Consider the following 72,089-nt stretch of genomic DNA (forward strand, 5'->3'; position numbering starts at 1 on the left):
TGCAAATCAAGGCCTTAGATCTTATCTTTGCGTTCTCAATATACTTACTGCATCTTTTTTTAAAAAAAATAAATAAATTAGCTAGTCTTGATAACCAATCAAATTCGTTTGTCCAGATAGCCAAGAATCTTGCAAATTTAGTACATAATATTTGATCTCTATGGATACGATGCTTGGCACTAAAATCCCATTATTACTTTTATGACAGGGTGTACTTGCCATAAGTATATTTTGCAACGTCCCTTGGCATATTTGTATATATGTATTTTCCTCAAAAAGATTTGGTTTTCATCAGGCAAACCTCCAGCTTATTATCTTTCTTAGCTACTTCCATTTTCCTATTTTTATCGCAAACTAAAGCATCCTCCTCCTTTAGTTTTAACATTCTCTTGAAAAATTCCTGAGAACATTTTTCTATACTCCAGCGTTAAAAATCCCTTTGATTCACCAAAAAGCACGTCGCTTACCCTCTAAACCCCTTATCATACTAGCCATCTCTTCTTACACTAGATGTTCAATCCCTTGTGTCCTCGTAATCCCTTCTAGTAAATTTCTCTAAAACACCAATCATTACCCTTCACTTAATCCTATATCTTGATTCTTGAAGTTAGTTTCATTTTTCCTTTCCTACTCGTGGCATGCACATAAAGGACCAAAACCCCATGCAAGGTAGTTAGGTTCTCTATTGGTACACCTTTTCAACCTTGCAAACCCTTTTGTTGTCACTTGTATTTCTGTCATTGAAAAGTCTTAACATCAATTTTATTTGACAATCAATTTATGAAAAAAATGCATCATGGTGGCAGCCAAGAAGCAGAAATTTATCTATATACAACTATATTGCCATGGAAAATGCCAAATTAAAAAGGTATTTAAACCAAACTCTATATTTGAGTTGCATGTTCAACATAATAAATGTTTAACTTCAAATCCAATTATTTGACAAAGGTAAAAGAGCAGAGACGCTGATCAAGAAAAATGTTTCTTTCTCCCAATAACAGTTTTTGCTCAGACTGTGCCAACTGCCAATAACTATATGGAGACACAGATATTTTCTACTTACAAATTTAATATAATTTGATATTTTGGAACAAGACCAACTTGAGAGATTGAATCAATACTATGATTATCATCACTTGATAAACCAAATCAATAAATCAGAGATTTAAAAGTAACAGATAGTGTAACATTCAATTTTGAAAGTCACTGAGTTTGAAAAATAAAATGCATGTGGAAATTATGAAGAAAAGGAAAGCATGTGGTTTTGGGTCTGTCGAAGTGTAAAATAAAAATGCAGAGAAAGGAAGAAAACCTTGATGGAATAAGCCATTGGCAACAACGTATCTGGATTCATTGCATCCTCAGGGAAGTTTTTCAAGGCATGTATCAGTTTTTCAAAAGGTAGTTTAATCTGATAAACAAATAAAACAAAAACAGTGAGCAGAAATTTACTTTGATTTATAAGTTTATAACAGACACAGGTCACATGATACAAACCAAATCATCATGGCAGTACTTTAATAGGGCCAAGCCAACTTTAAAGACAATTTTAACACCCTGGAAGCATAAGAAAGTCATCATTATAGATCCATGTTTCTAACTGAAATGGTTCTTCATAGGGAAAGCACGGCTAACCTCATAGAGAAAGACATCCCAGATTCGAAGAGCCAAATGAAACGGAAAGGAATATGAAAATACAGTTATGAACCACTGGCTTGCATACATACTAGGATTTATCATTTCCTTGGAAAAATGTTCTCCCAACTTTGGTAGATGCTCCCTCACCAAGCATTCAAATTGAAAGAGGTATTGCTGTACCAGAGGCAACCCTGCCTGCAATGAAAATAACAGTAATTGTGCTAAGAAGAGAGTTATTATCATCAAAGAGTATATAATAGTAACAAGAACCATGCAATTTAATACATATTCAGTTCTTTCCTCATAGAATCGTATCTTATAGAATGCAAGGATCATACATTGCCACCATCAATAATCGGCACAAATGAATTCATGAAACAAAATAGTACCAGATACAAGCCCTCCATTGGAGCATGAACGGCTCCTTTCAGCAATGCCACCAACAACCAAAATGCATCCTCCTCACTCATATAAAGAAGCAAAAGCCCGGCTAAAAACCCCATCCCCTGGATTTTTAAAACGATCAATACTATGAATTACTTTGCAACAAGCACAAGATGGTGATGGGTTCCTGAGTAAAACCTGAACATATCCTACATCTCTGTCAAAGACCGAGTAAGCTTTTAGAACATTATAGAGGGACCGTTGCCCAGGTCCATGTCTCTGTTGAAAGAATACATGTGAAGGGAAGGTCCGAGAAATGTCTCTAATTATATCCAGTTCAGAGGCTGATGTCTCATATATGACTAGTTGCTGCAATATGATGTCTTGTCAGTGCAAACTCCCAAACATGGAGATAAAACTCGAGATAATTTCAAAAAGAAAAGGAGGAAACCTCATTATAAATAATAGGTTAGTTCAAACTATCTCTGCAATTCCATGCAACATGATTCTTTTCGGAACACAACTCCAAAGTAGGATTTCATTGGAGCAGTCAAATAAAAATTGATCAAAAAAACTCGAATGATGTACACGCTGAAATTCAAGTTACCTTTTGAGCTATGTATTACCATAAAAAATACCATTCAACTTAAAACACCCAGCATAACCACCATGGTGATGACACTGTGACAGCAAACACAGGTACCCAAAGTGATAAAAAAAACAAAGATGTGCAAATAAAAATGGATAATATTATTCAAATTCTATTTATTGGAGAACTATAAGAAACAGTGTGAAAAGCATAGACCATACTTAACAGGATATTCTACAAAATATATCAAAAAATATCATCGATATAAATTATCTTGATTACCTCATAAACTCCAGGGTTCATCAGCAATAGGTCTCGACTTCCAGATATTAACTGCCATACAAGGCCTCTTAAACAATCAGGAATTCCTTTCCTTATACGCCTTTTAACTACATGAGGTTTTCTCCTTAGATAATGCTTCCAATCACTGCCACCAACCCCAATCATCTTCCTCCATTTTCTAACCTTTCTCTCCTCCTTATATCTGACGAAAGATAAATGGTAATACAGGTAAAGTCACTGGCCATATTTGTTATGCTCATTCATGCCTAAAACCCAGAAAACACATAAAAAAATCAATGGGAAAAAAAACAAAATACCTTTCATACTCATACGCTGATCTACTCTTGACTATGCCATCAGAAGTATTAGCATCCTGTTTTACAAACCCAAATCTATCTAATGGTCTTGGTGAAGGAACAGGACCTGGTTCATAGTCATCTAACTTTTTCTTTTCCATTCAAAAACCACAAATTAGCCTTCTTAAACCAAAAGTCAAACGACATAGCTTGCTTCCCTAAACATCACCATGAGAAAAACCTGAAAATTTGAAGTACAAAAGAAAAGTGTCATTATCATTTTACAAAAACTACTGAAATAAATAAACAAACAAATAAGTCTTCCATACACATAGTTGCAGTATTTGCTCATTTAATCTAAACTATACACAGCGAGTATGCAATAACCAGGATAAAATGTATACGATAGTACAGTTTCCTGTTCCATAACCCATAAACATAATATAACAAAAGCAACCAACAACTTTATCCAATTATCCTTTATGCTAATCCTAATTATCTACAACATGGCACACGCCAAAACACAATTATGGAGTAACTGAATATTGCAAACTCATTAAGATCATAAATGCAAAACATACATTTTTATTCTTCATTCAGTTACATATAAGTGAAGCCTTGTTCTACACAGAGGAATATGATTATGATGTGCTCCCAAAGGCAAAGACACATCATGGGTAAATTTCAGTTTATATTTTTCCATTGAGCATTATCCACAAAGCCCAATATGAAGAGAACAGTTACTGTGCTAACAATACAGATACTAATAAGAAGCTTAAATTTTTCATCAACCATACCATTATTCCGTTGGAACCTAATGCCTATTACTTCGAATTGGAAGAAATCACGATAGATAATTGGATCCAACGGTGAGAGAAGAAACAGAAGGAGCACCCAAATTGTGAATCACGCGAAGAAAGAAGAAACGGTGAAGAAAAGAGGAAGATCAACGGTTGAATTGGTGAATATTGGGAAATGGGATATGAAGGGAAGAGTGGGGCTGTGAATTTGAGGGAACGCAGAAAATGAAGATTGAAGAAAAGGGTGTGAATTGGGAAGCCGGCAACAACCTCGGAAACTGGGAATGAGTGGGGATGCGCGTTTTAACAAGAAGAAACAACAAAAAATAAATAAAAATATGGAGGTGTAATTATTTTGACTAAACAAACGTATTTATATTTTTAATAGGGGAATAAAGATATTTCATGTATGTATATTTAATTATCTTTATATTTATTTAAAAATATTTATAAAAAAAATTAATATTTATAAGATTATTTAGTGTTGTGTTTGGTCTTTAAATCCTTAAATCTTAAGGTTTAAGTTTGAGTTTTGTGTTTGTGATAATAGTTAATTTTTAATAATATTTTTTATTATTTAAAAAATTAAAAATAAAAATAATTTAATTTGGTGTATATATTTTTAAGATTATTTTATCCGTAAATTTTTAAATAATAAAAATATTATTAAAAATTACTATTGTTACAAATCCAAAATACAAACTCAAGATCTAAAAGTTTAAGAACTAGTCACAAAATTAATTGATACAATAACCATGATAATTCTTAAACATCTTTAAACAAATATAAAAATATTGAGATATGAAGTGTTTTTAATCTACTAGTAATAATAAATAAATAGAGAGAGTGACATTTTATTTATCAAAAAGAGTTATAAAAGACCATAATATATAGAGGAGTTTGCTCAAAAAAAAAGCGATAAAGGAATTAAAAAAAAAAAAAAAAAAGCGGTCACTCCTTTTTTTTCTGATCAGTTACAATTATATAACTAAGAGTATAATTGTCTAAAAAAAAGTTAAATATTATAATAGATATATGTTGTTTTTGACTCGAAGAATTCTATTTTTTTATCTATCGAAATTATATTGATGACAATAACGTTTGAACTTAGAAATATTGTATACTATTTCATTTCACTATTAGGTCAATCATAATGGTTTAGAGTCCTGCTTAATAAATATTAAAAACAAAATTGTCATTAATTAATAAATATGAGACTTACTTGCACTTTTTGTCACCTAAATTTTACAATTTCACGAATTTGGTCATTAAGATGTATTTTTAAATTTAACACAATAAATTAAATATTTTAATACATCAACCTTATTACTGTCACAGTTTAATTTAGAGTACACCTCGTCATAGGAATAAAACATGCAATAATTTTGGTGTACTTTAGTTAACAAACAATTTTGTTATTACCCATTAAACTTCATTCATGGGATCACCATTTATTTGGAGATGGGTGTTCATTATTGCAACTAGTTGATGGACTTTAGTTCCATTTCCCTTGATGATTCAAGTACTTGTTGATGCGTTAACCATTTTGTGAGCAGATCTGCAAGATTATTTTCAAACCTGATAAAATCAACAAAAATAACATCATAAGATATTAAATTTCTAATATACTTGTGCCTTATTCTCAAGTGCCTTCTTTTTCATTGAAGTTTTTCTAGTAACTTTAGCAATAATAACTTGACTATTATAATGCATTGAGATTGGAGGTATAGGTTAATTTAACAAAGGCAAATCATATAATAAACTTTTAAGAAATTCATCCTACTGACAATATCAAAAGCAATTATTCCAGCTTCTATAGTAGAACGAGAGATAATAGTTTGTTTAGTAGATTTCCAAGCTATTACACCTCCAGCTAAAGTAAAGACACAACCACTAGTAGATTTAGTTTTGTCAGAATCATAAATCTAATTTGCATCACTAAAACCTTCAATTACAACAGGATAACATGCATAATAAATGCCATAATTAATAATTCCTTTAAGATATTTAAATAAACTTTCTAGAGCAAGCCAATGTGAATGATCAAGGTTTATATGAGTATATCTTCCTAATCTATCAACAACATATGCAATGTTTAGTCTAGAATAATTAGACACATCTAATAAGGAACCAATAATTTGAGAGTATTTAAGGGAGAGATACCTCCACCAATATTTTTCTTCAATTTTATATTAGAATCAAAAGGGGTAGAAACATGTTTCACATCAAAATAATTAATTTTCTTTCACAATTTTTCAATATAATATGATTGTATCAAAACAATACTAACATGATTCTTAATTAACTTAATGCTTAAAATAACATCAACAAGACCAAGATCCTTCATTTCAAAATTACTAGACAAGAAAATTTTCACATCATTTATAACATGTAGATTACTACCAAAGATTAAAATAACATCCACATAGAGGCATAAAATAACACATGAATTATCATCAAATTTTTTTACATAAACACATTTATCACTATTATTAAATTGAAAACCATATGACGAAACAATTTGATCAAATCTATCATGTCATTGTTTAGGTGCCTATTTTAAACCATACAAAAATTTAACAAGTTTTTAAACTTTATATTTTTCATTCCAGGTTCTATAAAACATTCAGGTTGATTCATATAAATTTCTTCTTCCAAGTCACCATTTAAGAAAGTAGTTTTTACATCCATTTGATGAATTTCCAAATTAAAAACACAAGCAAGAGAAATTAAAACTCTAATAGTAGTAACTTTAGAATTAGGAGAATGTGTATCAAAGAAATATACACCTTCTACTTTTTTATAACCAATAACAACAAGTTTTGCCTTAAACTTATCTATAGATCCATCTATTCTTAATTCTTTTTTTCCTGAAAAACCCATTTACAATCTATACTTTTGTAGCCAGGAGGAAGGTCAGTCAAAAACCAAGTTTTATTGAGTTTAAGAGAATCTATTTTATCATTAATGACTTCTTTCCAAGAAGGTACATCAACAAATCTTATGGCTTCACTATAAGTTTTAGGATTATCTTCAAGTAAGAAAGAATAAAATTTATGACCAAAATTTTTAGCTTTTCTAATTCTTTTTTACTTATTATAGGTTCAACATCGTTGCCAACATTATTGCTAGAAGGTAAAACAGAACTAGAAGTATCAGAAACAAGTTAAGACAAATTATTCTTCAAAGGAAAAATATTTTCAAAGAAAACATCTCTAGATTCCATAATTATATTATTAGAAATTTCAGTAACTTTAGAATTAGTAACTAAAAATCAATAAGTAGAACTATGCAAATTTGGTTTTGTATTTTTCCAAAGTTCATAAAGGGTTTTATTTGTGAATGAGTTCAAGCAAGTAAGTTTCCTTTTGAACAAAATTTTGAAAAGATTTTCTAGGTTGTTTACCTTGAACACAAACTTCACATTTTGTTTCAATTCATTAAAAGATTTAGGAATAAGATCAAAAGTCATCATTCTTTTAATAGATTTCAAGTTAACATGTCCAAGTCTACCATGCCAAGTGTCACAATATTCAACATTTGAAACAAATGATGAAGAAATGCTAGAATGTTTATTAATAAAAGATGACATGAGATTAAGTTTAAACAAAACATCACTAATATATCATTTCCCAACAAAAGAACCATGTTGAGAAATTACAACTCTATTATTTTTTAAAACAACTTTAAAACTTTGTTGAACTAATAAAGCAATACTAATCATTTTTTTTCTAATTTCAGAAACATGAAAAACTTCATCTAAGACAAGACAATTTTCTAAAGATAATTATAATTCTACTTGGCCTAGACCAATAACACATGCTAGGCTCTTATTCCCCATGTTCATAGTACATGTGTCACATTTCTAATATGAAAAGAATAATTTTTTATCAGCACACACATGAACATTAGCTCCAAAGTCAATCCGCCAATCATTTGAGTTATAAATAAAATTAACTCTGGACTAGTGACATGATACCTGTTAGATGAGGAATCTGAGCTAGTAGCGGTAATAACATTAGCTTGAGGCTGAGAAGATGATTTTGGATCAGATACAATGTCTTTTGGTTGACAACGACGATGAAAATAACCTTTAGCAAAATGATTGTTTCTTCCACAAACAAAGAAAAAGACTTATTTCCTTGAATTTTACTCTTTGGTTTGTAGTTGTTATTAAAAGCCTTGTTTTTATTTTTGGAGAAATGAGAGCTATGACCAAACTTATTATTAGAAAAATCATATTTTTTTTTGAAAAACTTTTGTTTAGACTTATTAGAATTTTCGACTAAATGAGCCTTAGCTTGAAAATGAGGTTTATGAGAATCCTTTTGTGAAATACGACACTTATCTTCAATTTGCAAAGAAACCAATAAGTTAGATACAATGAAATGATCAAGTTTATGCCTAAGGTTTCTTGCAAATTCAAACCAAGAAGGAAGGTAGTTTAAAAATTAAAGGACTAATAAGCATTATGTCATGTAAAATAATTTCTTTCATCTTCATGTCATAAAATAATATTTTCAAATTCATGAACTTGGTTAAAAAAAAGTTTTTCATCTTCCATTTGAAAATAAATCATTCTTTCACAAAAGTATCTTCTTAAACCCTTTTCAATAGAACCATATTCACTTTAAGAGCATCCCATAACTCTAAAATAGATTTTGTATGATAAAATATTTTATAAATATTATTAGATAGGGCACTCAAAATACCACCATGACATAAAATATCTTTGTCACTAGAAGTATCATCAAAACAGCTAACTTTAACCAAAGCACCATTAAAACTTTTTTTAGATTTTCCATTTCAAATGACAGAAAATAAACTCATCTTTATAAGCCAAAATTTCATCTGTTGTTGCTAACATAACAAATTTTTACCATTAAATTTGTTTGGCTTACTACTCAAAGACTTTAAAATATTCATTACATATTGAACAAGAAAAAAAGATTGTTGGAAAAAATGAATTAATAGAGCATAAACAAATAAATAATTACATTTATGAAGAAAGCCAATATCAACAGAAAATAAACTCAACTCTATAAGCCAAATTTTCATCTGTTGTTGCCAACATAACAAATTTTTACCATTAAATTTGTTTGGCTTACTACTCAAAGACTTTAAAATATTCATTACATATTGAACAAGAAAAAAAGATTGTTGGAAAAAATGAATTAATAGAGCACAAACAAATAAATAATTACATTTATGAAGAAAGCCAATATCAACAATACAATGAATACTTCAAAATTAAAACAAAATAATTAGTAACAACCAATTAAGCACGAAGAGTAAATTAGAATAATAAATAATAAGATTAGAGTAACTTGGGCTGAAGTAGGGATAACAAAATGAACCCAAACCCTACAAGCACCTACAAAATACTCGCATGTGGGGCAGGTAAATACCTGTCTATATGGGAATGGGTATGTGGTGAGTATAGACCTGAAAAATTTAGTGGGTACGGGTACTATGGTACCTAATCTACCCTGCAGTTGTATATATATATATATATATATATATATATATATATATATATTATGAATTAATATAATAATATAATTATTTAATAATAATTTATTTATTTATTTAAATTGTATTATTATATTATAACTGAAATCCTATGTAGCCTCATTTTTTCTTCTTATAATATTGCATCTTTATCCACCTATTATGTCATTGCTTGTTGTTTGCCTCACATCTCACCTTCCATAGTCGTCACTTATCATATCCTTGTGCCACCTTCGTTGTCTGCCTCACGTCCCACCTTGTATCATTGCTACTCGTGTCTCCTCCTCGCATTGTTGTTTGCATCTCCACCTCACGTCGTTGCTTGCATCTTCGCTTCACGTCATTGCTTGTGTCTCCATTGGCATCTCTGCCTCGCGTCGTTGCTCACATCGTTGCCTTTTATTGTCGCCTCGCCACTTTACATCATTGCCTTATGTCATTACCTGACCCCCTCACGTCCTTGCATCACCACCACGTTGGGACTGCTAATTGGTGGAAGACTCGTCAGTGATAACTTTATATAATACCACATTGGGGTTGCTAATTGTTAGATTTAAAGGTTTCCAACTATTATCACATATGTTTTATTATATCTACTAATAAAATATGTTTTGTTTTATTTTGAGAAATATTTTTGTTCCAACTTCAACAAAAGTAATGGAATAAGACTAGAGAATGTATGAATCATTTGAATTGTATTATTTGAAGGATGCTAATGGTTTAACTTGCTAGGAAGTTTCAACAAATCGGTTATGTTAGATTTTTGTAATGTTAAAGACATAACAAATTAATATTATGTTTTCTTGCGTGAAATATTATCTATTTATTGATTTATTTGCTTTATATATAAGTAAAATGTGGGTCACGAGTGTGGGTATGAGTACACAGATAACCAACGAGTATGAGGATGAGGATTAAAGTTGCTACTCGTGTGAGTATGAGATTGAGTACAAGTATTATTTTTGAAAGCGAATATGGGGGCACATACTATAGGACCCTACCTATTGTCATCCTTAGGTTGAAGCACGTTGAACATTATCCTTAGAGAGAAAACATCCCCACTACACTAGTAATTTTGAATCTTATAGTACGCTCCTCTCCCAAGATACTTTAATTTGTTAGACTGTTCGAGTGCAATGAAAGATCTCTGAACCAAATCACACCTCTCCAAAAATATATTTTAGTAGTATAAATAATTTTTAAGGGAAAGATAAGTGAACTATTGTGTTTTTTCTTTTACTCACGCACCTATATATTGATGTAGCAACATGTGCCTAGTTCCAAAAAATTAAAAGATTGCACCGTAAGTATTGTTCCTAAAAATAAGCAACGGGTATGTTATGTGTATAATTCGTATATGGTCAATGAACAATTTCAACAAAACATCAATTGAAGAAGGAAGTATAATGTTGTGTGATGTATTTACGTATATGCATAACTGGTTGAAAATTCTGCCATTCAAGTTAGCAGTAAAAACAGAGGATTACAATATAGTGAGAACCATGAACCAAGAAAATCAGTAAAGAGATAAAAGAATTCATCATCCGCCCCCTTTCTCTTTCCTCTAACAGAATCTATATATTAATTCCCCTCCCACAAGAAATCGTGCAGCCTCGAATTAGTTATTTTAGTGCGCACACTCTTCTTCTTTTCATTTGCCACGTGTCCAATGCCTCCAGCTATGTCAATTGCCTCTTTTGCCCTTTTATCATTTTCCTTCGTTACAATTCCTCCCCCATTAGAATCAACCTTGTCCCCAAGGTTGAAGTCAAGAAAAACTAACTCTAGAGCAGTTCGGTCCAACCCCTCCCATTGAACTAAATACTGCTTCAAAAGCTGCTGCAGCCATAGAATCCCACTTGAAGTAATCCTTCTTCAATAAATTGGTTAAATGTGAAACTAATGATGCATAGCCTCGTATAAATCTACGATAATAACTAGTCAATCCTAGAAAACCACGTAATTGTTTAAGATTGCAGGGAGGTGGCCACTCAAAAACTACCTGAACCTTCTCCTTTTCCATAGCAACACCATTGCCTGAAACTGTGTGTCCTAAATACTCTATTTGTTGCACCCCAAAAGAGCATTTAGACGGCTTGGCATATAATTCATGTTGTTGTAATAACTTTAGGACAGCTTCCAAGTGCTGTAAATGAGAATACCACGAGGGACTATACACAAGTATGTCATCAAAGAATACAAGCACAAATTGCCTCAATAATCCATGGAACACTTCATTCATTAAACATTGAAAAGTGGCAAGTGCATTGGTGAGACCAAATGGCATGACAAGCCATTCATAATGTCCTTGATGAGTACGAAGATCCGTGTTGTATCGATCTTCCTCACTAACTAAGATTTGGTGATATACTGACCAAAGGTCCAACTTGGAAAAATAGTGGCGGCCATGTAATTCATCAATTAATTCATCTACAGTTGGAATTGGAAAGCTATCTATAACTGTAATAACATTCAAGGTCAGATAGTCGGTACAAAATCTCCATGTTCCATCTTTCTTCTTAACGAGAACAATAGGAGAAGAAAATAGACTCGTGCTAGGAACAATGATTCCTTCATTTAACATGTCTTGAATCATGATCTCAATCTGTTGCTTTTGACTGTGGGAATATCAATAGGAAAAAACTTGTCAATAAGTATGAAGCAGCACTGCTAATTCAGGTTCCATGTCACATGGTAATGCAAGCCATTGATCTTGAGGTCCAAGAGGAATCTCACAGTGAAGAGTAAGTAGCTCATCAATAACATTAGGGTGCAGCATCCTTTTGAGCTGATGAAATTCAGCAGGGCCAGGAAGCTTTGGTTGTTCCCCACGAAGAGTAATAAATTGATTTCCCAGATAAAATTTCAAAGTCAGATTGCTGTAGTAAGATATGTGAGGTCCAAGTGTGGCTAGCCAAGCAGCACCTAACACCAAATCTGCACCTGAGACCGAAAGCAGATATACAGGAAGTGTTAACACATGATCCTGGATGGTAACTTGCATGTCAGTAACAGCTCCATCAGCAATTAAAGAATTTCCATTTCCCACTAACATGGAAATTTGGAATAGGTTTAATAGGTAATTTGAGATAGTGAACAATTCGGGGTTGAAGGAAGTTATCAGAACTTCCACTGTCCAATAATACCTGAACGAGCATACCATTGATTGATCCTTAAAATTGCATTGTTCCTAATCCTGGTGAGCCCTTTAGGGCATTATAGGATAAGTGATGCTCCTGCAATAGTGGTGACGTATGACTACCAGAATTATCTGGAGGATCAGGCAAAAGTTCCATACGATCCTCATCATCCATTTGCAATAGCAGGTATTGTTTATTGGGACATTTATGGCTTGGTGAAAATTTATCATCATAGGTAAAACAGAGGCCCTTCTCCCTTCTAAGTTGCATTTCAGCTGGGGATATTTTTTTAATGTTTGATGTTTGCGGATTCATATTTGTCGGTTGAAGGTTGGGTCGGGGTAAAATAGGGGGTAAGCTGGTGGATTTTATAGTTTGGTTTAAGGGTAGGCTTGTGTTTGGAGTTTGATTTTTGGACAAATAGTTAGAGGTATACTGTTCGGGCTTAGGCAGGTATTTCTCTTCATACAATTTTGCTAAGGATACTGATCTGATCAGGGTAGTAGGGTCTTGGGCAATCACATCGCGGCGGATATCAGGTTGCAACCCACTAATGAAACAATCCAATATGGCCTCAGTGGTAACCCCCTGCACTCGATATTAGCTAGGGCAGAAAAATGCACATAATAATCATGGACGGAACCCATTTGTGTAAGCTTAAACAATTCAGAACGAGGATTTTCATAAGGGGAAGGTCCAAATTCCTGTTCAAGAGCTCGAGTAAACCCAATCCAAGATTGAAATGTATTTGTTCGAGACATCATTTGAAACCAAGGTACAACTTCTTTATCCATGTGAATAGCAGCTATTGTCAACCGTTGTTCATCTGGGGTGTGATAGTAATTAAAGAATTGTTCTTCCTTAAAGATCCATTGAAGAACATCGGTACCATCAAATCATGGAAAATCGAGTTTACATTTCATACTTGAAACGGATGGTGTGAACTTGTAATGCTAGAACTGGAGTGTCCCTCTGACCTTTTCTTGATCAATTCCTCAAGAGAGGATTCAATAGTCTCAAACCTGTGTGAGTAATCGGCATTACGAGCTTCCATGAGATCCAAGATTCTTTTGACATCTGCAGAGAGTTCTTTCAGGTGCGTATTCTCCGCCATGAATCAACGAAAGCACCAAATTGTTATGTGTATAATTCGTATATGGTCAAGGAACAATTTCAACAAAACATCAATTGAAGAAGGAAGTATAATGCTGTGTGATTTATTTACGTATATGCATAACTGGTTGAAAATTCTGCCATTCAAGTTAGCAGTAAAAACAGAGCATTACAATATAGTGAGAACCATGAACCAAGAAAATCAGTAAAGAGATAAGAGAATTCATCATCCGCCCCCTCTCTCTTTCCTCTAACAGAATCTATATATTAATTCCCCTCCTACACGAAATCGTCCAGCCTCAAATTAGTTATTTTAGTGCGCACACTCTTCCTCTTTTCATTTGCCACGTGTCCAATGCCTCCAGCTATGTCAATTGCCTCTTTTGCCCTTTATCATTTTCCTTCGTTACAGGGTAATCTGAAAACCAACAAATAACAATGTGCAACAAATTTATCTAAAAAACCGCAACCTACGCTTTGGTCAAAATAAAATTCACGATTTTATGATTAAATCTTTAAAAAAAACTAACAAAAATTAAAACAAAAGTAAAAATGAGGACTTGGTCAATTAAGGAATGTGCACACATAAAAGGGAATCAAGTTGATTAATAAAAAACTATATATATATATATATATATATATATATATATTTAAAAGGAGAGATCTGTTTACTTCAAGAGTAACTTATGCTCTACATCAAATCTCAATAATTCAATCGTTGAATTTAAAGTTCTTGATACATAAATCAAATCTGTAATTCTTTTTAAAAAATTAAAAATCATTTGATACTTTGGTTCACTAATTCAAATTGATGGATAATTATAAAAATTTATTATCCATCAATTTAAATTAATAAAACAAAGTATCAAATGATTTTTAAATTTTAAAATATTATACCTCATTGTTTTCTCTTTTGTTTTATGTTCTTTGCCTTTTATTTTTTTCTTTATTGTTTTATGCTCTTTGTCCTCTTTGCTTCTATAGTGAAGAACCATAGTAGCAAAGATGGTGTCATGACAGTGGTGCCACAATGATTTATTGGTTCACCATATGGAGAATGATTAGGTTGTGGACGCAATGAACAAAAATTGTTTGAGATCAAAGAGAGAGGAGCTTCAAGAGGAAGGATTTTTTTGCTTCGAGAAATTCGTTCTTGAGTATGTTTACGAAATATGTGACAAAATTTGCTAACTAATAAAGTGTTTGTTAATAGATTGCTCGAGATGATAAATAACACCAACAGAACAGAGGGAAAGTTGCTAGTGAGATGTGAAAGGAGGGAGATTGGTGAGTATGGAAAGTGTGCTTGTGGGAGATGATTTAGTAGAGGATGTAGAAGAAAGGGAGAAATTATCAAAGAATTTTTTTAATTGTGTGTTTTAAAAGAGATGATTTAAGTGGATTTGTGAAAAATTGTATTAAAGTTCAATGGTAAGGGTTGACCCATGCTTAAGCAAGGTCAGGGGTTCGAATCTTACCTTGTGTATGCAGTTGCGTTAAATCTTGGAGCCTGGATACTCCAGAGACGAACGAAAAAAAAAAGTGAATTTGTGAAAAATTGTATTAATATTTATGTGAATTCAATTTCACTCTCTCAAGAGTGAAATTTTCAACCAAAAAATGTATGAACAATACTATCTCTACATTATTATCTAAATAGTTAGTTAGTAAAAAATAAAAATACAATTATCTAAATAATATATTTTTACATAAAAATATAATTATATATAAATACTAATTTCTCTTTACTTTTCATTTAATTTTATTCTATCAAACAATCACAAATTTTATACTTTTTTTCCTTATTTCTTATTAAATTAATTATTACCTACTCTCTTTTATACCCCCTCAATTCTTCCCCTCTTTCAAACAAAGCATGAGGGGTGTGTTGGCTAAGAAAGAAAAAAAAATGAACTATTGATTTTAAAAGCTTCACATCCAACAGTTTAAAAATCCTTTAATATGTTTTTCTGTCTTGGGGTTGTGCTAACATGTTTATCGAAATAAAATCATGGCCTAATCACTACTTGTTTTAGTCTTATTATTGTAGCAATAAAATAAACTTTTTTTTGCTATTAAAAAAAAAAGTGATATTTTTGAAAGTGTGAGTAGTTAGCTTCTTTGCAACATAAATTGAACGCTAGAGAGTATCAATGCATCTAGATTATTCTATTTTTCTTCTTATTAGATATTTGATATAATTACATTTATGACATTTTTTTGTCAATATATATTATTTTTTTTTTACAATTGTCAATATGTATTAATCAAAATTGAGTTCAATTCTCATGCCTGCATGGAAATTGTAAAAAACAAATTGTTAATTAATTAAATTTCAAATTTATTATGGTTTTTAAGATAATAATTTATAAGTAAAATTGTTGTAAAAGATTTATAATTGAATAGAAAAATAAATTTTTTTTGCATTATCTATTCATTCTAATTGAATTCTTTAAATGTAATGTTAAATTATATTTTTGGTCTGTTTAATTTTTAATCTATAACGTTGGTATATATTTTAATTTAGCAATTTCGGTTATTCAATTTTAATTTGTCTTAATGTTGATCCAATTGTTAAATATACATACATTGACTATTTAAATCAAGAAAATTGTTTACGCAGAAAGTGAGAACTTAATTGTATTTAATATTTTCAATTAATTACATGCATGTAACATAATAACCATCATCCTACAAATACAAATTATATATTGATACATTACACATGTTTAAATTTAACGTTATTAAAATTTTATTTTTTTAAAATTATAAACTAAAGTTACATAATTAAATTAGAGTCACCAACATTCTATATAAAAAATTAAAGAGGAACGAAAATATAATTTATCCCAAAATTAACACTCCACCAACTAATTTAAATATCGGGTTGGGTCATAGGTCCAGTGGACCGATTTTTTTGATTAACGCAGGGTTGAATCTTGGAGTACAAAAACCCAGGTACGAGGCTGAACTAGATATAGTGATATATATGTTTTCACCGAAAACAATATGAAAAAATAAAAGGAGAAGATATACCAACATTGAAGCAGCACTATGTTCATCTTCCTCGTCCACTAGACACACAATTCCTGTCTTGGTTTTACTCAACATGATAACATGAGATCAGGTAATCAATACCCTTCTTGTTAATGTTTTTTGTTCATGTTCACGTTACAACATAAATGGTTCTGTGCAATTTTTTATGTTTTCAAGCTTTAACCTTTCTTTGTGGGGTAATGATGTTTACATGGCACTAGCAGGTTTTATGGGTACATAGCTTTGATTGTGGAAAAAGCATGGCTTGTTTTTCTTTACCTTGCAATACTGGGTCATTTGTTACCCCAACTGTGGCTCAAAGAAGATATTTTGGGGTGTGTGGAGGTTTGTGCACTAGCTCATTTGTTTTAACTTCTCTAGGGTTTAACCAATGCTACAACTTTCAACATGAATTGGTTTGGAGCAATAATGTTGGGTATTGTGGTCGTAAAAGTAGAATTCCCTCATTGAGGGTTCCTTATTGTTGCAAGACTCCACATGGTGTTTCAAGTAACAATGAAATTGAGCCACTTGTGAGTAGAAGCAAGGGTGAGAGAAAGACTCATTTTGGTAAGGGTGGAAGTAATAGGATGAAGAAGAGGTTTTCATTGAGATTGCGGCCGAGGTTACGGTTACTGGCCATGAGAATGAAAAGGGCTTCCATTGAGTCCATTTTGAGTGAGGTGAGGATCTTTATTCGTAAGAACATTAGAGCAGTGGCATTTTCTGCCTCGCTTTCTGTTGTGTTCAGCCTTTGTTTCCTGTTTCTGAAATTGACTGCACTCCCCCCTCCAAAATCTGTTCCATATTCTGACTTGATCACCAGCCTTCAGAATGGATATGTTGAAAAAGTTTTGGTTGAAGAGGGGTCACGGCGCATATATTACAATATGAAGTGCCAGATTATTGAAAATGATCAGGTTTCTGGTGAAGAATCTGAGGTGAAAGATGTTTCAATTGATAAGAATGTTGATAAGATTGGGAGTGAGGGTACTTCTAGAGCTGCCCAAACTCCGGTGGTGAATATACTGAAGAAATTCTCTAAGCCTCGAGCTTCAATCCCTGAGTGGCAGTATTCCACAAGAAAAATAGATCACGATGAAAAGTTCCTTGTTAGTTTGATGAGAGAAAAGGGGGTTACATATAGCTCTGCCCCTCAATCTGTGTTGATGTCAATGAGGAGTACTTTGATCACTGTAATAACACTGTGGATACCTTTAATTCCATTGATGTGGCTTTTATATCGTCAACTTTCTGCTGCTAATAGTCCTGCAAGGAAACAGAGACCTAATAGTCAGACAGTTGGATTTGATGATGTGGAAGGTGTTGATTCTGCAAAAGTAGAGCTCATGGAGGTAATTATCTCATACTACTGATGCTAAACTGTTAATGATAATTATGTAATATAAAAGTGATTTTTGTTGTTTCTTAATTTGGTTAAGAGTATGTTTGGATAAAAGTTAGAAGTGTTTCTTAGAACTTTTCTACTCAAAGATACTCTTTATTTTCAAAAGAAAAACTTTTAGAAACACTTTTAAACTTGTATCCAAACAGACTCTACTGCTGAAGTGATGTGATTACTTTTTCCTCCTCTGGGGAAATTTCCTGTTGTATTCGTGACTAAGCACGAGTTGAGTGTGCAGATAGCAATCCATTGGGACTTAATTTTAGAAAAGATTCAGAATGTGTGGTGCACTAGCACTAATTGGTTGTTTGTGCTATAGTAATATTGGAATGTGAATTGGTTTGGCTGTCCTTTTCTTTTCCTTTTGAATTCTCAAAATCACACGGCTGAAAGATTGCTATCTTTAGTTTATAACGTAGCAAGAAGAACTATGTGGCTAACTGACTTGGCAGTATTATAAACCGAATAAGTGTTGGTAGATAGTAGTGATTTACTAGAAATGATAAGCATCTTTTCTTTATTATTTCATTTTGCATCTCTATTAATTTATCACTTGGAAGTTGGAATTAGTAGTTTGAATAATAGTACAGTATTTAGCTTATGACATGGTATAAAAGGCTTAAAACCTTTATTATCTATCAAGGGCTATGAAAGTGCCACTAATTTCATGGTCTAAAATTTGAGATGTTACAGTGTATAGTATTTTTAATCAAATTCAGAATTTATTATCTCGGAATATATATTATGTTCAAATCAATTTGACTGTCCAGATTAAGAAAACTTCGATCATGTGAAAATCAATTTTTTTTTTTGTAGAAAACAAAAATCATTTATTACTAAGGTTAATTCTGTTATGCTCTTAGGTTAGATCTTTTCAATCATGAAATGTAAGCAGTAATGCATTTCTCTGCATAGTTTTTCTTTGATTTATTATTTAAATATTCTAGGATTAGCTGCTAATACTCCTAGCTGTTTCCACATGAGCATACTAAAGCAGGGTTGGATAATTAGGACATTGAAACAAGGTTTACCTTCCAATTAGATATGCTTAAAAGTTGGTATCTAAAATTACTCTTGCCTCAAAGTTATGTGTGTAACTATGGCAATTAGATGCATTATGTTGAAAGTAAACCCGATGACATCAAAATGTTGTAGTTTGGAATGTTATATCATATTTGTATGCGAAGTATGAGTTGAATAATAAGGACAGGTATTAGATAGTTAGTCCTTTTGTTAGTTTGTTAGACTAGTCAGTTAGTAAGTTACAAGGGGTTGGTAAGATAAATAGGGAAATCGGATTTAGAGGGATTCATTCAGTGAATTTGATAGTTTTTTGTGTGAAAGGATAAATTCTTTGTGAAAGGGAAAAATCCATGGAGGAGAGACCTCTCTTATTCTCAATCTTTTAAAAAATTGTTCCTTTCTTCTCATTTGTTTCTATTAATTTTCCATTTCTTCTCTCTTGGTTTGTAACATATTCACCGATTAATATCCAATGTAGATTGCTTTGAGATATTTGACCATTTTGTTGAAAAATATTAGAGAGAGGAAATATTGGTTTGGAAGAGTTAGGCTGAGAGAGATAGAGAGACAAACAATGTGAAAAGGTTTAGGACGAAGCAAGGAAGAATGTTACATCATATTCAGTCAATTAATTGGCCCTCAATCAAGATCCAATGATTGAATATGAAGGACTAAATTGTTACAATTGGAAAATGAATTTTCAATTATGCTAGAGTGGATTAAAGTACTTTTTTAACCCAATGCCTTTATGTATTGATTATTTATAATTTTTGTAGAATTTTTCTTGTTGATGCTTAAGCAACTTTATTGTGTTATTGTTATTGACACAGTCCCTTTTTTGTAGATAGTTTCATGTCTGCAAGGGGATATAAATTACCAAAAGCTAGGGGCAAAGTTACCTAGAGGTGTGTTGCTGGTGGGTCCTCCTGGAACTGGGAAGACACTACTTGCACGTGCAGTGGCAGGGGAAGCAGGTGTACCCTTTTTCACTGTATCTGCCAGTGAGTTTGTGGAATTGTTTGTTGGAAGAGGGGCAGCTAGAATCAGAGACCTTTTCAATGCAGCAAGGAAATTTGCACCATCAATCATATTCATTGATGAACTTGATGCAGTTGGTGGCAGGCGCGGTAGAAGTTTTAATGATGAACGTGACCAGACGTTAAACCAGGCAAGTTTTCTTAATACATTGTATGTCTTTAGCAGAATCAAATGATGAAAATTGGTTATGGCTCACTACTGAATACTCAGCATTCTCATATTCCGTATGTTTTGAGTAACGTGTGGTTGGAAGATAATGTTCAAAAGTCCAGTTTCTTTAATTATTTCACAGTATTAGGGTCTGTTTGGATTTGTTTTTTTATAAAACACTTCTAGGAGAAAAAAATGGAAGGAAAATTGATATAAACTTCTCTATAAGTTAAAATTAGCTTATGCACAGCATAAGTTAAAATTAAGATTTTGGAGAAATTAATAGGAGAGAATTTTTACAAATTAGTTTATGCATAAATAGTTTTAGCTTTTATGGAGAAGATTATTTCATTTTTCCTTTATATTTTTCTCTCCTAGAAGTGTTTCTAAAAAAATTTACCCTAACAGACCCTTAGTATATTAATATGTAATTTCTACATGAAAGACAAATACTTCATATGTTAATTGGAATTTTAAGTATGAAAGTTACAAAATTTTCATATGCACTCAATGGTTGGTACATATCTTTAAGCTGAACTTTAAAGTATTTTCTGTCTATGTAGTTGCTGACAGAAATGGATGGATTTGAATCAGAGATGAGAGTGGTTGTCATTGCAGCAACTAACCGGCCAGAAGCCTTGGATCAAGCTCTATGTCGCCCTGGTCGTTTCTCAAGAAAAGTATATGTTGGTGAACCTGATGAAGTTGGAAGGAGAAAGATACTGGCCGTGCATCTAAGAGGAGTTCCTTTGGAGGAGGACACTAACATCATTTGCCATTTAATTGCTTCTCTGACTACTGGTTTTGTAGGTGCTGATCTGGCAAATGTTGTCAATGAAGCTGCTTTGCTTGCTGCTCGTAGAGGTAAATACCGACTTACAAGTTTGATATTTGATGTGATTGGTTCAACTTATTAGAGAAATAATATCATATTTTTGTTAGCCACCTATTATCTTATTCCTTATTCTTCTCTCTTCTTTCATTGACAACTTCATTGAGTTTGCTTGTGCTTAAATAATTCATGTTTACACTTTCAAGTCTGACAACTTTAGTAGTAGAGACCAATAAGTCATGTGTCAATATTTGGATTTTGCAGGTTGTGAAACTGTGGCAAGGGAAGATATAATGGAAGCTATTGAAAGAGCAAAATTTGGAATCAATGATAAACAATTTAGGACTAGTAAAATAAGCAAGGAGTTAACTAAGCTATTCCCTTGGATGCCATCATTGATGGGAAGAAGTGATAGGAGACAGGATGACTTGCAAGGACCATTAGGTTATCAATCACTGAGTTCATGAATTTTCTTGTTGAAAAAATTGCTTATATTTTTCCTCAATATTTGTTCATTTCATTGTTACCCTCTAGTAGATTTTTATCAAAGTTCATCAAAGATTGCTTATAATAGGTAAAAAAAACTGCCACTATCAAAGTTCATTATACTTTTCTAGGGACAGGATAAGAGATTTTTAACACCCAAGCACTCGTTGTACAATACCACTAGCAGTCCCTTACAAAGAAAGAATATAAAATAAAAAAGATTAAATGTGTTTTTAATTCTTATAAAGAAGGAAATTTTGACTTTGAATCAAAAAAAAAATTGTTTCCTTTTAGTTCCTCCTTTAAGAAAATGAGTTGGATGTGGTCTTTATCCTTCCCTTTGTTTTCCGTAAGTGGATCGCATTATAAATTTTCAAAAATGAGATTAAAAGGAATGATTTTAACTTAGAGATTAAAAGTGATCATTTTTTTTATTTGTAGGAACTCAACATATTTAATTTAATAATAAAAATTCATGGCTCGGCTTTCCACTGTGAAACATTAAATAGGTTCTCTCCACTAATGTATTGAATAAGTTCTCATCAGCAAGAGTTTGACCATCACTAACACTACCTCTTTGGTTGTTCTTCAATATTTTACCTTAAGCATGTTTGAAGACAAGTTTAAAAGAGTGTTTAAGAGTTTTTTTTTATCAAAAAATTTTTATTAGAAAAGTTTTCAAAAAATGCTCTAATAATACCCCCAATAAACTCCTTTTACTTATTTATATAATGTAGTGGATTTTCTTATCATTTGATTCAAGGTCCTTGACATAAGCCTTGTATTCGCTGTCATGGAGGTAGTATTCCCACCCATGATATTTGGTTACACATCGTTCTTATGCATCTCATTTCATATCACAATTTTAATTCATAATTGGTCTCCCGGATCAGTGAACCAGAGTAGTGCAGCAACTGCAACGAAATTTAAGTAATATGGTAGTTGCAAAAATAAATAAGAAAAATAAGATTTAAATATATTTATAAATTCTTGTGAATATGATAAATGTTGGTTTTTAATTATTTAATTTATTTTTTGATTTAGTTCTCATAATTCTTTTTAAGGTTTAAGTATGTTAAAGATATTTGTAAACATAATGTTTCTGTAAATAAATTATCCTTGCGATATTCGTCATTACATGTTTTGGTCCTTGGGATGGATTATCTGTCAGCAACACTTTTTTGTTTTGTCCTAATCAAATATAATGAGTTTTTTTAGTCTTTCCAAATATATAACCTTTTGTTTTTAGTCTCTGTTTTTTTCGATCTTGCAAACTACAACAGTTTGTGTTTGGTCCTACCGTCGCAAGAATTAAAACGAGTTTTTTTTTTTTTTTTGCATAACTTAAACCAAAAATTGTCATATTTATTGACATAAAGCATATTTGTTTTTAAAAATCCTAATATCACTTAGTGATATGGCATTTATTTAAATATTTAATGTCAACAGTCAGTTTGAATTTCTTTTATTCATAAAATTCTAGATTAGAGTAAGACATGGTTAGAGTTAGTCATCAACGTTTTTGTAGACTTATTATGAATCGCATATTTCATTTCAGTGTAAATTTATATAGGAGGATATAAAACACAAAAGAAATAAAATTTAATCTCAAGTTCTGACCAGTAGAAGTGAAGAAATTTAAAGTCATATTACCCTTGTGAGACTATTATAATCCATTTGAAATGATATAGAATGACAAATAAATAATTATAGCAAATGTTGATAAGGATCATAATTTCATTTTCAATTTTTTTTAAAAAATATTAGGACCTAATCAAACTTTTTTATAGGACGAAAATTAAAACTCATTATACTGTTGTATTAACAAACTTATTAAACCAAGACATAATCTAGAGTCCTTGATTTGATGGTAGTAAGAAAATAATACACATTTATGTAAAAAAAGAGAAGAAAATAATACACTTCAATTAATTTATTATAACCTACTAGTTGCATACTACATTCAAATGTACCACTTTAAATGTTTCAATGGAGATAATATTCAGAGATAAACCAACCATGGCTAATATATAAGTTGATATCAGATCATCTCTGCTGAATTGAACTGTGCATTGACTTATGAGTGCAATCCTTCTATTACACGACCCAGATCCAAACTTAGTCACATGATGCCTAACCCAAAGTTGAGGCGCATGTTTTCCCTATTTTGTTCGATGTTTCACTCTTCTCATGCTTTTTGACCATGACTTTTTAGTTTGATTTTGTTTATGTTTGGCCAAATTACTTGTTGATTCGCACAATCAGTGCTCTAATTGATGTTCCAGACACTTGCCATTTACAACAATGCATCATAGATTGGATACATATAATGTATATCATAAGAGAAATAATTCTTCCTCCGAAACATACCGACCCAAAAATCTTCCTAAGTATGAAATTTCAAAATATTAAAATTGAAAAAATGTTTTATCTAAAGTTTCCCACAAGTTATTAAAAGTATGAAATTTCGGAGGATGAATCCGAGGAATGTTTCGGAATATATAGGATTCCTTATATCAAAATGTTTGGTCATCATTCATAAGATAACATATATCATAGTGGACCCCACCTTTGAGGAACACTAGGCCTAAACCAGGATTGAAATAGAAATTTGTGGGTTAGGAGTAAGGACAAAGAACTCGTTTAAGAAGTCAGTGTTATGCTGCAAAAATGCAAATTGTAATACGAAACTTGCTTTGTTGAAGTTTAGGGAAAGGCTTATGAGGCCCCTATAGCTAATAAAGCCCAATAGATGTGGCTGCGGATTAATCTATTTTAAAAATTAATTATTGTTTTATATGTCTTTAAAGGCTAAAAACTTATTTTGGTCCCTTATAATAATTGTTTGTTTTAATTTAGTCTTACTTTTATTTTTGGCCTAAATTTGGTCCTTCATAAGTCAATTGGTTTCAATTTGGGACTTCCGTCCAAATTATTTAAACGAAGTTAACTGTTGGCCACGTGGATGCCACGTAGATGCATACGTGGATACCACGTGGACGCCAAATTTTGTGAAAACACCTGGAATCAGAACGGCCCGTTCTGAAACCGGACTGTTCTGGATGCACTCTTGGTGTGTTAATTTTGCATCTGAAACGGGCCGTTCTAGATGCAAAATTAACACACCACCAGTACATCAGAACGGGTCGTTCTGAAACCAGAATAGGTTGTTCTAGTTTCAGAACGGCTCGTTCCAAGACTGTGTGAATAGAATATTCTTTATTATTTTTATTAAAAATATAATAATTTTGAAAAATATTTTTTATGGTAAAAATTTTAAAATTATTTATTTTTATAAAATACAATTGTCTTATAAATAGAGTAATAACTTTTTCTTTTTCTCTTTCTGTCTGAAAGAATATTTAAGTGTTACTTTATAATTTTTTGCAACTTATTTAAAATTAGAGGAATAAAATGATAAAAATTAATAGGATAAACATAATAAAATTATTAATTTATTTTCTTTTAGTGTCCTCTAAATTTTTACACTCATTTAAAACAAAAATATTTTATATGTTAATTTGAATTAATTTAACGAAGTATCATATGATTTTTAATTTTTTAAATTTTTTTTATAAATTTGATCTATACATGAACAACTTTTTAATTTAACAATTAAATTCTTAAAAATTTGATATAGAACATTAATTATTAAATAGAATAAATCTATCAAGACTTACTCTTGAAGTAAATAAATTTTTTCTTCATTAAAAATGAAGATAATTTTACCACAAAATAAAAAACAATTAAACAATAAAATAAAATTAATTATTAATATATTTATTATATTAGATATATCAACATAATTAAAATATAATTAATAATATATATTTTATAAAAGTATTAATATTTTATATATAAAAAAAAAGAATGAAAAAATTTTTAGTGGGGGCACTTGCCCCCACTATGATTAACTTAGATCTGTCCCTGCATATGGTTGTGGTGAAATGTTAGTCCTGTGTATCCTCTTCCTTTACTTCAGGTTCTACCTCTTCAAGAACAGGTTGTTGTCACTACAACACAATAAATATTTAGTAACATTTGAAAATTGTTACTTAATTGTATAAAAATGTTACTAAAAGTCTTTAGCAACATATTATCAAATGTTGTATATAGTCCATGTTGCTAAAGACTTTTAGTAACATTTTTATACAATTAGGCAACATTTTTCAAATGTTATCAAAGTAGTATTTTTGTAACATTTTAATAATGTTGCTAAATTTTTGTTAATTTTATAAAATAATTAATTTTAATTTAGATATTAATCTCAATTACTATATTTTTTTTATATATCCTATACTCCTAAGGATTCTTTAAGAGAAGATTGAAGATCTCTTTAATTAGTCACCACTAATTACATATAAAATATTAAAGTTTATTTATCTTGAGTATAACTATATGATTATATATACTCTTTATGAGTCATTCGTTTATTCGATGTGGAACTTTAATTATGGATAACATTTAGATATGAGAGAAATATACTTTTTTTTATTCGATGTGGGACTTTGATTTTATAAGCACTTATAGTAACTTTTTAAAAAAAAAATGTTACAAAATAACCTATATGACATTTTTTTTACTCGATATGGAACTTTGATTTTGAAAACAATTGAAAAGAATAATATTGAAATAAAAAATGTTACTCTATCTAATGACATTTTTCAAAAAAATGTTACAAAATAATTTATTTATTCAATATATAGTAACATTTTAACAAATGTAAGAAAGAAAATGTTGCTAAAGAGTTAAAATGTAGTAGTGTGTTGTTGGGGTACATCGTTAATGACTTCAAAGAAAAATACTATGTCATTTCATCCTTTACTGTATAGTGTCAATTTGGTAGTAAGTGGTTCACTCCAGTTTGAAATGAAATAAAATCTGCTACCATATATTGCCTTTAGTGATACATTGCATTGTCCTTAATAATACACTGTATAGCCTAACTGTTTAGCAATTGAAGTTATCAATTTCATTGACAATATTATCAAATTCAGTGCTTGAAATGCTTTGGGTCTTTTTCCTTCCATGATTCACAACCGTGAACTATAATCATTGATCGCTTATGCTTAGCAGTCTGGAACCAGAACGGTCCGTTCTGAAACCAGAATGGCCCGTTCTGGTTGCACTTTTAGTGTGTAAATTTTGCACCTGGAACGGGTCGTTCCGGATGTAAAATTAACACACCAAAAGTGTAACCAGAACGACCCGTTCTGGTTTCAGAACGGGCCGTTCTGGTTCCAGGTGTTTTCAAAAAAATTGGCATCCACGTGGCATCCACCTATGCATCTACGTGGCATCCATGTGGCCACACAGTTAATTCCGTTTAAATAATTTGGACTGAAGTTCCAAATTGAAACCAATTAATTTATTAGGGATCAAATTGAGACCAATTAATTTATTAGGGACCAAATTGAGACCAAAAATAAAAGTGAGACTAAATTGAAACAAACAATTATTATAAGGGACCAAAATAGGTTTTTAGCCTTCTTTAAAAGAGTTATTGAAAGAAAAAATGATTATTTTTTCTTAGAAAACTTTCTCAGAGAGGCACTCAAACTTTAATTTAATTTAATTTCCATCTAGACAATTAAAGGAATATTGGCTTGAAACAATACTTTGTGAATAGAAATTAGTTCTGTGAGCATAAATTAATATTTAGTTATCAATTTTAGAATAAAAAAAAATTGAAACTAAGTCATTTTTCCTATATCAAAAGTAAGTTCCTAGTTTTCCAACACTGCTATTATGTTTCATTGAATTTTTCTTTTATTTTATTTATTTATTTTTCTTTAGCATCCTCCCACTTATTTCTCAAGTTTGAATAATGACAAGAATATAAAGGGTAGAGTTTAGAGTATTTGCACCATATTTATTTGCATGATGCTGGTGTAGACATGAAACCATCATTTGCACCGTATGGGATGTATCATCTAGGATACAGGATTCCGTAACAATATTGTCTTACCCGCCAAAAAATCTTTGATAGTGTCTAATAATTGCTGTAAAAAAAAAAAAGTGTCTCATAATACTTTTTGTTTTGAGTTATTGCTATCTAATTAATGTTAATATCCAAGAGACGAAGAACTAGCAATGTATTATATTAATTCATGATTTGTGATTACATTTACTCATCATTTATGATTTACTTTTAGTCTGTTTTAAAACCTCCCATTCCCAGCAAAACCATATCTTTCCTTTCACCATTTTAAATAAGAGGAAAAGATTAGACAAATTATCAATTTCAACTTAATTAACTTTTATATAATCAATTTTTTTAATTTTTTTTTAGAGACAAAGGAATTAAAGACTGCATATGCTATTCTTAGGTCACATCAACCTAAAGTTCCAGTTACAACAAGAAGATTGTGTTTAATAAAGTGTAGAAGAGGATTGTTAATATAATACATCCTCTCACACATTTTTTATAAGACAATTCTCAACTATCGATTAAAATTTATTAAAATTTATAAAAATATAAGAAATATTTATTAAAAAAATGTTAGATTCACAAAATTTTGTAAATTTTTATTTTTATAAATTTGAACTAATAAAAAGGAATATATTAAAAAAAATGTTAAGAGTATCATTAGTATTTTCTAATTTTATAATATATTTCTCATCATTAAGGTAAAATCAACTTTACAACCAAACAGACCCAAACATATTCTAAAACCCTAAATGAGAAAGTTGTATTTTGTGATTTTTGTAGGAAAGTAAAATCACATTTTTTTAATTCACGGAAATCGCACTGGGAGTAAAATTAATCACATTTATAAATATTAAAAAAAGTCCTCTTAACTCAATATTTTTATTACAATTACGTTTCAAATAAAAGTTTTTTTAAGTGTAAAATAGTTGAATTTAATTAGAAAACACTGAACCAGTAAAAAAAAAAATTGTAATTCAAGCATAAATTGTAATGTATAATAAAATTGTTGACTTTTGTAAAGATATAATTATTTTAAAAATTACTCTGGAAACGATTTTTAAATATACTTTTTTTTGGTGTGTGTATTAACATTACAAAAAATAAATAAAAATAATTTACTCAAATTTTCTTCTAAATAAAATCACTTTTCTAATTAAAATCTAATTTATTGAGAAACAGGCTTGTAAAAAATGGTGTAATTTAAACACTCTAGGGGGGCTATAATGGAGTTATTTACAACGTTTTATCCAACTGATAGTTTTTTATATTATATTCTAATATAATTTTTATAATATAAAAATATAATAATAATAATAATAGTAATAATACTTCAAGGGGAAAATACATATACATAAATTTGTTAAAAAAATACAAAAAATAAAGTTAAATATTAAAATATTTATCTGGTAAATAATGTAGTTGTATTTCCATATATTCAACTATAATCAATTAATGGCAGTGTCTGGACTTTTAATATTATGCAAAAAAAAATGACCTGGAAATGCATGTGCAACTGCTACTCTGCCTCTGACCTTGGACCTTCTTGTCGTACAAAATAAATACAGGATAATCTTTTTTATGTTTCCACTCTTTTTTTATATTATCTCTTCAAACATACATATGAACAACAGAGTTTTTTCATTCATATTCTAAAAACAGCTCATTATTTTATGGCACTGATTCGAATCATCAAATCACATAATAAAGCAATAAAATATCAGATTTCCTTGAAAATTAAATACACGTTGAGTAGATTTTGACAAAGTTTAATTAACATATTCATTGTGCTCTGACATTGAAAATCTTCCAAGTATGTTGGATTCTAATGAAAAGTGTCACATGTTACTATTGTTAGTAGAAATGGTATCTTTTCTATTTCTTCATGGAGCAAAGGAATCAGTGGAATCCAATTCAACTATGGTGGGCGATGGAATCTGCAACTTCAAATTTTGTCCTTTGAATTAGAAAAATAGTTCGTGGAATGGAATTAATCAAATTATGCTTTGTTTACTTTTCGGCTGAGAGTCATGTTAACTTTGGAAAATTTGCAAAAAAGAAAAATTCACCTTACCAACTTTGATTATAAAACAAATTAATTAGATTAATATAATAAAAACTATTTTACTTATTAATTTAAATTTTAAATATGTTATATTTTTATTAATAGGGTTTGGGATAATTTAAATTTTAAAAAGAGAAATAGTTAATTATTGTTTATAAGAAATGTATATAAGTCTCGTATGATAAATACAGATTAATTTTTAATTGTTAATTTTGGAATATTATGTCATATATACAAAATTTCAATCAAATATTTTAAAGTGCACAATTATCTTAATAAAATTTATTAATTAATAACACAATAATCTTAATAAAGTTATACATCTAATAGAAAAGGTTATATTACCCAACGTTGGTTAAAAAAGTGTAATCAATACCACTTGCATATATTATACTATATTTTTACAATAGCATATAATTTGGTATGTTTCAATGCAAGTTCCTTCGGTTCTTAAAATGTTGGATGCTCAAGAATTAATTCAGGGTCTCCATCGAAAATATATTTTAAAAATATATGTAATTTTGTGAAGTTCAAAACTACCAACCTCGGATGGAAACTCAAACTCTCCAGCCATCGTTTTCGTGGAAATTATAATATTTTGATGTATATGACACAGTTTGGGTTCCTTTTGTCTTCTATAAAGTTGCTTAAAGCTTATTCTATATTCAATATTTTCATTATCATTATGTGAATACTTATATTTACACAAAAAGACAACTCGTACAAGTATGTAGCAAAAGTTTATCTAATATCAATTATTCTTTTCGCCAACTTTTTTTATCGATTCCTTTTGATCTTATTGCAGAAGAATTATTTGTGTTTGGCACTATTTAGAGATGTGTATGTTCAGGTGATTCTGAGGCGCAGTTAAGGTGAATGATTGGACCCCATTTTCAAAGGGATACTAATTTTTTTTTATTCTATATAAGTATATATATATATATATATATATATATATATAAATATTATAAAAAATAAATAAATTAACAATAATTAATTAATTAAAAGGTGATATTTTTATTTCTTAACAAAAATTTATCTATAATTTTAGAAAAATAAATTGATAATCTTAAATATAAAGAGAAAATTATGATAGTTGATATATTATTGATTTTTTTTTTAATTTTTCTTAGGCATAATTTCTCTTTGTTAATACATAAAAGTTGGTTATAAATATTTTCTCTCCCTTTGTATCTATTCTTATTTATTCTTTGTTTATTCTCTTAATTGTGACATTTTATGCTCTTTTAGAATTTCAAAATTAAATTATAAAACATTTGTCTGTTAGTTATGGTAAACTTGTTTGTGATGTACGATTGTTGTTAATTTTTTTTTTCTATTACAACAAATTAACAGTTTAAGATGAAGATTTAAAAATAAGTACTCATATCAGGTACTATTATTTTATTTTATTGGTATTTGTTCATTAAAGAATTATTTGATCCATATATAGATTATAATGTAGTTTTCTTTTTATACTTGTTTAATTGTTTGAGTTTAAATATATTATCTAGAAAATAACTTTCTGATCATCTAAAATGAAAAAAAGAAAGAAAAAAATGACATTGATTCTTAAAAGAGTATTTTTGATATGTTTTTTTTAAGAATCCAATAATTATCCTTCAAAATGATATAAATCTAGATATTTTACACTGGAAAAAAATTACAAATTTTGAGAATGAAAAACTATATAAGAGATATATGTACTGTCTATTATGGATGTTTCTAAGGATAATTTTAATATCCTAATAATTTTATAAAAAAAAATATAAAAAAGACAATACTCAAATAATTGAGAGTATAAAGGATACTTGTCATTTTCTTTTATAACAACTTTTATTATTAGTTTTATTATTTGCTTTATAAACTTATATATATCCTGTATCTGTCATGTATCAGTCATCAACAAAATAATAATAATTTTCTCTTCTTTAGTTCTGTTTCTCAACATGGTATATCAGAGCCATTTAGAACCACTTTAAAAGGGTCACCCACCATTTATCCATGTACTAGTGCTGGACATGAGGGGTGTATTGAGAAAAACTCAAGTCCTGTCAATCCTAGATCATTAAAAAGGGTCACCTATCATTTATCCACGTACCAAGCCCAATAGTGCTGGACATTAGGGAGTGTATTGAGAAAAACTCAAGTCCCGCCAACCCTAGATCATTAAAAAGGGTCACCTATCATTTATCCACGTACCAAGCCCAATAGTGCTGGACATTAGGGAGTGTATTGAGAAAAATTCAAGTCCCGCCAATCCTAGATCATTAAAAATGATCTATTTTGATATCTGGGGCCCTTCACCTACACCAAGTAGAGATGGATTCAGGTATTATATAATTTTTGTAGATGCTTTTTCAAGGCTTACATGGATTTATTTCTTACATACTAAATCTGAAGCTCTAAATTGTTTTATTCAATTCAAGAATATGGTTGAACTTCAGTTAAACAAAAAAAATAAAAACCTTACAAACTGATGAAGGCAAAGAGTACATTGCTTTTTCTAAATTTCGCAAGCAAAATGGTATTCAACATAGATTTAATTTTGCACATACTCATGAACAAAATGGATCAGCTGAGAGAAAACATAGGCACTTGACTGAAACTGGCTCACATTATTAACTGATTATGGTTTGTCTTTTCTATTTTGGAGTTTTTCATAAATAGAATACCTTCATCCGTAATACAATGGAAATCCCCTTTTGAAATGTTGTTTCATAAACCTCCTAATTATACTCTCTTTAAGCCATTTGGTTGTGTTTGTTTCCCTCATTTAAGACCTTACAACAGGATAAAAATGGATCCAAGATCTCAATTGTGTATCTTTTTAGGGTATAGTACAATTCATAAGGGTTATAAGTGCATGACATCATCTGGAAAGATTTATGTCTCCACACATGTGGTATTTGATGAAAAAACTTTTCCTGTGAAAGAAAACAATTTTTTCTGTGGAAGAAAATATTCACAAATGTTTTGATGATGCCAAAGTGATTATAAAGCATTGAAGAAGAATCAAGGTTGTGCTAAAGCAAGTTGATGCAAGAAAAAGATCTCAAATTTTACATAGATAAGTCTTCTTAACTTAGCTACGAATGTAAAATAATCTTTTAGAATTGCAAGTATGCTTGGCCTTAAGAATAAGTTTTCAAAAATCTCAAATTAATCTCTTTAAATTTAAGCAAGTTTTAAATCTTTTGAAAGTAAGTAAAAATATTTTTGAAAGACTTAACAAAAGCTTTAAAGAATAGTTCAAATCATTTCTTAAAAGAGATTTGTGAAAGAAATTATTGACATGAAGTTTTCTACATAAATTTTTTTGAAACAATGCAAAAATATGTTCTGGTAAACCATTACCAGAACAAGGAAACTTCAAAATTCAAATTCTGAATACAAAATGTGTTCTCGTAATCGATTACCAGACCTTGTAATCGATTACTAGAAGAGAAAACTTCAAAAATTTGAATTTAAAAGATACAACGTTTCAAATTTTTTGAACTTAAAACCATTGTAATCGATTACCAAGTCTTGTAATCGATTATCATAACAACTTTTCTGAAAAATTATAAAGAGTTACAACTTTTCATGAAAAGGCACAACCTAAGAAATAATTGTCTATAAATACCTATAATTTTTTAGAAGAAGGTTACGAACTCTATTATGAAAAAGTCATATACAAAAACATCTTGGCCAAATTCATTTGCATTGTAGCAACCTCGGTCGCGACGGGACGACGAAAAATAAATTGAAAAATAGGAGTCGCCACCAATATTATTTTTTACGAAAAAATATTGGAAAAACCATAAAATATAAAATAGTGTACGAAAACCAAAATTTTGAGTTCGGGAGTCGATTACGTGTGAGGAAGGTATTAGCACCTCACGACGTTCGTCCTAAGACGATTACCTTTAATTAATTAAACTAATTATTTATAATTTATAAAAAAATATTTATCTCACTAAAATAATCAAATATATTTTATTTAACTAATTTATGCATTGAAAAAAGGTTAAAATTATTATTGTTATATAAAAAGGAGGATAATATATTTTTTTATTTTTTTTGGCTCGACAAGATTTAGTTTTTGCTCCTACGTATCTTCATGTGTAATGAAGAATCAGAGTCACGTAGTTCTTTGTAGAAAATATTTGTGTGTTGATATTTTTTAATTAAATTTTATTTTTGTGAAATATAGGATTCTTGACTATCTCAGCTCATTCACCCTAAAAATATAAAATTGACTAAAGTGTACACCAAAGTCAATTCAATAAAATTTTAATTATAATTATTGCTAAAGATGTTATGAGGTTAAAAAATTTCTTGGTTGGATATTTTTGTTTTTGGAGAAAAAATTTAAAGATAAGCTGTCACAACTTGTACTTTAAATTCAAAGGTTAAAAAGATGTCACATCTAATTAACCATTCCTCCAATAAAACTTTTGATACAAATACTTCAAATATCTATATTGAATATTCTAATACTATATTTTGAATTTAATCATATTTTGAATTTAAAAAAAGACTAAGGCAGATATTACTAATATAAAAATAAAAAATAAAAAGAAGAGAGTTTAATATACTCACAATTCTTCGCTACAAAAGTGAGTCTCTTCCTCTGGGTTCCCTCTGGTCCAAGGTGGAGATCTGTGTGTGTTGGGTGCCCTTTGGGAAGGCAAGGGCCGCTATTTATAGACTTTCAGGAGGGACCAGAACGGCCCGTTCTGAATCCGGAACGGCCCGTTCTGAATCCAGAACGGCCCGTTCCGGGGTTACAATTTTACTCACAACGACCATTTTTGGAACGGCCTGTTCCAGTTTCGGAACGGCTCATTCCGGGCTAAAAATTTTAGGTATTTTGTTAGTATGGAAACGGCCGTTCTAGGCTAAAAAATATAGGTCTTTTTGAAAATTAGAACGACCCGTTCCAGTTTGGGAACGACCCGTTCCAGTTGTGGGAATGGTCCGTTCTGGGCTAGAAATTTTAAGGTTTTTTGGAAGGTTGGAACGGCCCGTTCCAGTTTGGGAACGACCCGTTCCAGGCTAGAAATTTTAGGACCTTTTGGAAGGTTGGAACGGCCCGTTTTGGGCTAGAAATTTTAGATCTTTTTGGAAGGTTGGAATGGCCCGTTCTAGGCTTCTAAAATCATATTAAAATTACTAAATTATCCCCCATAAAAATATAAGAAATGAGGTGTTACATTTGCCTTCTATATTTTTGTCTTTTTTATTCTTTTTTGTACATACCTTTTTTTGCTATTTTTTAAACAAAATTGACATTTCCCGGACGAAATTGGGTTACTACATGCATTATTCTAAAAGAGTTCATTAAGATCATAAAAATGTATATCTACTCTTAAAAGAGAGTTATTCTATAATTTCAAATTGATCATTGGATTTGTGAAGGAGAAAGAGTTTTTCTCCTTGTTGATTTTTGAATCTCAACACAAGGAAAGAGAGTTCTGAGGTGTTGGAGGATTTTCAAGTCTTGTAAGAGTTACAAGAATAGTGAAAATCTCATGTTGGAGACTTGAGGACTGGATGTAGGTAGGATTGACTGAACCAGTATAAATTACGTTTACAATTCTTCTTTCCCTACACTTTTTAATTACTTGTTATTAATTGTGATTGAGTAGTTTGCATCATCATTCATTCTTTACATATAAATTTATCTAAGGAATTGAATTTGTAAGAAAGTAATTCGGACAAGTTTTATAAGAGGAAAATTTGGAAAACTTAATTCACCCCCCTCCCCCTCTTAAGTTATATGAGGCTATTTGACTAACATTTTCAAAGAGATGCATGCTACTCATAACCCTGTGAATACCTCTTAACCAACTATACCTATTGTACATAGTGTTCCACATCATGGTAATGACACAATTGTTATGGATGAAAATCAAAATCCCATGCCTGAAAATACCAATAACTATCAGGTAGCAAGTGGTCCTACTTCTAATCATAACATATCTCATAGTATAGATCCTCATATAACTGAAAACACGCATAATATGATAACTAGGTCCAAGTCTGGTATATTCAAACCTAGAGTCCTCATTCCTGAAATAGAACCTAGTACTGTTACTTTAGCTTTACAAGATTCGAAATGGTTCAATGCTATGAAAGAAGAATACCTTGCTCTAACCAGGAATCAAACATGGGACTTAGTCCCTCTACCACCACATCAGAAAGCAATAGGATCAAAGTGGATATTCAAATTAAAATACAAACCTTATGGAACAATATCTAAACACAAAGCTAGACTTGTGGCTAGGGGTTTTAGTCAACAAGAAGGCCTAGATTATACAGAAACGTTTAGTCCGGTTATCAAACCCGTAAATATAAGAATAATTCTTTCTATTGCTCTTACAAAGGGATGGCCAATAAGACAAATTGATGTCAATAATGCTTTCTTAAATGGTTCATTAAAAGAGGATATATATATGAAACAACCTGGGGGGTTAATATTCAACATCCTACTATTGTTTGTAGGCTTAAAAAGGCCATATAAACAGGCCCCTAGAGCTTGGTTTGCTAAGCGAGCTTCTACTTTGATCACTTTTGGTTTTAAACTAGCAAAATGTGATAATTTTCTTTTTATTCTTCTTAATGTTGTTCATACAATATATATATTAGTCTATGTGGATGGCATTTTGATTACAGGGAGCTCTCAAGCATTAATACAGAATCTCATTAACAGATTGAATACTCTGTTCCCATTAAAAGATTTGGGAAAGTTACATATATTTTCTCGGATTGCAGGTTCACTATGATACACAAGGAAATATGCTTTTAACTCAATCAACATATATAAATAATTTGTTGACTAAACTTAATATGCAGGATTCCAAACCAGTAAAGACACCTCTTCCTCCTAGTTGCAGAATGCTAACAAATTCAACAGAAAACTTTGACAATCCCGATCAATACAAAAGCGTTCTTGGAGCTCTTCAATATGCCACTATAACTCGACCTGACATAGCCTATTCTGTAAACAAATTGTGCCAGTTTATGCACAAACCTCTGGAATCATAGGAGATGTGTAAAATGATTGCTACGATACTTGAGCGGCACAAAAGACCAAGGATTACATATTTAGAAATCACCCAGTCCGCCAATAACTGGATTCACAGATTCTGATTGGGCAGCAGATAGAACAAACATGAGATCTACAACAGGATACTGTGTGTATTTGGGAAAAAATCTTGTATCTTGGATGGCTAAGAAGCAACACACTGTTTCCAGATCAAGTACAGAAGCAAAATTTAGGAGCTTGGCTGCCATAGTACCTGAAATTACATGGATTCAGTCCTTATTAACATAATTGCATGCAAAGCACACCAAACCACCATTAATTTGGTGTGACAACTTGGGTGTTGCCCTCCTTATTGCGAACCCAGTCCTTCATTCCAAGTCAAAACATTTTGAACTTGATTTGTGGTTTGTAAGAGAAAGTGTAGCCTAGGATCTCATTGAAGTCAAGCATATACCTTCATAATTTTAAGTGGCTGACCTTCTAACCAAGTCTCCTTCAACAATCATCTTTCAAAGCTTAAAACCCAAACTAAATGTTGTTTCTATAGACCAGTTTAGTTTGAGGGGGGAATAAAGAATACTTGACGTTTTCTATTATAACAACTTTTATTATTAATTTTATTATTTGTTGTATAAACTTATATATATCCTGTATCATGTCACGTATCAGTCATCAACAAATTAAATAATAATAATTTTCTCTTCTTCAGTTTTGTTTCTCAACCGAGAGCATAATTTTTTTTTTCCAGGACCTTAAAAAAATTGAGAACCGGCCCTATGTATATACCCATGTGATGGAAGAGGTTAAAAAAAAAAAGAGAGAAAAAGGAGGTAGATGTATGTAGTATATATATTATAATGAAAAAAGAGTAAAATAAACATATAAGATGTGATGTTATAAATGTGACTACTCACTAACAAGCACAACTAGACAGGTTGGTGCAGCATGAGAAGCTCTTTTCTTCTTATCTTCAATATTAAATATTGGGGTATTGGTTGGAAAAATTAAGTATTAATTTCTATATTTTTTTATGCCCAATATTTATACATTGAGGGAGAAATTGAATGAGACACTTTTATAAATATATTATTTATACAATAACTTTTATAATATCATTTTTTTATCGTATTAATTATTTTATTACCTTTTATCTTTATTCGTTGTACAAATTTTTACTATATGAATAGAATATTTCTTTGTTTAAATAAAGTTCTCTTATTGGTGCATACATACCAAGTGGAGAACTCATATCCCTCATAAAGTTCACTTCAATTTCCACTAAAAGCGATAAGATATGCCCCCCATCTATCAACCAAACAAAGGAAGCAATGAAACGTATGAAATGAAACTATATTATGAAAGTGCAATTGATGATATCATGAGACCGACGTGAAAGTTCTCTCATCGTATCATATTATAATTCTTATATAAAAAATGACTCAGAAAATTAACTTAAGTATAAAGAAAAACGATAACGATTTACAACTCATCTAATTCTAAAGCGGAATCCTTAGCTGGATTTAAGCAATCATTTTAAACCAATCTTATCTTTTAGTGGGAAAAAATATTTTTCAAAGTTCTTTTGTAAATTGACAATAAATTTGCATCACTGATTATTCAACGAATAATTTTCAAACTTGACCTTTCAACAATGGAATATAGAAGCACCAAAATTTTCTTTGGCAAAAAATAAACTATTGAGTGATTAACTGGTTGAAAAAGGTATATGTAAAGAAAATAAAAATGGGAAAATTGATCAAAAACAATTCTTAGATGTTTACAAATTGCAATATATATATATATATATATATTTATTTATATTTATATTTATATTAATACGAGAATGATTACAAATAGTAAATGTATAAGACACTAAATATGCAATACAGCAAATGTGGCAGATTGATGTGTTCAATATTGTCGCAGAATCACAAGTCTTCCAACTATGATGCGCTCATCATAAGCAATGCAAATCCAGCTAAGGATCCCGCTTTAGAATTACATGATAAACACGTTTTAATTTAGATAAGTGTCTCTATAAATATTTATGAAAATAAATATATAATTTTTTTATAAGTTAAAATTAGTTTACATATGAATTAACAAAAGTTTATTTATTTATAGATTAATTTGTAAATTTTTTTATGTAATCTTTTAAAAATTATAAATTAGCTTACGGATAAATTAGTCTTTAACTTGTAGAAAAAATATTTTTTTTTATTTTTTATTTTTCTCTTATCAGTATTTTTTTTTTCAAAAGTTTATAATACATCTTATGTTATCCGCGGAATAAACAAAGCAATTACGTGGAATAAATCTTCCATCTCGTTCCAACTATTAAAAGAAAAATAAAAAAATAATTAGTATACCAAAAATAAAAAAAGAAAACCCAAGTTGACCAATCTAATCTTATATATCACATACCATGCACTTACCCAACTTAAACCTTGCAGTGTTGTATTTTCCTTACATAACCCCTACCATTTTCTCAGCTTGGCACCTATAAACACAACACCACATCTTCCATCATTTCCACACCTTGGAGAAAAACACAACACAAAGAAACACGCTTTCATTAACCTCTTCAACATAAAAAAAAAACCTCACATCATCATCAAACCTCGTGATTTTGATGGCAACTCGCGTGATCCCTCCAAGAATCCTCAAGAACCTCCGTTACAACACAAGGGCACTCGACTCCTCTCACTCCTCCATCCCGTCCTCCATCGCTCCGTCGCTAGTCATCGAGAAGCCGTCGTACGGCTCCTCCCTCAACTGCGACGGAGCTGAACATGGAGGACTCGGAGCAACTGTTCAGGTCGGTGTCGACCAGGCAACTGCTCCGGTCCTCCGCGGTGCTGCATGCCACCGCGGTGGGGCCGATGGTGGACTTAGGAATGTGGGTGATGAAGTCGAGGGTGTTCGAAAGAGGGGTGTTGAAGGATATGGTGATGGCCGCCACGCGCGAGACGTTGTACGCGAACTTCTGCGCCGGCGAGGATGCCGCCGCGGCAGGGAGGAGCATAGGGGCGCTGAACGGCGGAGGGTTGCATGGCATGCTGGCTTACGGTGTGGAAGACGCGCACGATAATGAAGGGTGTGACAGAAACCTTGAAGCGTTCCTTCACACTGTGGATGTTAGCAAATCGCTTCCACCTTCTTCTGTAAGTGCTTTTTCACCTTTTGCCTTCAACTTAATTGGATTCTTCAACTTAATTGGATTCCAAACAGCTCCATTTTATTTTCCTTGGTCTCTCACATGCATGCACAAGAGAGAAAGTCCCACCTGAATCACGTGTTTTTCTAAACTCACACCATAGATAAATAAATCATTAGGCAGCTAGTTGAGAATTATCTTATGTCTATGATTTTAACTAATTAACCACTCTATGATATTATTTAAATTTTGTAATCTAGGAGCAAAATTTAAAACCTTTAATTATATGTTATGTAACGACTATTTAGAATTGTGTCTGAAATCACTTAATAATTTCGGAATGGATGGATTTTGAATCTTTATATGACATATTTTAGTTTTATAATTTATTTTTGTAAATTAAAAAATAATTATATGTCAATAAAAGCTTAGTTATTTATCGTTCTGGCTATCGGATTATACAATAATTTTGCATCGTTTTCTTTTTTCAAGTTTATCTTTACATTCAATAGTGGAAGAATTTCACATTTTTCGGAATATATATAAAGAAGGTAAAAATAATGTCGTGTACGTGAAACTAATCATATTCCTTTTTGTAAATATGATTATCAAAAGTTAATCTTTTCACAAGTTATGGTATTTTGACTTTTGATACTCTTTATTTTGTATTTATTCTACATTTGTTTTTTTATATCTTACTTTCTATTGGTGACTGGTCAGATCATAGTTGTGAAATGCATGTCATTTATAAAATGAAACGTGGCAAAAAAATGTCACTCGTCCAAAATTAGTGGGAGTCTAAAAAAACCAAACCTTTTTCTTTTCTCCCCACTTACCCATTTATTGAAAATGAGTCAATTGGTTTTGCAACTTTTCTATATATATATATTTTTATTACCACGGATATGTTAATTTAATTGGAAACTTATGGAGGCCAATTTAATTTTTGATGTGATAGGTGAGTTTTGTGATTTTAAAAATCACTGCAATATGCCCCATGGCATTGCTAGAAAGAGTGAGTGATCTTCTAAGATGGCAACAGAAAGACCCTTCATTCATTTTGCCATGGAAGCAAGATTCCCTTCCAATTTTTGCTGAATCAAGCCCTTTGTACCACACACAGAAGAGACCAGAGCCTCTAAGCCCAGAAGAAGAGAGTGATCTTGAACTTGCCAACCGGAGACTCCTTGAACTTTGCCAAAAATGTGTGGATGCCAATATTCCTTTGTTGGTTGATGCAGAGCACACCACAGTTCAGCCAGCTATTGACTACTTCACATACTCTTCAGCCATCATGCACAACAAGGATGACAAGCCCATTGTGTTTGGAACCATTCAAAGTTACTTGAAAGATGCCAAGGAGAGGTTGTTGCTCACAACAAAAGCAGCAGAGAAAATGGGAGTTCCAATGGGGTTCAAATTGGTGAGGGGTGCTTACATGTCCACAGAGAGTAAATTGGCTGATTCTTTGGGGTTCGCATCACCAATTCACAATACCATTCAGGACACACATAATTGCTTCAATGATTGCTCATCATTTCTTCTTGAGAAGATCGCCAATGGACCCGGTTCAGTTATTCTTGCAACTCACAATATTGAATCAGGTGGCTATTCATTTTTTTATGATTTATAATATAGCTCAATTGATCTATAAATTATCAATAGTGTAGTATATATATATATATATATATTTTTTTTTTACATTATTTATCAATAAGAAATCATCTTCAATGATTATAAAAAAACAAATATCATCTTTAATACTTTTAAGATAATTATTATAAAAATAAACCAATTTATAATACTTAACAATTTGTATTAAATGACGGTATTCAAACTCTTTATAATATCAATAAATAGAGTATTTACTCTTTTAATATACAATACCTTAGGATCCAAATTCAAGTGTCTGATGTGACAATGTTGCATAGGGAAATTGGCTGTGGCAAAGGCACATGAATTGGGGGTTGGAAAGGTGAACCACAAGCTAGGGTTTGCACAGCTATATGGAATGTCAGAGGCACTTTCCTTTAGTTTGAGCAATGCAGGGTTTCAGGTTAGCAAGTACATGCCTTTTGGGCCAGTTGAAATGGTTATGCCTTACCTCCTCAGAAGGGCTGAAGAGAATAGAGGGCTGTTAGCTGCTTCAGGCTTTGATAGGCAACTTATGAGGTATAAGCTAAAGTTTTTGTTATTAACCTCTTAATATGTGTCATAGGAAATATTTGCATTATTTGATGTTATGCTAAACAATGGTAATTTCTTTATGAACATACAGAAAGGAGTTGGGGAGGAGACTAAAAGCTGCTGTGTTCTAATTAGCCATGATTCATTGACTTTTTGTTTGTACAAATTGGAGAATTATGTGATCTGGTGGAAGCTGTGCATTCAATGAAATGAGAATCTGCTTTGTTATGGTATTTTTGCTGGAAATGCAAGTTAGTTTTGTGTTGAGCAATGAGCTTGTGCATAAAACTGGAAACTGTACGTAGAGAGTCAAATTGGAAAAATGAGAAGGAAAAAAAAATGATTAATTTATAAGACGTGGGTTGGCCCAAGTTTCTCAATCTAGCTTTAAATCAAGTTGGTTGGGTTCGTTTAATTTTGATACAAACGTCCTTCGTTCAAAGACTTTCAAATAGATTCGTGAATTATTATATTATCTGCCATGGATGCAAGTGGGTTATCTAACACAAAAACAATCAGATTAAGGCACTAACAAGTGTCTTTAGCGCATTAATTAAGAAATTACTATATATAAAGTATTTTTTATTAAAAATTACGATAAAGTTGTATTTGAGATTTAAGTGAGATACATTGATAATACTTTCTCACAAAGTCTTTTTTCTTTTAATTCCTTAATGTACTACGTACAATACTTATAAATATTTCCCGAAGATCAAGTAAATATTTGGATTTTTTTGAATAAATTTTCAAAATGCATGTTTAAAATAAAAGTATTAAATATGATTTTACTCTTTGTAAAATAAGTAAATTTGATTTTAATCCTTATAATTTTTTTCTTTATTTTTCATCTTTTTAAATTGTTAAACATTATTTTTGGTTTATGTAAAATGAACAAATTTTAGTTTTAGTCCTTATAAAATATTTTTATTTATTTTCATTCCTCTAAAGTCACTACTTTTGATTCCTAATATTTATTTTAAGGTACATTATAACACTTATTTTAAGAATTTATAAAAAATTTAGAAATGTCACGTGCTGATAAAGTATCACACGTAATTGTGAGTACCACTTAGGATAATCAAATAACCATCTAACAAACATATAGGTAGTTAAAAAATGTCACTTAATATTAAAGACGAAAACAATAATTTGAATTTTTGAAGGATGAAAAACAAAAGAATATATTACAAGGACTAAATCAAAATATACTCATTTTAAAGGGACTAAACTCATATTTAAGAAAAAAATAAAATAAACAAAAGAGTTTTTCTTAATTGAAAATATATCGACAACCCTTTAACAATAAAACAACACATTTCAAACATCGTATAAAGGTGATCCATTTTCTTGGATTGACCAGAAAGAAAGATTAGCTAGTCCAAACACTACCTTAATGTTGTGATTCCTCCCTTAATTGATTATGCACTTCAAAAAGAGTCATTTATTTATAAAGAATCATTTCTTCATGAAGAGTCATCCTTTCACGAAAAATCATTCTTTCATAAAGAGTCATTTTTTCATGAACAACCATGAATGAATGAATAGTTATGCATAAAGAGTCATGAATGAATGTTCATTCCATCCGTTATAAATGGGGAGACGTTTGGTGAAGATTTGATTCCTTTCAATCTTCCACATACATATTTTCACATTGGTAAGATATTGTTCGCTTTAGACCTAAGTTCTTAGGATTTTGGATATCACCCAAAATCCTTTAACCAATGGAGACATATGTATGTATATAAACTCATGTTCATCTTTTTGTTTCCAAGATCAGGAACTTTGATTGTATCCTAATAATCCTCCTTTCAAACAAAGGACCATGGTCTAATTCCCTTTGCAACAAAACATATATACATGTATATAAATCCAGGTTCATCCTTATATTTTCAAGATGTGAGACTTTGATTGTATCCTAAAAATCCATTCCTCAAGCAAAGGACCATGGTTTAACTCCATTTGCAACAAAAGCTATCAGTCCATGAGTATATCCAATGTGGCCCAAATAGCTCAATCACATTTTAAGTACTTGCACTACCGTTCTATTGTTAACTCACGATAACGAAACATGGCTATATATTAACCTTCCATGTTACTAGAGAAACTCTAGTTCTTCCATATATATGGACCCACTATTAGAATGACTTACGACACAAGAGATCCTATACCGAAATCCACGCCTACCAACTATCATATACTCAAATCCATGTGTCAACCATCATGCTCATTGAGCTAGTCACTTGGTCAAACTAATGACTTTGATATCACTTGTTATGCATCAAGAGATTTTCACACACACGCAACGTCTCCACATTGGTAATATATTGTTCACTTCGCGCATAAAGCCTCACGATTTTTCTTTTTGATACACTACAAGAATGTTCCGATTTAGAGTCGGTCAAAAGACGACTCTAAATCATAAAACCCGACGTAATATTGTCGGTTATTCGTCAGTTTTTGGCTATTGCTAAATAAGTCGACACAATTTTTTTTTGTGTTGGCTAAGCCGTCACTAATAAATTTATTTATTTTAATTTTTTATTAATTTTTTATTGTTGGTTAAGCCGATACTATGTTGATAGAAAATTTATTTTATTTTTTTCTTTATCTTCTTTTTCCAGTTTATCATTTATTCGTTCATATTTTTAACATTCCCGGGACTCGATCCGTGAACCTTGAGGTCTTAAGTGAACTTGATAAGCAAGTGTACTAGAACACATTATGCGTATATAACATTGAAAAAATTATCTTTATCTCTCTCAAAGCACATATACTGTCAAAAAAGCTGATGCTATTTTAAGATGTAGCGTCGACTTTTTCGACACTAAATTTAAATTAAGTTTAGTATTTGAAAAGCTGACGCTATTCTTTAAATATATCGTCAGCTTTTTCGACACTAATTTAATTTAAATTTAAATTAAATTAGTGTCGGAAAAGCCGACGTTATATTTAAAGAATAATGTCTGCTTTTCCGACGCTAAACTTAAAATAAATTTAAATTAAATATTTTAAGTTTAGCGTCGAAAAAGTTGATACTATTCTTTAAATATAGTGTCAGCTTTTCCGACACTAATTTAATTTAAATTTAAATTAAATTAGTGTCGGAAAAGTCGACGCTATATTTAAAGAATAGTGTCGACTTTTCTAACACTAAACTTAATTTAAATTTAGTGTCGAAAAAGCCGACGCTACATCTTAAAATAGTGTTGGCTTTTCTGACACTATTTGCGTCAGCTATTAACCAACGCTTATTTTCCGCTGTTGATTCACCGTTTTCTTGTAGTGATATCACTCAAAAGACTTCTAACCAATGGAGACATATATGTGTGTATATAAATCCATGTTCATTCTTTTGTTTTCAAGATGTGGAACTTTGATTGTACCCCAACATAATCTATTCTAGAGTTCTCTTCGAGGAAAAAAAAGTAGTGAGAAAGTTCCTCTATATCTCTTTGAGAGAAATAAAGAGTTGCTTCCACCATACAATAGTGAGAATTTAGAGATATCCATCCAAGAGGGGTGAGTTCTTGAAATACATCAATAGTGAAAATGTACAAATACATCCCAAGTTTCACACGAAATAAACTTGGTAAAAAAATAAAAGCTTTTCCTATTGTTAATTCAAAGGGAACAACGAGATGAAAAAATATGGATCAAAATCACCTACCTTTACCAATGTACTTCACCTCATAAGTTCACCAAACGACAACATGGTCTACCATAGAAGTCCATCAAACTCCCATACATAAAACACCTAACACCACCACCCCATTCCACCAAAACCAACGACACCACTGAGCTCCACCAACAATAGCAACACCACCTTACTCCACTAAAAACAACTCATTATTGAAAAATATATAACCTTATCCTTATGCACCATGAGACCACAACAACAACGCATCCTTTCTTGCATAAAAACCCCAAAGCCATTGTGCTCCTCTACAATAAAAGGAAAACTAGAATGAGGTTTTTTTCCCACTTGCTTCATGAGAATGTTGACTATGATAGGAAGAAACCTTATATGTTGATCAAAGACTTCATTTTTATCCTTCTTATGAGGTGACACATCACCATCCACCAAACCAAACAAATCAACATCACTTGGATTTAATAGCTAACATCACTCACAAAGAAACAGTGTTACACACTAATTAATGCTAGGGTTTTAAAGAGATCGAAAAGGTAAGTATATGGACTAAAAAATAATGTAAGTGAAACTAAAACAACCCAAAAGATATTTTAACTACAAAATAATAATTTCTGCATCACAAACACATAATTGAAGGCTTCTATTACATCAAAACAAAAAGAGATAATGTTAGACACAAAATAATGGTGTGGGAGTTAAAGAGATTAAAAAAAACAAGTATAGAAACTAAAAATATTTATTTTAAAATACAGAAATTAAAAGATAAAATAAGTAAAATTATATAGATAAAAAATAAAATATTAACTTCATATCAAATTAAAAGTGATTCAAAATTATTATATGCCTAATAACACCAACAACGACGGGTCAAGAACTCCGTAAATTAATGAACCCAAACTTTTTCTTTTAATAATATATTTAATATTTATAAAACCTTAAAATTATAAACGTTCAATAAATCAATTTTTAAAATTATAAATTCATCAATAATATAGAATATATATCAACTTGTAATAAAATTTTTCCATAAATATGTTTTTAGTTTCTTAAATTTAGATAAATTTGTTTTTCACCCATGTAATTTCAAAACATCTTGTTTTAATCCTTATACTCAAATTTTTGTTTAGAAATCTATTAAATACTGTTACATAAAATCTACCTATTAGTACCCTTATCAGTGAAATATCACATCAAACCTAACTAATTATGCATAATTGTCTTAATCTGTTATTTTCAAATATATTATTGATAACCCGAGAGACTAAAATAAGATTTTTGTACATTACAAGAACTAAAAATAACAATTTTAAATTTAATAGACTAAAAATAAATTTATCCTAAATTTAGGGACTAAAAACATATTTAATTCTATTTTTTTTTTATTTTCAATAGAAAAGGTCTTTTGAATGCTTTTATCCAAATAAACTATAATAATTGTAACATGATGGAGGATTTAAATACATGTGGTGAGCTAACTTGTCATCCTACAACAATCTAAATAATGGAGAGAATGATATTTGAAGACATGACATAGTTGAGTAAACCTTTCTTGTAATATGCATTTATTTGGATAAACTTCTCCATGTCTATATGAACACATTTAAGAAAAATAGAAAGAAAAAATTAAATAAATATTTCAATAAGATAAAATTAATTTATACATTAACTAATTTATAAATGACCTCACACATTAGCTTCTACAAAATCCTAGCTACTTTAACTTATGCGTAGGTTAATTAGTTTTATCTTATAAAAAATTATTTCATGTTTACTCTTTTTAATAAAGAATTTATCTAAACAGACCTTGTATTAGTAACAATTATCGTATATATTTGAAACAATATTGTGAATAACCAATTTTATCCAGAACTACAAAAGAAATGAAATGGACGTCTACTATGAAGAGGAGGAGCTCTCAAAGTATGGAGGCAACACCATATGACAACAAGGAAGCTTGAAGCCCAAACAAGTTGATTTTAGGAGTCCAGAATGGGTTGTTCCAAAATCGGAACAGGCCGTTCCCTAGTCGGAACAGAACGTTCCTAAGTTGGAACAGCCTGTTCCAAGTTACTAAAAAGACCTAAAATCCTAATTGAGAACGGGTTGTTATGCCTTTAGAACGGGCTGTTCCGGGTTACAAAAAAGACCTAAAACCCTAATTGAGGACGGACCGTTCTGCCTTTAGAACGGGTCGTTCCAGGTTAAAATTTAGCTCATAACTGAATGATCCAGAATGGGCCGTTCTGAATCCGAAATGGGTCGTTCTGGTCAGGTCTAACATCTATAAATAGCAGACTCGGGTACTTCTTTTGGGGGCAAAAAAAATGGAGAGAAAAAATTGGTCTAAGCTTCCTTACAACTCGAAAATCCTCTCTCTTTCTCTCTCTTTGTAATTCTTGAGTTCTGTGAGACATCTATGTAGTGTGAAAGGTAGCCAAAAAGCACCTAATAGATTATCATATTTGAAGATTCAACACGATAACAAGTTCAATAATTCATCCGCCTCACCTTTGGTTTTTTTTATTTGTTGAAAATAATTGTATTTACAGAGTGAATGTAATTTGTTGTCTTCAAGATCATTGTTTAGAAAGTATTTAATATACAACAAATAACAACGTCAATTGAATAACATTTTTATCTTTGACGTTATTTGATTTTGAGGGTTTAATGATTAGCCATTTACTAACTTAAATTCTTATACAAGTTTCCTTCTGTTTTTTTTAAAAGAAGAATAAAAGAGGTTTATTTCACATATAAATTACCTTCTCGTATGCAACAATTTATGATGGTAATTGAGTAGCGTTTCTACCTTTAATATCATGTAAATCATATATTTTTAGGGTAAAATAAATATTTATGAATTTATATAATTTTGCGCAATTAATTAGAGGTACTATTTTTATAAGCGTCGTAGGGTGCTAATACCTTCCCTACACGTAATTGACTTCCGAACTCAATTTTGATTTTAAAGATTACTTTTAAAGGGTTTTCCAATAATTTTCCCTTAAAATAAAATATTGGTGGCGATTCCATTAAAAAGATACTTTTGCGTCACACCTGTCTTGATTCTGGTTACGACAAATGGCGACTCCACTGGAGACATTTGAGAGTCAGACCTTATTAAATTAATTGTGCAAAATTATTACTTTATAATATTGATTTCACCCTTTTATTTATTTTATTTATTTATTTTGCTGTTTTGTTCTTTTTTTTTTTTTTGGCTACGCATGTTTTGTATGGATTTAAACTTAAATTATAATTTTTTTATTTGTTATATATACATTTTTCTTTACCTATTTTTTGAGATTTGGGTTTACATGTCTGTTTGTTACCCCACACATCCACTGACACTTGTACCTCACACACTTTAGGCTCTATACCCGAGCCTGTGCGAGCCTAAGAATAGAAGGTGGCTTGATGACTGTTATTGAGGGGCTTGATGCTCATTTGACCGTTGTTGAGTTTCTGCTTGGGTTGTTACTAGTAGCATGGGTTAATCATATTGAGAGGGTATGTTCCCTACTTGTTATTGATTCATGTGCTAGGTCTTTATTTATATGATAAGGGCAACCTGGGGACCAATAAGTCTTAAGGAGTCTAGATCCACCCATAAAACCATGCACTAATAGATGGACTTAACGACCTTCCGAATTAGGATGTTAACCTTAGAAATTTGCTACCCTAGGTTTACCGTAATATAGGTCACATTGTACTACTATTTATCCCTCCTTTTATACATGTTCGTGCTAACAAAAAAAAGCATGTTAATATATTCATGTATCATACATTTATATCCAATATCATTTTAGCATCTAGCTTATTTTTCTTTCCCAAAATAAAATTTATAAATAAATAAATAAAGGATAAATGATGGAAAGCCATGCATACATGCATATTAGAAGCATATTAGGTTGCATTTTTTTCACTTAATTAAGTCTTTGTCTCATTTTTTTTTCCTTTCTTTTTTTAACATTTGAAAAATTGATAGTATTCAATATGGAGGAGATTCAAAATCATACTAGCAATGCATCAGGGTTAAGCAAGAGTATCAAGAAGAAGAAGCGCATGGACCTCCAATTTTGACATAGTCAAATGTAATGAGTAGTGACTATCAGTTTCACCAAAGAATTTCGCCACCAACAAATTATCTTGATTCAAACGTTGATTTTGCAAAAAACTTATGTGACGATAATGATATCAATGTTCAACAAGATGATGAAACTGGAGATTATAGCTCATTTGACAAAGGTAACAATGATAAATTTATTGTTTATTGGTGTTTTTTTAATTCATTGTTTCTTCATGAATTTTTTTAAAATTCATTGTTTCTTTGGTGAATTTTTCTTTCTTAAAATGGAAATTCAATTTAATGATAATTATGCATGTAGGGAACCAAACATGTCTCTCGGGAACACAGTCGTTCCAGAACATTTGGTAACCATGCAAAATATTTCAAGAAATTTGACAACTATCGGACAATAACAGAATCCACTAGATCGATCTTTATCTGTGATGGTCTCCTTCAATATTTTAGAATAATTCTTATGTAGTTTGTTTTGTTTTGTTTTTCTTTTTTTTTTTATTCTTTTTTCTTTTCTAGTTCTTTCATTTATTAAGCTTCTTTCAATATGTTCTTTTGACTTTTGTTTATGGTCAATCTAACATAATATATAATAATATTGGTTATCTATTTCTCTTTTTGTGAAAATGAATTTTTTAATTCTTTTATTTCCTATATGTGCAATTGCTAGTTAATTTTCTGTCGTTTAAATTTGGAAAAACAATGAAGAATCGATAAATATATATTCATTGTTTTTCCAATTTTAAACAATGACAGGAAACTAAATTAGCAATTGCACATATAAGAAATGAAAGAATTAAAAAATTCATTTTTACAAAACGAGAAATAGGCAATTTGTATTATTATATATCATGTCAGATTGACCATAAACAAAAGTCAAAAGAATATATTGAAAGAAGCTCAATAAATGCAAAGAACTAGAAAAGAAAAAAGAAAAATAAATGAAAAATAAAACAAAACAAAACAAACTAAATATGAATTTTTCTAAAATATTGAACGAGACCATCATAGATAAAGATCGATCTAGTGCATTTTGTTATTGTTGGATAGTTGTCAAATTTTCTGACACATTTTGCATGGTTACCAAATGTTCTGGAACCTCTATGTCCAGGAGAGTGTGTTTGGTTCCCTACATGCATAGTAATTATTAAATTAAATTTCCTTTCTATAAAGAAAATACACCAAAAAACAATGAATTTAACGAAAATACACCAAGAAATCATAAATTTAGAGCGGAAAGAAGACGGCGATAATTAAAGAAAGTAAAGAGAGAAGAATAAATCAAAGAAGATATATTCATAACTAAAACTGAGAATATATATAGATACACCAGTACGTACCTTTGTTCGCGGTTGTGTTGTTCCTCTTCTTTACGAGCATCCTTTCTTGCTTATATCTTGCTTTAATTTGCTCTAATTTACTGAAGGTAATGCGAGCTGTTATATTACATATATAGGATGGATACGTGTATATATATTACATCCAAATCTGATCGTTTTACAACTGCCTCACTCATAACCATTTTTTGAATACATCCAACTGATACTCATTAATTTTATCCAATATATATATAAAACATATAATATTTTACTTATTTGAAAGTCTATTGGATAATTAATTAGGACTTTAGATAATTCATAAACTTATTATTTAACAGACAACTAAATATGGTTTTAAAATATTTAAAATGAAAAATAATTAATACAATAATACTAATAAAAAATATTATTTATAATTACTTAAATAGCTAAGTTGATCTGTTTGGTTATAAGACTTATTTATTTGCACTTTTTTTCCCTCTTTGTTTTGCTCAGGGTTTCTTTTCTAGTAATAATAATGAATATAAGGGTAGAAGGTTTATCTTTATGAGCTATGTTTTACCCTTTACTGCTTTCTTTAAATTTTGTTTTGTAAATGTTGTGTAAATCTTCATTCGAATCTAGTAGAGGATCTATGGTGTTTCTGATATGGGGCGTGAGGCTGTAAGACCTAAGGAAAGGCTGTAAGTCCAGGAGTTTATATGCTGACCATAGATCATCATAGATACTTACTAGATCTGGAAAATTTTTGTAAAGATTTCTCTAACTAGTTTATTGGCTGGAAAACTCTGGATCTTCTGGTATAGAAGAGTGTCTTCATACACCCCCAGAGAGACTCGTCACAGAGTCACCAACAACGCCACGAACTAAAAAAAAAAAAAAAAAAAAGAGTTTTTCTGAGTAAAATTAGTTTATGATCCTTAACTCTTCAGTAACTTTATATGATGGTTTTGTATTAAAATTAACTTAGACCTTACTATAACTTCTTATGGAACCAAGTGAGGGTAATGATACTAGATATTGATAAACCATGAGTAATTTCCTTCGCTCCCTTTCCCGTCGTCTTACTATCAAAGCTTCTTCCTCCTCGTCTTCTTCTTCTAAAAATCTGCTCACAGAGCAACACCAATCTACGGAGGAAGTACCTCCTAAAAACAATATCTTCGAAGAAGAAGTCTGCTTTGAAGATATCAATCAAGCAATCGATAACTGGGAAATCCCTAAAATCCCTCAGGATGATCTTTACATCCCTGATGAAAACAAACATGTCCGCAGTTCTGATTATATCATCAAGACTGCCGAAAACAACATCCCTTTGGACCCCCAAACTGGTGAAGAATTCCACCTCCTCACAAAGCAATCAATTACTGAGCATTCTAGGAAGTATAAATACCTCCATATAGGATGTGTCCAAGTAGCTGTCAAACCTCTCATCAGAGAAGGGCTTAATGCCTCAATCCTTATGTGTCTTAGAGATATTAGGCACAATGACTTCCACGATTCTCTTATAGGAACCGTAGAAACAAGCTTAGGACATGGTCCTGTCTATTTCAATTGTTTCCCTAACAAAACTGTGAGTCTTTTAGACAGAAATGTTCTAGATTCGCTGTTTTTAAACATCAGACTGCATGGGTTGGACATGAAAGAAGGATCTATCCCTGCAGCCCTTCTTTACAGAATCCAATACAAAGTCATGAACACTTGTAATTCAAGGGTTCTGCTTAAAACTACTAATCGGGAAACCACTTTGTTTGTTACAGACATGACAAAAGCCAACGTGGCCGTTCCCAAACTCATAAAATGGGATGAGGTTGAATTACCTACATCCTGGCAAATTGATAGAGCAACCCCAACTTTACCTAGACAAGCCCCAGAATTCCAAGAAATTAGGCAGTCTGAGGCTGGTAAGGTAGAAATCATCTTTGACCGGAGAAATTCTTTCTCTTCAAGATCAGAAGCTACTAGATCGGAGTACAATAGTGCTAGAAGGTCTTTTTCTGTAGCCTCTCAATCTTTTAAGGACTCTGCTCCTAGAATCATTATTCCTGAAACCAACCTTCAAGGATTAGACAATTCTTCGTCTGTTCCTAGAACAATCTACTGTAGGGCTGAGGAAGAAACCTCATCTGAAATCCATTCCCCTACTCAATCTGAAACGCAATATGGTCACTTATGAATAAGTACACCATAGACAAACCTTCCCTTCAAAAGGAATTCTACTCTGATGTCTGGACAACTCAGAGAAAATGGTTTCTTAATAGTTTTAAGGGTGACCGTAGGTCAGAAATCATAGATTTGTTCTATACTTTTCTTAACAATGTCCAAACCCATGTGTGTTTCTTCGATTGGTTAAATGTCTACCTTCGTAGAAACAATATCTATCCTCCTTGGACTATTACCATCACAGAAGACCTTTCTGTTAATACACTTACTGTGTGGCACCGAAAGGATGGTAAGTTGGTTAAATCTGACCTTCCGCCTAACAGTAGTTATCACATCCCAAACTTAGAGGATAAGTATTTAGCTTCACCTTTTAAGTATAAATCGGATGAAACCGTAGGAGCTCAGGATATTAGAGCCCTTATGGAACAAAACAACTACACCAACAAGTATCTCCAGGTTTTAGGAGAAAATCTTGAAAGAAAATCCTCGTCCTCTGGTACTAAGGATGATGAATCAGTTACCAAACCCTTGTTTAAACCTTTTAGTCTTTCTAGTCAGACTAAAAATAAATTTAGGGCCATCCATCTTAATTGGACTAAAACTTTAGAAGATTCTAAAGGAGTCAAGGATAACTCTATTGTTATTCCAGATACCTCTGGTTCATCACAAGTTGGATCTGTCAAGATAGGACCTATTACTAGGAGTACCTCTCAAAGAGAACAATCTCTTAGGATTAACAAATTAGGAACCTCCTCTATAGGTTCTGGCTCTGAAGACACTGAACCCAGTAATAAGTCCGCTCTTCAGGTTAATCCTGTTATTACTAAGGCCGTCAACTGGAAGCAGCCTTCTAAGCTTTATTATAATCGGGCCACAGCCCCTGACCTCCTTCTTGAGGAAAAAAATGATCAAAGTTTCCGGTCATTCAGTGCTACCAACATCTATGAGTGGAACATAGATGGTTTAACCGAGTATAATATCCTTAATACTCTTCAACATCTGACAATGGTTTCTACAGCATATCAAACTGCTCTCGATAGTGTTGATGAAGCTATTGTTGAGATTTTAACGTCCGGATTTTCTGGGCAACTCAAAGGTTGGTGGGATAATTATGTTTCTAGAGAAGAGAAACATGAGATCCTTACAGCAGTCAAAACTGATGCTGAAGGTAATCTCATCACCACAGCCAAGGGTGAGTCGATCCCTGATGCTGTCAATACTCTTATCATGGCCATCATCAAACATTTTATCGGAGATCCTAGCATCTGGAGAGACCGATCTGGTGAACTCCTATCCAATCTTAAGTGTAGAAATTTGGGAGATTTTAGGTGGTATAAGGACACCTTCCTTACTAGAGTTTATACACGGGATGATAGTAATCAACCTTTCTGGAAAGAAAAATTCCTAGCTGGTCTTCCAAAATCTTTAGGAGATAAGGTTAGAGAAAAAATCCGATCCCAGTTTAATGGTGACATCCCTTACAACCAGTTAAGTTATGGTAATCTCATAGCTTATGTCCAAAGAGTAGCCCTCAAAATCTATCAGGATGACAAAATCCAAAACCAACTGGCCAAAGAAAAGGCCCAGAACTGCAAGGATTTAGGAAATTTTTGCCAGCAATTTGGTCTTCCCTGCTCTAAGGATTCTACTAAGACCCACAAGCGCAGAAAACCTTCTCAGCCCTTGCTGGGTAAAACCCAAAAAACTAGACCAAAGATCTCTAGGACTAAGGTTCGGCATTCTAATTCCAGAACCGGTAGGCCTCCTGCTGTCAAAACCACCCCTCAGGGCTCCAATTTCCCAAATAATTTTAGGGAAACCAGGACTTGTTTTAAATGTGGCCGCAAAGGTCACTTAGCAAAGTTCTGTAGAATCTCCTCTAAAGTTAGAGAACTCAATCTTGATCCTACTATCCAGGATCAGTTAAACAATCTCTTGATCAACTCATCTGATAACAGTGATGAAGATGTTCATAATCAAATGTCCTCTTCCGAAGATGAGCAAGCCGATGACGACCTTTCCTCCACCAGTGATGAAAGCTCCGACTCTCCTCTCATCAATGTCATTCACAATGATGAGCAAAATCTTCTCCTCGATGTTTTAAAATCTATTCAAGATCCACATGAAAGGGATGAGTATCTTGAAAAACTCAAGCAAATCTTGCGCAAGCCTAACAATTCTCAACCTGCTAATAGGTTTTTCAACAACAGGTTTGATCTCACTCAAACCCTCAAGCGCCTAGAAAAATCTGCAGCTAAGCCGGTTACTATTCAGGATCTGCAGATCGAAATCAGTTCCCTAAAAACTGAGGTCCGAGATCTAAAAAAGAAGCAACAGTTACATGAGACCTTTATATCTCAGATAACTGAAGCTTTTTCTGATGACATGGTTCAGCCGGAACATAACAATCACGAGGAGGACCATGATTCTGATCATGATTCCGCAGATACTCTCTTCAATGCTTTGATTAATCAATGTAGCATCCAGAAATTTTATATTGATGTTACTATTCTTATCGAAGATTTTGTCTTAAAAACAATTGCTCTGTTTTATACTGGAGCTGATTCTAATTGTATTTTGGAAGGACTTATCCCAACCAAATACTTTTATAAAACCTCCGAAAAGCTTAGGACGGCTAGTGGATCACGGCTTGAAATCCAGTATAAGCTTCCTTTGGCAATTATCAAAAATGATAATCTCCAAGTTGAGACCCCTTTTCTCTTGGTAAAAAACCTTAAGAATGATGTAATTTTAGGAACACCATTTATTAAATCAATCTTTCCAATCAACATTTCTAGTGAAGGAATCTCTACCCAACACTTAGGAAAAACAATTACATTCAAATTCCTCAATCGACCTCTCCATCGAAGCCTCAATCAGATTGATCAGAAACTCAACCAGATCAATTTTCTTAAAGAAGAAATCTCTTTCAAACATATTGAAAGCCAACTTTCTCAACCCTTCATCAAACAAAAGATCATGAGTCTCCATGATCGTTTTCAAAACAACGTATGTTCTGATCTTCCTAATGCCTTTTGGGACAGGAAAAAACATATGGTAAGTCTCCCTTATGAAAAGGATTTTTCTGATAGACAAATCCCGACCAAAGCTCGGCCAATCCAAATGAGTCATGAGCTTGTCAAACACTGTCAACAAGAGATCAAAGATCTTCTCTCCAAAGGTTTAATCAAGAAAAGCAAGAGCCCTTGGTCTTGTGCAGCCTTTTATGTTAACAAGGCTTCTGAAATCGAGCGTGGTGCTCCCAGATTGGTCATCAATTATAAACCTCTCAATCAAGCTCTTCAATGGATTAGATATCCGATTCCCAATAAGAAAGATCTTCTTGCCCGATTACATTCAGCAAAGATCTTTTCTAAATTTGACATGAAATCTGGATTTTGGCAAATCCAAATCAATCCCGGTGACCGCTATAAGAAAGCTTTCACTGTTCCGTTTGGGCAATACGAATGGAACGTAATGCCTTTTGGTCTTAAGAATGCTCCTTCAGAGTTTCAGAATATCATGAATGATATTTTCAATCCTTATTCAAATTTTTGCATTGTCTATATTGATGATGTTCTTATTTTTTCTACATCCATTGATCAACATTTCAAGCATCTTGAGATATTTTTCAATGTTATCAAACGAAACGGCCTTGCTGTTTTCAAAACTAAAATCTGCCTCTTCCAGACAAAAATCAAGTTCCTTGGTCATGAAATCTTTCAGGGAACTATCCGACCAATTTGTCGAGTCATAGAGTTTGCTGATAAATTTCCAAATCAGATTCTTGAGAAAACCCAACTCTAGAGGTTTTTAGGGTGTTTAAATTATGTTTCTGATTTTTTCCCACAACTCAGTAACATCACCAAACCCCTTCATGAAAGACTCAAGAAATCTCCTCCGCCATGGACCGATGTCCATACCAATATTGTAAAACAAATCAGGCAACAGGTTAAAGTTTTACCCTGCCTATACCTACCCAATCCCGATCTTCCAAAGATTGTTGAAACAGATGCCTCTGACATTGGTTATGGGGGTGTTCTCAAACAACGCATGCATCACACTGAAAATTGCATTGCTTTTACATCTAAACATTGGAACAAGGCCCAACAGAATTACTCTACTATTAAAAAGGAAGTGTTGGCCATTGTTCTATGCATTTCAAAATTCCAATCTGATTTGTTAAATCAAAGATTTTTAGTCCGCGTTGATTGTAAATCAGTCAAAGATATTTTACAGAAAGATGTAAAAAATTTAGCATCAAAACAAATTTTTGCTAGATGGCAAGCTATTTTAAGTGTTTTTGATTTTGATATTGAATTTATCAAAGGCACCTCAAACACTTTACCTGACTATCTTACCCGTGAATTCCTACAGGGCAAGACAGAATGAAATGACGCCAAAATTAAGGCTTCGATCATCCTCTTCCAGGGGAAGGGGAAGGGGAAAAGGATTAATTTTGGGCAAGCCAAACCGCCCAGAAAAATCATCATCCTCTGCAGAGGATATCCAATCAATCAAGGTCTCCTCCGAGACCTCTAAGAAAGGGTCATCTACCCAAGCTGAGTCATCTACTCAGCAGGCCATTGTAAAATCTGGGTCATCTACCCAGCAGATTTATGGTTAAAGCTTCATCACTGGTTGCGGCTGCAAGTGCGGCAGCGATTTTAGCTTTCCGGTTGAGAAACTGGCAGGTTTCTGGATCGGCAGCTTTAAGACTCTTTGGGTTCTTTTGAAACCATAGAGCCACTCCTTGAGTATTTTCCCGGGATGCGTCAAATTGATCCCACCATTTGACTGAGGCTTGTTTCCCCAGGATAGGAAGAAGCTTTGAATTCTTCTTATATTGATGTTGCCAGGCAATAATCCAGGACATGGAAAATTTTGAAAAGAAGTGAAAAGAAGGGTGAATTGCACTATTTCCTTCTTCAAACCTTGATTTAAATTGATTGTATCCTTCTTTGATGTCCTGGGGAAGGATGCTTTGAATCGGTCCAAAATATTCCCACCATTCAGAAAACCACTGAGGGAAGAAATATCGGATTTTTTGTTTAAAATAGATAAGCCAAGAATGCTTATGATTTTTGTTCTGTAACCAGAAAACATAAGTCCAAGCATTAATGTAATCCCAGTAGTTATATCCTATCGGATCAAAAGGCTGGGAAAACTTCCTGACTTGATTTGGTTTGTTTTCAAAATCTTTGAAAGTTAGAACTTTAAGAATTTGAAATGTTGAATGGGTGATAAACTGGTTATCCCCCTTTTGAAAATGGTGTTTTACAGAAACAGATTTAGTATCCACCAAAATAAATTCATAAAATGTCCTAGTCTTATTAAGACTCAGGGGTTTAAATAGAAAACTTGGCGGAAAGATGATTTCACAAATTTTATTTGGATTTGGATCCCAGAATTCGGGCTCCATTTGGATTGTTGGATAAAATCTTCCTTCTTTCAGTTGATAGGAAGACAGTTGTTTTTGGGTAATTGGCCGAGGCTGCTCAACCAACTCTTTTGGTTGCAAAGTGATTTTGGATTTGGCTATTTCTGAAATAATTGATTTCAGGTTTTGGTCCCAGAAGAGTTCATTAGGTTCTTCTGAAAATATTTGTTTCCATGATTTGGAAGGGAGATTGGTAAGCCCACAATCTTGAAGGGCTTGAAGGGCTGGTAAAGCCATGGCATAGTCAGATGGCTTGGTCTGCTGGGTAGATGACCCAGATTTTACAATGGCCTGCTGAGTAGATGACTCAGCTTGGGTAGATGACCCTTTCTTAGAGGTCTCGGAGGAGACCTTGATTGATTGGATATCCTCTGCAGAGGATGATGATTTTTCTGGGCGGTTTGGCTTGCCCAAAATTAATCCTTTTCGCCTTCCCCTTCCCCTGGAAGAGGATGATCGAAGCCTTAATGTTGGCGTCATTTCATTCTGTCTTGCCCTGTAGGAATTCACGGGTAAGATAGTCAGGTAAAGTGTTTGAGGTGCCTTTGATAAATTCAATATCAAAATCAAAAACACTTAAAATAGCTTGCCATCTAGCAAAAATTTGTTTTGATGCTAAATTTTTTACATCTTTCTGTAAAATATCTTTGGCTGATTTACAATCAACCCGGACTAAAAATCTTTGATTTAACAAATCAGATTGGAATTTTGAAATGCATAGAACAATGGCCAACACTTCCTTTTTAATAGTAGAGTAATTCTGTTGGGCCTTGTTCCAATGTTTAGATGTAAAAGCAATGCAATTTTCAGTGTGATGCATGCGTTGTTTGAGAACACCCCCATAACCAATGTCAGAGGCATCTGTTTCAACAATCTTTGGAAGATCGGGATTGGGTAGGTATAGGCAGGGTAAAACTTTAACCTGTTGTCTGATTTGTTTTACAATATTGGTATGGACATCGGTCCATGGCGGAGGAGATTTCTTGAGTCTTTCATGAAGGGGTTTGGTGATGTTACTGAGTTGTGGGAAAAAATCAGAAACATAATTTAAACACCCTAAAAACCTCTGGAGTTGGGTTTTCTCAAGAATCTGATTTGGAAATTTATCAGCAAACTCTATGACTCGACAAATTGGTCGGATAGTTCCCTGAAAGATTTCATGACGAAGGAACTTGATTTTTGTCTGGAAGAGGCAGATTTTAGTTTTGGAAACAGCAAGGCCGTTTCGTTTGATAACATTGAAAAATATCTCAAGATGCTTGAAATGTTGATCAATGGATGTAGAGAAAATAAGAACATCATCAATATAGATAATGCAAAAATTTGAATAAGGATTGAAAATATCATTCATGATATTCTGAAACTCTGAAGGAGCATTCTTAAGACCAAAAGGCATTACGTTCCATTCGTATTGCCCAAACGGAACAGTGAAAACTGTCTTATAGCGGTCACCGGGATTGATTTGGATTTGCCAAAATCCAGATTTCATGTCAAATTTAGAAAAGATCTTTGCTGAATGTAATCGGGCAAGAAGATCTTTCTTATTGGGAATCGGATATCTAATCCATTGAAGAGCTTGATTGAGAGGTTTATAATTGATGACCAATCTGGGAGCACCACGCTCGATTTCAGAAGCCTTGTTAACATAAAAGGCTGCACAAGACCAAGGGCTCTTGCTTTTCTTGATTAAAACTTTGGAGAGAAGATCTTTGATCTCTTGTTGACAGTGTTTGACAAGCTCATGACTCATTTGGATTGGCCGAGCTTTGGTCGGGATTTGTCTATCAGAAAAATCCTTTTCATAAGGGAGACTTACCATATGTTTTTTCCTGTCCCAAAAGGCATTAGGAAGATCAGAACATACGTTGTTTTGAAAACGATCATGGAGACTCATGATCTTTTGTTTGATGAAGGGTTGAGAAAGTTGGCTTTCAATATGTTTGAAAGAGATTTCTTCTTTAAGAAAATTGATCTGGTTGAGTTTCTGATCAATCTGATTGAGGCTTCGATGGAGAGGTCGATTGAGGAATTTGAATGTAATTGTTTTTCCTAAGTGTTGGGTAGAGATTCCTTCACTAGAAATGTTGATTGGAAAGATTGATTTAATAAATGGTGTTCCTAAAATTACATCATTCTTAAGGTTTTTTACCAAGAGAAAAGGGGTCTCAACTTGGAGATTATCATTTTTGATAATTGCCGAAGGAAGCTTATACTGGATTTCAAGCCGTGATCCACTAGCTGTCCTAAGCTTTTCGGAGGTTTTATAAAAGTATTTGGTTGGGATAAGTCCTTCCAAAATACAATTGGAATCAGCTCCAGTATCAAACAGAGCAATTGTTTTTAAGACAAAATCTTCGATAAGAATAGTAACATCAATATAAAATTTCTGGATGCTACATTGATTAATCAAAGCATTGAAGAGAGTATCTGCGGAATCATGATCAGAATCATGGTCCTCCTCGTGATTGTTATGTTCCGGCTGAACCATGTCATCAGAAAAAGCTTCAGTTATCTGAGATATAAAGGTCTCATGTAACTGTTGCTTCTTTTTGAGATCTCGGACCTCAGTTTTTAGGGAACTGATTTCGATCTGCAGATCCTGAATAGTAACCGGCTTAGCTGCAGATTTTTCTAGGCGCTTGAGGGTTTGAGTGAGATCAAACCTGTTGTTGAAAAACCTATTAGCAGGTTGAGAATTGTTAGGCTTGCGCAAGATTTGCTTGAGTTTTTCAAGATACTCATCCCTTTCATGTGGATCTTGAATAGATTTTAAAACATCGAGGAGAAGATTTTGCTCATCATTGTGAATGACATTGATGAGAGGAGAGTCGGAGCTTTCATCACTGGTGGAGGAAAGGTCGTCATCGGCTTGCTCATCTTCGGAAGAGGACATTTGATTATGAACATCTTCATCACTGTTATCAGATGAGTTGATCAAGAGATTGTTTAACTGATCCTGGATAGTAGGATCAAGATTGAGTTCTCTAACTTTAGAGGAGATTCTACAGAACTTTGCTAAGTGACCTTTGCGGCCACATTTAAAACAAGTCCTGGTTTCCCTAAAATTATTTGGGAAATTGGAGCCCTGAGGGGTGGTTTTGACAGCAGGAGGCCTACCGGTTCTGGAATTAGAATGCCGAACCTTAGTCCTAGAGATCTTTGGTCTAGTTTTTTGGGTTTTACCCAGCAAGGGCTGAGAAGGTTTTCTGCGCTTGTGGGTCTTAGTAGAATCCTTAGAGCAGGGAAGACCAAATTGCTGGCAAAAATTTCCTAAATCCTTGCAGTTCTGGGCCTTTTCTTTGGCCAGTTGGTTTTGGATTTTGTCATCCTGATAGATTTTGAGGGCTACTCTTTGGACATAAGCTATGAGATTACCATAACTTAACTGGTTGTAAGGGATGTCACCATTAAACTGGGATCGGATTTTTTCTCTAACCTTATCTCCTAAAGATTTTGGAAGACCAGCTAGGAATTTTTCTTTCCAGAAAGGTTGATTACTATCATCCCGTGTATAAACTCTAGTAAGGAAGGTGTCCTTATACCACCTAAAATCTCCCAAATTTCTACACTTAAGATTGGATAGGAGTTCACCAGATCGGTCTCTCCAGATGCTAGGATCTCCGATAAAATGTTTGATGATGGCCATGATAAGAGTATTGACAGCATCAGGGATCGACTCACCCTTGGCTGTGGTGATGAGATTACCTTCAGCATCAGTTTTGACTGCTGTAAGGATCTCATGTTTCTCTTCTCTAGAAACATAATTATCCCACCAACCTTTGAGTTGCCCAGAAAATCCGGACGTTAAAATCTCAACAATAGCTTCATCAACACTATCGAGAGCAGTTTGATATGCTGTAGAAACCATTGTCAGATGTTGAAGAGTATTAAGGATATTATACTCGGTTAAACCATCTATGTTCCACTCATAGATGTTGGTAGCACTGAATGACCGGAAACTTTGATCATTTTTTTCCTCAAGAAGGAGGTCAGGGGCTGTGGCCCGATTATAATAAAGCTTAGAAGGCTGCTTCCAGTTGACGGCCTTAGTAATAACAGGATTAACCTGAAGAGCGGACTTATTACTGGGTTCAGTGTCTTCAGAGTCAGAACCTATAGAGGAGGTTCCTAATTTGTTAATCCTAAGAGATTGTTCTCTTTGAGAGGTACTCCTAGTAACAGGTCCTATCTTGACAGATCCAACTTGTGATGAACCAGAGGTATCTGGAATAACAATAGAGTTATCCTTGACTCCTTTAGAATCTTCTAAAGTTTTAGTCCAATTAAGATGGATGGCCCTAAATTTATTTTTAGTCTGACTAGAAAGACTAAAAGGTTTAAACAAGGGTTTGGTAACTGATTCATCATCCTTAGTACCAGAGGACGAGGATTTTCTTTCAAGATTTTCTCCTAAAACCTGGAGATACTTGTTGGTGTAGTTGTTTTGTTCCATAAGGGCTCTAATATCCTGAGCTCCTACGGTTTCATCCGATTTATACTTAAAAGGTGAAGCTAAATACTTATCCTCTAAGTTTGGGATGTGATAACTACTGTTAGGCGGAAGGTCAGATTTAACCAACTTACCATCCTTTCGGTGCCACACAGTAAGTGTATTAACAGAAAGGTCTTCTGTGATGGTAATAGTCCAAGGAGGATAGATATTGTTTCTACGAAGGTAGACATTTAACTAATCGAAGAAACACACATGGGTTTGGACATTGTTAAGAAAAGTATAGAACAAATCTATGATTTCTGACCTACGGTCACCCTTAAAACTATTAAGAAACCATTTTCTCTGAGTTGTCCAGACATCAGAGTAGAATTCCTTTTGAAGGGAAGGTTTGTCTATGGTGTACTTATTCATAAGTGACCATATTGCGTTTCAGATTGAGTAGGGGAATGGATTTTAGATGAGGTTTCTTCCTCAGCCCTACTGTAGATTGTTCTAGGAACAGACGAAGAATTGTCTAATCCTTGAAGGTTGGTTTCAGGAATAATGATTCTAGGAGCAGAGTCCTTAAAAGATTGAGAGGCTACAGAAAAAGACCTTCTAGCACTATTGTACTCCGATCTAGTAGCTTCTGATCTTGAAGAGAAAGAATTTCTCCGGTCAAAGATGATTTCTACCTTACCAGCCTCAGACTGCCTAATTTCTTGGAATTCTGGGGCTTGTCTAGGTAAAGTTGGGGTTGCTCTATCAATTTGCCAGGATGTAGGTAATTCAACCTCATCCCATTTTATGAGTTTGGGAACGGCCACGTTGGCTTTTGTCATGTCTGTAACAAACAAAGTGGTTTCCCGATTAGTAGTTTTAAGCAGAACCCTTGAATTACAAGTGTTCATGACTTTGTATTGGATTCTGTAAAGAAGGGCTGCAGGGATAGATCCTTCTTTCATGTCCAACCCATGCAGTCTGATGTTTAAAAACAGCGAATCTAGAACATTTATGTCTAAAAGACTCACAGTTTTGTTAGGGAAACAATTGAAATAGACAGGACCATGTCCTAAGCTTGTTTCTACGGTTCCTATAAGAGAATCGTGGAAGTCATTGTGCCTAATATCTCTAAGACACATAAGGATTGAGGCATTAAGCCCTTCTCTGATGAGAGGTTTGACAGCTACTTGGACACATCCTATATGGAGGTATTTATACTTCCTAGAATGCTCAGTAATTGATTGCTTTGTGAGGAGGTGGAATTCTTCACCAGTTTGGGGGTCCAAAGGGATGTTGTTTTCGGCAGTCTTGATGATATAATTAGAACTGCGGACATGTTTGTTTTCATCAAGGATGTAAAGATCATCCTGAGGGATTTTAGGGATTTCCCAGTTATCGATTGCTTGATTGATATCTTCAAAGCAGACTTCTTCTTCGAAGATATTTTTTTTAGGAGGTACTTCCTCCGTAGATTGGTGTTGCTCTGTGAGCAGATTTTTAGAAGAAGAAGACGAGGAGGAAGAAGCTTTGATAGTAAGACGACGAGAAAGGGAGCGAAGGAAATTACTCATGGTTTATCAATATCTAGTATCATTACCCTCACTTGGTTCCATAAGAAGTTATAGTAAGGTCTAAGTTAATTTTAATACAAAACCATCATATAAAGTTACTGAAGAGTTAAGGATCATAAACTAATTTTACTCAGAAAAACTCTTTTTTTTTTTTTTTTTTAGTTCGTGGCGTTGTTGGTGACTCTGTGACGAGTCTCTCTGGGGTTGTATGAAGACACTCTTCTGTACCAGAAGATCCAGAGTTTTCCAGCCAATAAACCAGTTAGAGAAATCTTTACAAAAATTTTCCAGATCTAGTAAGTATCTATGATGATCTATGGTCAGCATATAAACTCCTGGACTTACAGCCTTTCCTTAGGTCTTACAGCCTCACGCCCCATACCAGAAACACCATAGATCCTCTACTAGATTCGAATGAAGATTTACACAACATTTACAAAACAAAATTTAAAGAAAGCAGTAAAGGGTAAAACATAGCTCATAGATCCAAAACATAATAACCTTACATCATAATTTTAATATTAAAAATAAACTTAAACCTTGCCATAATTCCTACTTCCCCATCAGGCTTTGATATATAGAGGGAGTATATATATATATAGAGGGAGTATATCAAGTAAAAGGAAATTTATTATGAGAGATGAGAGGGTTAAAATATAACTCTTAGATTAATCAAGTGAGAGAAAATTTGGGGTTTAATCAAGTGAGAGGAAATTAATCTAAGGGTTATATTTTAACCCTCTCATCTCTCATAATAAATTCCCTCTCACTTGATATGCTCCCTACTATATATATATATATATATATATATATATTGTACCTGTCTGAGGGTGCATTTGTAATCTTCTTGTAATCTGAAGGCCGAACAAGAGCTCCAAACGAATATTTCGATGGGGGAGGCACCTGCAAAAGGCACTCCGACGCTCAAGTCAGGACAAGCTCAAATACCGATAGTAATAAATGAACAATAACTTTACTTGAGATGTGGACTATTTATACTGACATTAATGAGCTCAGTTCTATATGAGCCTTGTACCAGGGTTACCACATTAGGTAATACTCCGTTAATTAGCTTGCACTCATGATTAACTCCTAATCAATAATTAGGATTGATTATCTAATCCATAGAGTACTCTTATCAGGTCCTTTTGGCTTTCGGAGGTGCCGATTGGGGGTGTTGATCGGTTGTCGGCAACTAGAAATGCCAAGCTAAGCAATTGGTGTTGACCCTTTCGGCCCCCTATCGTGCCGATAGGTTATGCATTCAATCAGCCATCCCTCGTGCTGATTAGTGTAAACTCTATCGGCCGCTGACCGGGCCGATTGGTATATATGGAGACATTCGGGTGGGTCTCATTCGTCTTATGGAGGGTGTTGATGGGTATCGACCATTCGGTCACATTATGTCGAATGGTGGATGGCCGAAGGGTATAGTCGAATGGGCTAACCTATACACTAGCCCCCTAGCCTTGGAGAGAGAAGCGAATCCAAAGGTAATAATGGTGAGAGGTAGCCAAGTCATTTCGTAACGATAACGTGGGTTGATATTTCAAACAATTGAATTGAAAGGTCACACCATCTACATCGTTGGATCTATATGATTTGACGGATGCGGTATACCAATTTGAATTTTCCCACCCACTTTTTGGGCTATAAATAGGTGGGGATGGTAGAGCCCACTACACGTATTCTCTGAGACCGAACGAGTGGTGGAAGTAGCTGAGTGAGTATGAGACTAATCGAGCATTGTGGTTTGAATGAGTGAGTTCAAGCGACTATTCAACTTTTGAAGGGCATGTTTTTTTCTCACGGTACATGTTCACTATGGCTGAGGTATCTGATCGCTCTTCGGCCAGCAACTCCCGGATAGGGTCATCGATACTAAGGTCATCATCTAGTGAGTTAAGTAGTTCTCCAAGTGTGCAGATATTATCTCTTATAAGGGTAGAGAGGCCCGAGGGCAACGAGAACAACTCTGAAGAAGCGTCCACAAGTGGAAGCCCAACGGTTCGGCTCAAATCCAAGCGTGTTTCAAATTGACAAAAGTATGGGCCTTTCGAGGTCCCTAACTTCACTTGGGTGAATGGAGAGGTGACATCGTACTATTCTCGCTACCGAGAAGTGTTGATGATCATGAATCTCCTTGAGTATATGAACTGCCTAATGTTTGATTTGTCGAAGGACCCCTACTCGATAGGCATTCGAGCTTGCCGAAATAACATTTTTCCTGATCTTGACATGGTTTGCTTGGGTAAACATGCACGAAACATGGATTCATTCTATGTTTATGACTGCTTGTTCTGAGACCTCAAGGTGAAGCTGTTATTCGACGAATTCACAATGGGAGTGTTGAGGGTATTGAATGTGGCTCTGACCTAGTTGTATCTGAACAGCTGGGCACAAATGCAAGGTTTCAATCATCTGTGTCGATGCCCCAACATCAAGCCTTCTCCCCTTCTTTTCTTGTATTTTTATTCGTCGAGGTCGATAGACCTAGCAAAGTGGTTGTCATTAAGCCGAGTGGGTGATCAGCAATTGCTAGACAGCTTCATATCTTCGTACAAAAACTTCAAGGTTGGGCAAATAGGTGACGTTTCTTTTGTGGTAAGGCTACGAGAGTTTGTTCCCTTTATACTGGACGCGCGTGCCTTGATCATTTGACATTGCTCCGAAGGAGCTTTTAACGGTTGAAGAGCGGGATGATTAAAGGCTACTACTCCATCTCCCTCGGTGTTTGCCGTTAAGGGCTCTGATCAACTTGGTTGAATCCCCAAAATGGGAGAACGATCTCATAGGTGCATTATCAGTCTTATTTTAGTGGTTCGGTAAATTCATATTGATTTTAACTTGGTCGTTTTTGTAGGCATTATGGTGATGAGTAGAGCTGACGAGCTAAACATTTGAAATCTACTAGCGGGCCGAATGCAATAGGCTCGACAGAGTGGGGGTGTGGGAGGTAGTGGCTCGAGAGTTGCCCATACTCCAAAAGTTGAAAAGGACAATCGGCTCCCTCTTTCCTCGAAACGCAAGTGCCGAAAGGTGCATAAAGGAAAGAAGGTAGATCGGGACGGTCACAAAAGGAAAGAAGACAAAGATCGTTCCGAGAAGCCGAAAAAGTTCAAGCAACAGACGATGCCCGAGTCTACATGGAGCACCATTGTGGTGTCCCCACTTTAATGACTTGAGCATTTTTGAGTGTGGATGTTTCAGCAGACAGCTTGATTCAGCTAGATTTTGTGTCGGCCTAAGGCCGTAGATACTTGGATCGGTTGGATACCATGTCAAAGTGGAAGTATTTTTGCAAGGTACAAGTGCGATTACTTGTACTTGCTGACCATCTTGCCATCGAATCAGTAGGCAAGTTGGTTTAGATGAAAAATAAGCTTAAGGAAGCTGACAAGGCTATTGCCGAAGCCTTGTCAACTATAGAGGGTTTGGTGGCAAATAATAAGGAACTCTTCGTCAAACTGAATAGGCTGAGGTGTGAGAATGACACTCTCCGCTTGGATCTCCAAAGGCCTCGGCTGAAGGTCAACGCTGAACGGAAGAGGCTGAGAGGGCCAAGGTTGGGTTGGCTGAGTTTAAAGAACATTCCAAGAAACGCATGATTGTGCAACATGAAGTTGGGTTCCAACAAGTAATTTAGCTGGCAAAGTTCTTTTGCCAACTTCTGACGGATTTTGAGTTCGACATGGGTCAAGATTTTTATCAAGGGGCCAATCCTGATGCCAAGGCGCCGACAATGACTGTTGCTCTTGAGCTGACAAAGAACGAGGAGACCCGCACTGACATCGAGGATGACAATAGGGCTGAGGATGATAGCGACGAGGACGATGTGGTCAACCAAGGAGATTAAGCCTTATTGGCTGTATGTTGGGGCCGATAGAGTCCTCTTTTGTTTTTGGTAGTCTTGCAATGTATTTTGGGTTGGTAGAGGCCCTTTTGGATTGTACTCTTGAGCTGATAGAGCCCTTTTTGCCTAACAAAATATGTTATCATTATAATGAGTTGTATTTTACATTTGTATGTCGAGTGTTAAATGTTAAGGGAGGACTTGAGAGTCGCTTTTAATCAAATCCATTCACGAAATAAGTGAACTTAGCATGAATTTCATCCTTGGCCGAGTGACTACTCGGGAGGTAAACGTTTTTAACAAAATCGAAGGTACATCCTTAGCCGAGTGAGGACTCGGAAGGGAAACCTTTTCAGGAAAACTGAAGGTACATCCTTGGTCGAGTGACTACTTGGGAGGGAAACTTTTTTAAACAAAAAACGAAGGTACATCCTTAGCCAAGTGACGACTCGAGAGGGAAACCTTTTCAACAAAAACCAAAAGTACGTCCTTAGCCGAGTGAGAACTCAAGAAGAAAACCTTTTCAACAAAAATTGAAGGTACGTCCTTAGTCGAGTGATGATCAGGAGGGAAACCTTTTCAACAAAAATCGAAAGTACGTCCTTAGTCGAGTAACTACTCAAGAAAGAAACCTTTTGAACAAACTGTAGGTACGTCCTTGGCCAAGTGACGACTCGGGAGGCAACCTTTTGAACAAAAACCGAAGGCACGTGCTTAGTTGAGTGACGACTTAAGAGGGAAACCTTTTTCAATAAAAACTGAAGGTACATCCTTAGCCGAGTGACAACTCGAGAGGGAAACCTTTTGAACAAAAATCAAAGGCACATCCTTAATCGAGTGACGACTCAGGAGGGAAACCTTTTTCAACAAAAAGCGAAGGTACGTCCTTAGTTGAGTGACGACTCGAGAGGAACCCTTTTGAACAAAAACCGAAGGCACATCCTTAGTCGGGTGACGACTTGGGAGGGAAACCTTTTTCAATAAAAATCAAAGGTACGTCCTTAGCCGAGTGACGACTTGGGAGGGAAACCTTTTGAACAAAAACCAAAGGCACGTCTTTAGCCGAGTGACGAATCGGGATGGAAACATTTTTCAACAAAAATCGAAGGTACGTCCTTAGCCGAGTGACAACTCGGGATGGAAACCATTTGAACAAAAGCCAAAGCGACGTCCTTAGCCAAGTGGAGACTCGGGAGGGAAACCTTGTAGTGTGCAACATTTAAGGTAATGTCGAATATAATGTAGATAGCGAAGTGTGTATTTCATTCATTTGGTGCCTCGTTAAAAACCTTGTTAGCCAAAACTCCTTCACTGCAAGAAAAACTGTTATTATCTACGGAATATTACCTACGAAATTTTTTCCGTAGTTAATGTTTATCTACGGAATATTACCTACGGAATTTTTTCTGTAGATAATGTTTAGTTATCTATGGATAAAATTCGTAGATAACAACTTTTATGGGTTATCTACGAAAATATTTTCGTAGATAACGTTATCTACGGATAAACTTTCCGTAAATAATAACTTTCATCGATTATCTACGGAAAACTTTTCGTAGATAACGTTTTCTATAGATAAACATTCCGTAGATAACGTTATCTACAAATTTTCCATAGATAACCTTGGCGGGATGTTGGGCAAAAATTTTTATGCTCTAAGTGATGTAAAGAATATTTGGTAAAAAATAAATATTAATAAAAATTGTCATTTTAAATTTTTTATTTTTATAAATTAATGATGATAAAAAAATAACATACTAATATCTGGTTTTAAATTTGATATGAAAATATTGATATAATTAGATAAGACTTTAAATTAGTATTTTATTAATGGTTGATAATTAGAAAATAAAACAAGAATAAATACATTTTTTGAATTTTATATCTTAGATTTAAGATGAATAAATATATTAAGTTAATTAATTATTATTTAAACTTTAAATTTATAATAAATAATTTAAATGTATCATAATATTAATTTTCAACAGAAATAAGTAGATTGTTAATTATACAAGAAAGTATATACATATATATATATATATATATAAAGATTAATTAAATATAATATAATTATTATTATTATTGGTAATATTATATATATTTTTATAGAGGTCTGGACACGCCAAAATGAGAGGGGTCCAAAAATAGTATAAGTATGAGATTGTATAGTTGAGGATGACTTAAATGAATTAATTTGTACTATTTATAGTGACAACATGCATCTGCTTTTCGGTAGCTTATCTCATCAGAACTCCATAGTTAAGTGTGTTTGACTTGGAGTAATATAGGGATGAGTGACCTTCTGGGAACTTTCCTAGAAAATGTGCAGTAAGGACAAAACATGTTGAAAAGGGAAGTGTCATGAAATAGCATCCTTAAGAGGCTAAATATGAGGATTGTTACATTAATAATTTTTGTTAAAATTAAAAAAAAAATTGAAGGTTATTTACGGATAAAATCCGTAGATAATAACTTTCGTGGGTTATCTATGGAAAAATTTCCGTAATGTTATCTACGGAAAAAATCCGTAGATAACAACTTTTGTGGGTTATCTACGGAAAATTTTTCATACGTAACGTTATCTACAGAAAATTTTTCGTAGATAACGTTATCTATGACCTTATTACCTACAAATTTTTGGTCGTACATAATCCGTAGATAATTAAGACTTATCTATGGATTTTCATGCTTATCTACGAATTTCTTCCGTAGATAATCTTGATTTTTCTTATAGTGTTTTTCACAATTTTATAAGGGGAAAATGACCAATAAAGGAAAAGAGTACACCTATACACAGTTACATAGTTTGACAAAGATATGTTACAAATTCTAGCTATAATAGGTCTTCAAATGTGTTGAGTTCCATGTTCGGGGAATGATTTTGCCCGAGAGCTCTTTGATTTTGTATGCCCCGTTATTTAGGCTGTGTCAGATTCTGAAAGGGCCATCCCACTTGGCCGCCAACTTACCTTCTCGCAGGTTTCGCTTGGCCGATCCTTGAGCTCTCCAAACTAAGTCACCTTCTCGGAACTCCCTCTTGGTGAGAGTAGAGTTAAACCTTTGAGTCATTCTTCATTTTCAAGCTTCGGCGACTATGTGAGCCTTGTCACGTACTTCCTCAACCATATCTAGGTCAACTCTTAGAGACTGGTCATTGGTGTTTTCATCGAAATAGGCACGCCTAAACAATGGTTCTCCTACCTCTACCGGTATCATTGCTTCCGTGTTGTATGTCAACCAAAAAGAAGTTTCCTTTGTAGTTGATTGTGGGGTGCACCGATAGGCCCACAACATCTCTAACAATTGCTCAGCCCACGCTCCATTTGCATCGCGTAAACGCTTTTTTAGTTTTGTAAGAATCACTTTCTTAGCAGCCTCAACCTGTCCATTGGATTACAAGTGTTCGACCAAGCTAAATTAGTGTCGAATGCCCAAATCTTAAATGAATTTGTTGAGCTTTTGGTCGATGAATTGGAGGCCA

General features: G+C 32.9%; 3 protein-coding genes across 3 annotated transcripts in view; 2 read left to right on the top strand and 1 right to left on the bottom strand.

Annotated features, from left to right (window-relative positions):
* LOC109789044 (uncharacterized) overlaps positions 1 to 4,315 on the bottom strand; it is a 7,575-nt gene extending 3,260 nt beyond the window's left edge. The window contains exons 1-8 of the mRNA XM_020347909.3: positions 3,987 to 4,315; positions 3,211 to 3,430; positions 2,894 to 3,095; positions 2,221 to 2,391; positions 2,028 to 2,144; positions 1,636 to 1,833; positions 1,498 to 1,557; positions 1,313 to 1,411 (exon numbers count right to left, since the gene is read on the bottom strand). Of these exons, the coding sequence (XP_020203498.1) occupies positions 1,313 to 1,411; positions 1,498 to 1,557; positions 1,636 to 1,833; positions 2,028 to 2,144; positions 2,221 to 2,391; positions 2,894 to 3,095; positions 3,211 to 3,350 (987 nt within the window). The 5' untranslated portion in view covers positions 3,351 to 3,430; positions 3,987 to 4,315. The remainder of the gene's footprint in view (positions 1 to 1,312; positions 1,412 to 1,497; positions 1,558 to 1,635; positions 1,834 to 2,027; positions 2,145 to 2,220; positions 2,392 to 2,893; positions 3,096 to 3,210; positions 3,431 to 3,986) is intronic.
* A 12,382-nt stretch (positions 4,316 to 16,697) lies between these two features.
* Positions 16,698 to 21,757, top strand: LOC109789045 (cell division protein ftsH). The gene is made up of 5 exons (XM_020347910.3): positions 16,698 to 16,880; positions 17,014 to 18,144; positions 20,062 to 20,385; positions 20,969 to 21,269; positions 21,502 to 21,757. Exons 2-5 carry the CDS (start codon positions 17,050 to 17,052, stop codon positions 21,702 to 21,704), a joined length of 1,923 nt encoding a protein of 640 aa, XP_020203499.2. The 5' UTR covers positions 16,698 to 16,880; positions 17,014 to 17,049; the 3' UTR covers positions 21,705 to 21,757.
* A 17,447-nt stretch (positions 21,758 to 39,204) lies between these two features.
* On the top strand, positions 39,205 to 42,327 carry LOC109813651 (proline dehydrogenase 2, mitochondrial). The gene is given in 5 exon segments (XM_083067906.1): positions 39,205 to 39,508; positions 39,510 to 39,914; positions 40,866 to 41,511; positions 41,839 to 42,079; positions 42,186 to 42,327. Coding segments are annotated over 5 exon segments (1,458 nt in total). The 5' UTR covers positions 39,205 to 39,382; the 3' UTR covers positions 42,226 to 42,327.
* Positions 42,328 to 72,089: the final 29,762 nt, after the last annotated feature.

The sequence above is a fragment of the Cajanus cajan genome, chromosome 2 (assembly GCF_000230855.2).
Source record: "Cajanus cajan strain Asha chromosome 2, NIPB_CcT2T_4, whole genome shotgun sequence".
Classification (NCBI taxonomy): Eukaryota; Viridiplantae; Streptophyta; class Magnoliopsida; order Fabales; family Fabaceae; genus Cajanus; species Cajanus cajan.

What these genes read in the sequence shown, in the direction of transcription:
- LOC109789045 (XM_020347910.3), top strand. Translation starts at nt 17,050, where the DNA reads ATGGCTTGTTTTTCTTTACCTTGCAATACTGGGTCATTTGTTACCCCA. An exon ending in CAAAAGTAGAGCTCATGGAG is followed by an intron (nt 18,145 to 20,061) that starts GTAATTATCTCA and finishes CCTTTTTTGTAG; the next exon opens with ATAGTTTCATGTCTGCAAGG. An exon ending in GTGACCAGACGTTAAACCAG is followed by an intron (nt 20,386 to 20,968) that starts GCAAGTTTTCTT and finishes CTGTCTATGTAG; the next exon opens with TTGCTGACAGAAATGGATGG.